Source organism: Pristiophorus japonicus, chromosome 19 (assembly GCF_044704955.1).
Source record: "Pristiophorus japonicus isolate sPriJap1 chromosome 19, sPriJap1.hap1, whole genome shotgun sequence".
NCBI classification, from domain to species: domain Eukaryota; kingdom Metazoa; phylum Chordata; class Chondrichthyes; family Pristiophoridae; genus Pristiophorus; species Pristiophorus japonicus.
Window position 1 is genome coordinate 1,280,029 of NC_091995.1, and position 70,946 is coordinate 1,350,974.

The 70,946-nt window shown below is 50.1% G+C and overlaps 2 protein-coding genes across 3 annotated transcripts; both read right to left on the bottom strand.

Annotated features, from left to right (window-relative positions):
* Nucleotides 1-15,959: 15,959 nt before the first annotated feature.
* Nucleotides 15,960-31,806, bottom strand: LOC139230326 (SLAM family member 5-like). 2 transcript variants are annotated; one of them, XM_070862154.1, is made up of 6 exons: nucleotides 31,700-31,806; nucleotides 27,810-27,935; nucleotides 27,243-27,605; nucleotides 23,321-23,596; nucleotides 19,406-19,519; nucleotides 15,960-18,746 (listed from the first exon to the last, which is right to left on the bottom strand). In XM_070862154.1, exons 2-6 carry the CDS (start codon nucleotides 27,832-27,834, stop codon nucleotides 18,556-18,558), a joined length of 969 nt encoding a protein of 322 aa, XP_070718255.1. In that variant the 5' UTR covers nucleotides 27,835-27,935; nucleotides 31,700-31,806; the 3' UTR covers nucleotides 15,960-18,555. The 2 variants fall into 2 exon arrangements, with proteins under 2 accessions (XP_070718255.1, XP_070718256.1); XM_070862155.1 differs by lacking the exon at nucleotides 27,810-27,935.
* Nucleotides 31,807-59,141: 27,335 nt separating this feature from the next.
* On the bottom strand, nucleotides 59,142-60,661 carry LOC139230608 (SLAM family member 5-like). The gene is made up of 3 exons (XM_070862427.1): nucleotides 60,581-60,661; nucleotides 60,016-60,378; nucleotides 59,142-59,425 (listed from the first exon to the last, which is right to left on the bottom strand). Exons 1-3 carry the CDS (start codon nucleotides 60,603-60,605, stop codon nucleotides 59,142-59,144), a joined length of 672 nt encoding a protein of 223 aa, XP_070718528.1. The 5' UTR covers nucleotides 60,606-60,661.
* Nucleotides 60,662-70,946: the final 10,285 nt, after the last annotated feature.

Below are 70,946 nucleotides of genomic sequence, written 5' to 3' on the forward strand. Positions count from 1 at the left end.
GCACTCCCTCAGTACTGCCCCTCCGACAGTGCGGCGCTCCCTCAGTACTGCCCCTCCGACAGTGCGGCGCTCCCTCAGTACTGCCCCTCCGACAGTGCGTCGCTCCCTCAGTACCGCCCCTCCGACAGTGCAGCACTCCCTCAGTACTGCCTCTCCGACAGTGCGGCGCTCCCTCAGTACTGCCCCTCCGACAGTGCGGTGCTCCCTCAGTACTGCCCCTCCGACAGTGCAGTGCTCCCTCAGTACTGCCCCTCCGACAGTGCAGAGCTCCCTCAGTACTGCCCCTCCGACAGTGCGGCGCTCCCTCAGAACTGCCCTTCTGACAGTGCGGCGCTTCTTCAGTACTGCCCCTCCGACAGTGCGGCACTCCCTCAGTACTGCCCCTCCGACAGTGCGGCACTCCCTCAGTACTGCCCCGCCGACAGTGCGGCGCTCCCTCAGTACCGCCCCTCCGACAGTGCGGCACTCCCTCAGTACTGCCCCTCCGACAGTGCGGTACTCCCTCAGTACTGCCCCGCCGAAAGTGCGGCGCTCCCTCAGTACTGACCCTCCGACAGTGCGGTGCTCCCTTAGTACTGACCCTCCGACAGTGCGGCACTCCCTCAGTACTGACCCTCCGACAGTGCGGCACTCCCTCAGTACTGCCCCTCCGACAGTGCGGCGCTCCCTCAGTACTGCCCCTCCGACAGTGCGGCGCTCCCTCAGTACTGCCCCTCCGACAGTGCGTCGCTCCCTCAGTACTGCCCCTCCGACAGTGCAGCACTCCCTCAGTACTGCCCCTCCGACAGTGCGGCGCTCACTCAGTACTGCCCCTCCAACAGTGTGGTGCTCCCTCAGTACTGCCCCTCCGACAGTGCGGTGCTCCCTCAGTACTGCCCCTCCGACAGTGCAGTGCTCCCTCAGTACTGCCCCTCCGACAGTGCAGAGCTCCCTCAGTACTGCCCCTCCGACAGTGCGGCGCTCCCTCAGAACTGCCCTTCTGACAGTGCGGCGCTCGCTCAGAACTGCCCTTCTGACAGTGCGGCGCTCCCTCAGTACTGCCCCTCCGACAGTGCGGCACTCCCTCAGTACTGGCCCTCCGACAGTGCGGCGCTCCCTCAGTACCGCCCCTCCGACAGTGCGGCACTCCCTCAGTATTGGCCCTCCGACAGTGCGGCGCTCCCTCAGTACTGCCCCTCCGACAGTGCGGCACTCCCTCAGTACTGCCCCGCCGACAGTGCGGCGCTCCCTCAGTACCGCCCCTCCGACAGTGCGGCACTCCCTCAGTACTGCCCCTCCGACAGTGCGGTACTCCCTCAGTACTGCCCCGCCGAAAGTGCGGCGCTCCCTCAGTACTGACCCTCCGACAGTGCGGTGCTCCCTCAGTACTGACCCTCCGACAGTGCGGCACTCCCTCAGTACTGACCCTCCGACAGTGCGGCACTCCCTCAGTACTGCCCCTCCGACAGTGCGGCGCTCCCTCAGTACTGCCCCTCCGACAGTGCGGCACTCCCTCAGTACTGCCCCTCCGACAGTGCGTCGCTCCCTCAGTACTGCCCCTCCGACAGTGCAGCACTCCCTCAGTACTGCCCCTCCGACAGTGCGGCGCTCACTCAGTACTGCCCCTCCAACAGTGTGGTGCTCCCTCAGTACTGCCCCTCCGACAGTGCGGTGCTCCCTCAGTACTGCCCCTCCGACAGTGCAGTGCTCCCTCAGTACTGCCCCTCCGACAGTGCAGAGCTCCCTCAGTACTGCCCCTCCGACAGTGCGGCGCTCCCTCAGAACTGCCCTTCTGACAGTGCGGCGCTTCCTCAGTACTGCCCCTCCGACAGTGCGGCACTCCCTCAGTACTGCCCCTCCGACAGTGCGGCACTCACTCAGCACTGCCCCTCCGACAGTGCGGCACTCCCTCAGTACTGCCCCTCCGACAGTGCGGCACTCCCTCAGTACTGCCCCTCCGACAGTGTGGTGCTGACTCAGAGGTAAGAGTGGTACCAACTGAACTGAGTTGCAGGGGACTGTGGGCTGCTGATTAACTCTCACCCCACAACACGCACTGATTGCACATGCTTCAGTCTGGATTGTCCACACATTTTCACATGTATTATTTAGTTTCCCTCGCTCCATTCCTTCCTCCCTTCCGTCTGTGGCCTTACACCCCCACCTACTGGAATAATGTGGTACAGTAGCTGCAGGACTCCGCTGTGCTGCAGCTGCCCATCTCAGACTGCGCTGTACGTTTCCACTGCCTGGCTGCGACCCTAACTGCCCCAATCCTGGAGACAGCTAATCTTCCAGTGGATGACCAGCGTAGAAGAGAGAGCTCACCGTCTCAGCTGTGGCTCAGTGGTTAGCATACTCGTCTGTGAGTCAGAAGGCTGTGGGTTCAAGTCCCACTCCAGGGACTTGAGCACAAAAATCCAGGCTGACTCTCCCAGTGCTGCACTGGGGGAGTGCTGCACTGTTGGAGAGGCAGTACTGAGGGAGGCGCCGCACTGTCTCTCAGATGAGACATTATACTGAGGCCCCGTCTGCTCTCAGGTGGACGTAAAAGATTCTATGGCACTATATCGAAGAAGAGCAGGGGAGTTATCCATGATGTCGTGGGGCCAATATTTATCCCTCAATCATAATCACTAAAAACAGATTATCTGGTCACAGTGCTGCTTGCTGGGTGCAAATTGGCTTGGCTGCTGTGTTTCCTACATTACAACAGTGACTACATTCGAAAAGCTCTCTTTCTGTCTCTTTCTAAAGCTGATTACCAGCTTCAAAAACAGCGGCTGCAGCCTCCTCTTCCGTGCCCCACCCTGCCTCGAAATAGCTGACATGTCAAAAGCGCCTCTCTGTGGCCGTCGGGGCGAGTCCGCACAGCGAGACACAGGTCCTATTACAAGCCACAGATATACACAATGTGTCTCAGCTAGTACTGGGGGGGGGGGTGGAACATTAGACATGCGAGCAGCTCTGACAGGGACTGTGAGTGTTGGGCTTCTGCCACAATAGGATGATTTTGATTACTGCTTTCGAGAGTTTATCAGCCCATCCACTGCCACCTGACTCCATGGGGCTCTCTCGCCAACCTTCGAAGGACTGGGAATCATCCTCAGTCATTACAGAGGGATAGAAGGCGGTTGAGGGAATGGACTGGGTTAATGCCTTGAGCCCACCAAATATCGAACTATTTTTTTTTAAACGGGTTGAACCTCCCTTCTCCGGAACCCTCGGGACCTGGACTGTTCCGGATGAGGGATTTTTCTGGACGAGGGGTGGTCACGTTAAATTGGATAGTACAGGTACTGAGCAAGGGAATATCGGGGCTGGCTGACTTGGGGCTGGGTGTGGGGTAGAGAGATCATGGGGGGGGGGGGGAGCGGGGGAGTGCGGGGGTCAGGCCAGCGATTGCGGGCGTCGGCAGCGAGGAAGGCCTTCAATTTGTTCATGTCGGAGTTCTGCGCATGCGCCACCCGGTGGCCGGGAATGGCTCTGTATAAGGGAGTTCTGGATAAAGGAGGTTCAACCTGTACAATGTTCATAGAATCATGGAATTATTGAAATGTACGGCACAGGAGGAGGCCATTCGGCCCATCGTGTCTGTGTTGTTGACAAAGAGCTACCCAGCCTAATCCCACTTTCCAGCTCTTGTAGCCCTGTAGGTTTCCAGATACTGTTTATATGATGTGAGTTTCTGCCTCTACCACCCTTTCAGGCGGTAAGTTCCAGACCCCCATCACCCTCTGGGTGAAAACATTTCTCCTCAAATCCCCCCCAATCCTTCCACCAATTACTTTAAATCTATGCGCCCTGGTTGTTGACCTCTCTACTAAGGGAAATAGAATAGATAAGGAAGGGCCTATCTAGGCCCCTCATAATTTTATACACCTCAATTAAATCTCCCCTTAGCCTCCTCTGTTCCAAAGAAAACAACCCAAGCCTATCCAATCTTTCCTCATAGCTAAAATTCTCCAGTCCAGGCAACATCCTGGTAAATCTCTTCTGTACCCTCTCCAGTGCAATCACATCTTTCCTGTAATGTGGTGACCAGTTCAACCTGTCATAGTCCGCTCAGTTAATCACCTTCTCAACACACCTCTGAATGTTTGGGGGGTTCACCTCCTGCACAGAATCCTTGCGGGGGGAGGGGGGGAAGGTGGAACACAAACCCTTTTTTGCCATTTTTCAAATATGACTAGAGAGTAAGAATATTTTTCTTACTATGATTTCGTGAGACACAGAAAGCAGGTTATGACACAAAACATCCAAACCACAATCTTAACAATATAACCAACTCGTCTTCACCCAAGACTTGTGCAAGACAGCTTGAACTGAATTACTGTTCTGTAGAAGGTGCGCAAGGCACTGTCATCCACAAACCCTCGGGAGCCTCTTATCAACAAGAGCAGACATCGACGACGAGATCCAACACCGCCTCCAGTGCGCCAGCACAGCCTTCGGCCGCCCGAGGAAAAGAGTGTTTGAAGACCAGGCCCTCAAATCTGCCACCAAGCTCATGGTCTACAGGGTCGTGGTAATACCCGCCCTCCTGTATGTCTCAGAGACATGGACCATGTACAGTAGACACCTCAAGTCGCTGGAGAAATACCACCAACGATGTCTCCGCAAGATCCTGCAAATCCCCTGGGAGGACAGATGCACCAACGTTAGCGTCCTCGACCAGGCCAACATCCCCAGCATCGAAGCACTGACCACACTCGATCAGCTCCACTGGGCAGGCCACATTGTCCGCATGCCAGACACAGGACTCCGAAAGGAAAAGGAGGTGGGGTAGCATTGCTGGTTAAGGAGGAGATTAATGCAATAGTTAGGAAAGACATTAGCTTGGATGATGTGGAATCTATATGGGTAGCGCTGCAGAACACCAAAGGGCAAAAAACGTTAGTGGGAGTTGTGTACAGACCTCCAAACAGTAGTGGTGATGTTGGAGAGGGCATCAAACAGGAAATTAGGGGTGCATGCAATAAAGGTGCAGCAGTTATAATGGGTGACTTTAATATGCACATAAATTGGGCTAGCCAAACTGGAAGCAATACGGTGGAGGAGGATTTCCTGGAGTGCATAAGAGATGGTTTTCTAGACCAATATGTCGAGGAACCAACTAGGGGGGAGGCCATCTTAGACTGGGTGTTGTGTAATGAGAGAGGATTAATTAGCAATCTCATTGTGCGAGGCCCCTTGGGGAAGAGTGACCATAATATGGTGGAATTCTGCATTAGGATGGAGAATGAAACAGTTAATTCAGAGACCATGGTCCAGAACTTAAAGAAGGGTAACTTTGAAGGTATGAGGCGTGAATTGGCTAGGATAGATTGGCGAATGATACTTAAGGAATTGACTGTGGATGGGCAATGGCAGACATTTAGAGACCACATGGATGAACTACAACAATTGTACATTCCTGTCTGGCGTAAAAATAAAAAAGGGAAGGTGGCTCAACCGTGGCTATCAAGGGAAATCAGGGATAGTATTAAAGCCAAGAAAGTGGCATACAAATTGGCCAGAAATAGCAGCGAACCCAGGGACTGGGAGAAATTTAGAACTCAGCAGAGGAGGACAAAGGGTTTGATTAGGGCAGGGAAAATGGAGTACGAGAAGAAGCTTGCAGGGAACATTAAGGCGGATTGCAAAAATTTCTATAGGTATGTAAAGAGAAAAAGGTTAGTAAAGACAAACGTAGGTCCCCTGCAGTCAGAATCAGGGGAAGTCATAACGGGGAACAAAGAAATGGCAGACCAATTGAACAAGTACTTTGGTTCGGTATTCACTAAGGAGGACACAAACAACCTTCCGGATATAAAAGGGGTCAGAGGGTCTAGTAAGGAGGAGGAACTGAGGGAAATCTTTATTAGTCGGGAAATTGTGTTGGGGAAATTGATGGGATTGAAGGCCGATAAATCCCCAGGGCCTGATGGACTGCATCCCAGAGTACTTAAGGAGGTGGCCTTGGAAATAGCGGATGCATTGACAGTCATTTTCCAACATTCCATTGACTCTGGATCAGTTCCTATGGAGTGGAGGGTAGCCAATGTAACCCCACTTTTTAAAAAAGGAGGGAGAGAGAAAGCAGGGAATTATAGACCGGTCAGCCTGACCTCAGTAGTGGGTAAAATGATGGAATCAATTATTAAGGATGTCATAGCAGTGCATTTGGAAAATGGTGACATGATAGATCCAAGTCAGCATGGATTTGTGAAAAGGAAATCATGCTTGACAAATCTTCTGGAATTTTTTGAGGATGTTTCCAGTAAAGTGGACAAAGGAGAACCAGTTGATGTGGTATATTTGGACTTTCAGAAGGCTTTCGACACGGTCCCACACAAGAGATTAATGTGCAAAGTTAAAGCACATGGGATTGGGGGTAGTGTGCTGACGTAGATTGAGAACTGGTTGTCAGACAGGAAGCAAAGAGTAGGAGTAAATGGGTACTTTTCAGAATGGCAAGCAGTGACTAGTGGGGTACCGCAAGGTTCTGTGCTGGGGCCCCAGCTGTTTACATTGTACATTAATGATTTAGATGAGGGGATTAAATGTAGTATCTCCAAATTTGCGGATGACACTAAGTTGGGTGGCAGTGTGAGCTGAGGAGGATGCTATGAGGCTGCAGAGTGACTTGGATAGGTTAGGTGAGTGGGCAAATGCATGGCAGATGAAGTATAATGAGGATAAATGTGAGGTTATCCACTTTGGTGGTAAAAACAGAGAGACAGACTATTATCTGAATGGTGACAGATTAGGAAAAGGGGAGGTGCAACGAGACCTGGGTGTCATGGTACATCAGTCATTGAAGGTTGGCATGCAGATACAGCAGGCGGTTAAGAAAGCAAATGGCATGTTGGCCTTCATAGCGAGGGGATTTGAGTACAGGGGCAGGGAGGTGTTACTACAGTTGTACAGGGCCTTGGTGAGGCCACACCTGGAGTATTGTGTACAGTTTTGGTCTCCTAACTTGAGGAAGGACATTCTTGCTATTGAGGGAGTGCAGCGAAGATTCACCAGACTGATTCCCGGGATGGTGGGACTGACCTATCAAGAAAGACTGGATCGACTGGGCTTGTATCCACTGGAGTTCAGAAGAATGAGAGGGGACCTCATAGAAACGTTTAAAATTCTGACGGGTTTTGACAGGTTAGATGCAGGAAGAATGTTCTCAATGTTGGGGAAGTCCAGAACCAGGGGTCACAGTCTAAGGATAAGGGGTAAGCCATTTAGGACCGAGATGAGGAGAAACTTCTTCATTCAGAGAGTGGTGAACCTGTGGAATTCTCTACCACAGAAAGTAGTTGAGGCCAATTCACTAAGTATATTGAAAAGGGAGTTAGATGAAGTTCTTACTACTCGGGGGATCAAGGGGTATGGCGAGAAAGCAGGAATGGGGTTCTGAAGTTGCATGTTCAGCCATGAACTCATTGAATGGCGGTGCAGGCTTGAAGGGCTGAATGGCCTACTCCTGCACCTATTTTCTATGTTTCTATGTCTATGTTTCTATGTAAAGCAAGCGCTCTACTTGGATCTCCTACACGGCAAGCAAGCCCAAGGTGGGCAGAGGAAACGTTTCAAGGACACCCTCAAAGCCTCCTTAATAAAATGCAACATCCCCACTGACACCTGGGAGTCCCTGGCCAAAGACCGCCCTAAGTGGAGGAAGTGCATCCGGGAGGGCGCTGAGCACCTCGAGTCTCGTCGCCGAGAGCATGCAGAAACCAAGCGCAGGCAGCGGAAGGAGCGTGTGGCAAACCAGTCCCACCCTCCCCTTCCCTCAACCACTGTCTGTCCCACCTGTGTCAGAGACTGTAATTGCTGTATTGGACTGTTCAGTCACCTAAGAGCTCATTTTTGGAGTGGAAGCAAGTCTTCCTCGATTTCGAGGGACTGCCTGTGATGATGATGATGATGGGTCTGTTTTATATAGGGCCCCAGTGAGGCCGCACCTGGAATATTGCATGCAGTTTTAATCTCCTTACCTGATGAACGATAGACTTGCCATTGAGGGAGTACAACAAAGGTTCACCAGACTGATTCCTGTGATGGGGGATTGTCCTATGAGGAGAGATTGAGCAGACTAGGCCTATCTTCTCTAGAGGTTAGAAGAATGAGAGGTGATCTCATTGAAACATACAAAATTCTTACAGGGTTTGACAGGGTAGATGCAGGGAGGATGTTTCCTCTGGCTGGGGTCACAGTCTCAGAAAAAAGGGTCGGCCATTTAGGATTGAGAGGAAGATAAACCTCTTCACTCAGAGGGTGGTGAATCTTTAAAATTCTCTACCCCAGAGGGCTGTGGTTGCTCAGTCAAGTCAGAGAATAATAGATTTTTGGATATTAAGGGAATCAAGGGATATGGGGACAGTGCAGGAAAGTGGAGTTGAGGTAGAACATCAGCCGTGATCTCACTGAATGGCGGAGAAGGTTCGAGGGGCCGAATGGCCTACTCCTGCTCATAATCCTTATGTTTTTATGTTTTCTGTTATCAGTATCGTTCCAAACTAGCCTGAAATGGAAGTGATTTTATTGAAATTTATAAGATAATGAGGGAACTCGACAAAGTGAATGCAGAGATGATGTTTCCTTCCACTCATAGGCGAAACTAAAAGAAGGGGACATAGACTTAGAATAATGGGCTGCCCATTTAAAACTGAGATGAGTAGACATTTTTACTCTCAGAGGGTTGTAAATCTGTGCAATTCTCTGCCCCAGAGAACTGTAGAGGCTGGGTCATTGAATATATTTAAGGCGGAGATAGACAGATTTTTGAGCAACAAGGGAGAAAAGGGTTAATGGGGAGCGGGCGGGGAAGTGGAGGTGAATCCATGATCGGATCAGCCATGATCTTATTGAATGGCGGAGTAGGCTCGAGGGGCCAAACGGCCTACCCCTGTTCCTATTTCTTATATTCTTATGTTAATGGGCGCTCATAAAAAATTGTAGCAGCCAAGCCTTACCACTAAACAAGCTCACATATCAACAGGATACACACGGATATTGTCCTATGTATTTACACCTTTAAAAGATACAGCACACTGGATCTCCCCTCCTGGGTAACTATGGACCGAGTCTTGCTGAGGCTAGTGTAAATAGTCAAGATGACCTGTGTGCAACCTCCCCAGGAGTCCTTGGCACGTGTGTTTCAGTGTCTTTATCCCCGACGCACTGCATGCAATGGGTTATGTTTTATTAGCTCGTTAACTGCATTCAAAACTTATACTGGATGTATGACAATATCCTATAACACCTCCACATAAGGGACAATAGGGATGTAGGACAATATCCAATAACAAAAAAAACCAACACAGCACACCCTCACTGATGCAAAATTAGTACCTTTAAATACTTTGAAAAGCTAGATTTATGAGAAAATAACTACACTGCTCGATAAAGAAATATATCTGTTTATATAAAAGTGTGTTTAGGGATCAGGCCTTTCACCATGGATAGAATCACACATGCTGGAGTTTGCCGAGATGGAATATTTGGAATAAGTGAGTGGGCAAAAATTTGGCAGATGGAGTATAAAAGAAGAGAAGTCCTGCTACAGCTTTTCAGGGTATTGGTGAGGCCACACCTGGAGTACTGCATGCAGTTTTGGTCCCGTATTTAAAGAAGGATATACTTGCATTGGGGGCTGTTCAGAGAAAGTTCATTAGGTTGATTCCGGAGATGAGGGGGTTGACTTATAAGAACATAAGAAATAGGAGCAGGAGTAGGCCATACGGCCCCTCGAGCCTGCTCCGCCATTTAATAAGATCATGGCTGATCCGATCATGGACTCAGCTCCACTTCCCTGCCCGCTCCCCATAACCCCTTATTCCCTTATCGTTTAAGAAACTGTCTATTTTGTCTTAAATTTATTCAATGTCCCAGCTTCCACAGCTCTCTGAGGCAGCAAATTCCACAGATTTACAACCCTCTGAGAGAAAAAATTTCCCATCTCAGTTTTAAATGGGCGGCCCCTTATTCTAAGATTATACCCCCTAGTTCTAGTCTCCCCCATCAGTGGAAACATCCTCTCTGCATCCACCTTGTCAAGCCCCCTCATAATCTTATACATTTCGATAAGATCATCTCTCATTCTTCTGAATTCCAATGAGTAGAGGCCCAACCTACTCAACCTTTCCTCATAAGTCAACCCCCTCATCTCCAGAATCAACTGAGTGAACCTTCTCTGAACTGCCTCCAAAGCAAGTATATCCTTTCGTAAATATGGAAACCAAAACTGCACGCAGTATTCCAGGTCTGGCCTGTATAACTATCGCAAGACGTCCCTGCTTTTATACTCCATCCCCTTTGCAATAAAGGCCAAGATTCCATTGGCCTTCCTGATCAATTGCTGTACCTACATACTAACCTTTTGTGTTTCATGCACAAGTACCCCCAGGTCTCGCTGTACTGCAGCATTTTGCAATCTTTCTCCATTTAAATAATAACTTACTCTTTGATTTTTTTCTGCCAAAGTGCATGACCTCACACTTTCCAACATTATACTCCATCTGCCAAATTTTTGCCCACTCACTTAGCCTGTCTATGTCCTTTTGCAGATTTTTTGTGTCCTCCTCACACACAGCTTTTCCTCCCATCTTTGTATCATCAGCAAACTTGGCTACGTTACACTCGGTCCCTTCATCCAAGTCATTAATATAGATTGCAAATAGTTGGGGTCCCAGCACTGATCCCTGCGGCACCCCACTAGTTACTGATTGCCAACCCAAGAACGAACCATTTATCCTGATTCTGTTTTCTAGCCAATCCTCTATCCATGCTAATATATTACCCCCAACCCCGTGAACTTTTATCTTGTGCAGTAACCTTTTATGTGGCACCTTGTCAAATGCCTTTTGGAAATCCAACTACAGCACAACCACTAGTTCCCCTTTATCACCCTGTTCGTTACATCCTCAAAGAATTCCAGCAAATTTGTCAAACATGACTTCCCCTTCATAAATCCATGCTGACTCTGTCTGACTGAATTTTGCTTTTCCAAATGTCCTGCTACTGCTTCTTTAATAATGGATAGGTTGAGTAGGTTGGCCCTTATACACAGTGAAGTTCAGAAGAATGAGAGGTGATCTTATTGAAACATATAAGATAGACAGATTTTTGAGCGATAAGGGAGTAAAGGGTTATGGGGAGCGAGCAGGGAAGTGGAGCTGAGTCCATGATCGGATCAGCCATGATCGTATTAAATGGCGGAGCAGGCTCGAGGGGCTGTATGGTCGACTCCTGCTCCTATTTCTTATGTTCTTATTTGAGTGAGGCCTGTTTGAGAAGCTGGTCCTTCTGACCTGGAGTGTCGAGACTGATGTGAAAAGTAACTGATGGTGAGGGAGAGCTGGATTTCCATCAGATTACCCGAGCCCAGTTTGTAGATTCCCTCCTTTCCCATTGACTGTTTAAGGGCGAGACTATCGCCTTCATTCTCGCCGGTTTTCTCGGCGGTACAGCTGTTCCTTGATGAAAAACCGTCCGGCGAAAGGTTCCTCTTTATTGTTTAAAGAGTTCCGCCCACATTTTGAAAAGACCGCCGGGGCTCAAACCGCCCACGTGCACCGGCGAGGAAACCGCCAGGATCTAAGTTTGGCCTCAGCGGAGGACACGTACACACCGCCAAAGAAACTGCCCAGAGAAAGCTGCTGGGAGCAGGGCGGTAGAAGAGTACCCTGGAAAGAAAGGTAAGCTAAAAGCTTTAAAAAAATTATTTTTACAATTCTAAAACGGCGATTACGTTTAAAAGTTTTATAACTTTTTATTATTTGTTTAAGTGAAAAAATATTTTTTGATTTCCCCTGCCCCCTCCCCCTCCTCCTCCTCCCTAGGCCCAACCACAGCCTCGGACTAAATTTTAAGCACTTGCCGTCCATTCCGGTAGGAACCGCCCGTTTCACCTAGTTTCGCCGAGAATCTTTGTGCAAGATCCGTTTTCTCGCCGGGCGATATTTTTTCACCTTTATTATGGACATTTTCACCAGCGTTAGTTGCAGAATGTTAGCAGTGTTTCTGGGTGGCATTCGGGCAGTGAGGGGCTTCAGGGAAAGTCTAGCCCTTTCTGTTCCTGTAATCCTGGCTCTAATCCTCTGCCCCACTGTTTAATTTTCATGCCCACATTAGTCAACAAGGAAACTGTTTAATGGGAAGCGAAAAGCACAAAGAGCAATACTTCAGTAACTGAGATTGCACTGAGAAAAACAAACTATAGACAGACAGTACCTCCCCCTGGCTGTGTCAGAGTGCTGGGACACATATCCCAGAGGCAATCCCGTTCCTTCTCTCAGAGGATCGTCAATCTATGGAATTCTCTGCCCCAGAGAGCTGTGGAGGCTGGGCCATTGAATAAATGGTGGTGGCTGATGTGCAACGGCCACCACACGTTAAAAAGATCCACGCACAGGCATCTTCCACCCTTCAACATGTAGTTCGGGATCTGGAATGTCAAGTCCTTCATTGAAACACCGATGAACCCATCCCTTTTTGGCGTGGAAGCAAGTCATCCTTGATACAAGGGAGCGCCCGATTGAATATATTTACGGTGGAGATAGACAGATTTTTGAGCGATAAGGGAGTCAAGGCTTATGGGGAATGGGCAGGGAAGTGGACCTGAGGCCAAGATCAGATCAGCCATGATCTTATTGAATGGGGGAGCAGGCTCGAGGGGCCGAATGGCCTGCTCCTGCTCCTATTTCCAATGTTATGTTCATGGTCAGGCGAAGGCACTAGATAGGGTGCAGGAAAGGATCAGCAAAGTATTGGGGAGGGGCAGTGTAAACAAATGGATCAGCATCTGTTCAATAGAACTCTCAGCTCCACCTTGTACAGCACAAATCTGCACCACAATCCAAAGGGGATTATTTCCTGTTACCGTGGGATTGTTTGAACCCATCAGATCCATCTTCAGCTCTTATCCAGACAGAGGGCCAGCTGTGGGATCCTATCCCCGGGACCCACTGTGGGATCCTATCTCCGGGACCCGCTGTGGGATCCTATCTCCGGGACCCGCTGTGGGATCATATCCCCGGGAGCCGCTGTGGGATCCTATCCCCAGGATCCGCTGTGGGATCCTATCCCTGGGAACCGCTGTGGGGTCCTATCCCCGGGACCTTCTGTGGGATCCTATCCCTGGGAACCGCTGTGGGATCCTATCCCCGGGACCTTCTGTGGGATCCTATCCCCGGGAACCGCTGTGGGATCCTATCCCCGGGAACCGCTGTGGGATCCTATCCCCGGGAACCGCTGTGGGATCCTATCCCTGGGACCTTCTGTGGGATCCTATCCCCGGGAACCGCTGTGGGATCCTATCCCCGGGACCCGCTGTGGGATCATATCCCCGGGACCTTCTGTGGGATCATATCCCCGGGACCTTCTGTGGGATCCTATCCACGGGAACCGCTGTGGGATCCTATCCCCGGGACCTTCTGTGGGATCATATCCCCAGGAACCGCTGTGGGATCCTATCCCCGGGACCTTCTGTGGGATCATATCCCCGGGAACCGCTGTGGGATCCTATCCCCGGGACCTTCTGTGGGATCCTATCCCCGGGATCCGCTGTGGGATCCTAGCCCCGGGATCCGCTGTGGGATCCTAGCCCCAGGACCTTCTGTGGGATCCTAGCCCCGGGAACCGCTGTGGGATCCTATCCCCAGGACTCTCTTCGATGTGTCTATCAATATGCAGAGGCCAGCATCACTCCAGAGAGTAGCAGGACTCCGGCATCAATAGCAGCAGGAGCAAGTGTACAAATCCCAGCCGATCTTTATCACCAATCCGCGAGACACTGAGCATATCCGAACTTGGAGGCTGACAGGCGAGGGCTGTGGAGCTTGTCGGAGTAGAATCAGAAATCTACATAGCAGCACTCCCTCAGTACTGACCCTCCAACAATGCGGCACTCCCTCAGTCCTGCCCCTCCGACAGTGCGGCGCTCCCTCAGTACCGCCCCTCCGACAGTGCGGCGCTCCCTCAGTACCGCCCCTCCGACAGTGCGGCGCTCCCTCAGTATTGCACCTCCGACAGTGCGGCGCTCCCTCAGTACCGCCCCTCCGACAGTGCGGCGCTCCCTCAGTATTGCACCTCCGATAGTGCGGCGCTCCCTCAGTACTGCCCCTCCGACAGTGTAACACTCCCTCAGTACTGCCCCTCCGACAGTGTGGCACTTCCTCAGTACTGCCCCTCCGACAGTGTAACACTCCCTCAGTACTGCCCCTCCGACAGTGTGGCACTTCCTCAGTACTGCCCCTCCGACAGTGCGGCACTCCCTCAGTAGTGCCCCTCCGACAGTGCAACACTCCCTCAGTACTACCCCTCGACAGTGCAGCACTCACTCAGTAATGCCCCTCCGACAGTGCGGCGCTCCCTCAGTACTGCCCCTCCGACAGTGCAACACTCCCTCAGTACTACCCCTCGACAGTGCAGCACTCACTCAGTACTGCCCCTCCGACAGTGCGGTGCTCCCTCAGTACTGCCCCTCCGACAGTGCAGCACTCCCTCAGTACTGCCCCTCTGATGGTGCGGCACTCCCTCAGTACTGCCCCTCCGACAGTGTAACACTCCCTCAGTACTGCCCCTCTGATGGTGCGGCACTCCCTCAGTACTGCCCCTCTGATGGTGCGGCACTCCCTCAGTACTGCACTGGAGGGTCGGCCTGGGTAATGGGTTGGAATCTCTGGAGTGGGACTTACTGGCGGAGTGCTGCACAGGTGGCCGTGACATATTTTAGGCGAGACGTTAAACCGGACTCTGCCTGCCCCCTCCCGTGGATGTAAACCTTCGCACAGCGCTGCTCGAAGAGCAGGGGAGTTCTCCCCGGGGTCCTGCCCAATATTTATCCCTCAACCAACATCATTCAAAAAAAAAAGCAATTATCTGGTCATTATCACTGTTTGTGGAAGCTTGCTAAGAGCAAGTTGGCTGCTGCATTACTTACATCATCATCATCACAGGCAGTCCCTCGGAATCGAGGAAGACTTGCTTCCACTCTTAACATGAGTCCTTAGGTGACTGAACAGTCCAATACGAGAACCACAGTCCCTGTCACAGGTGGGACAGACAGTGGTTGGGGGAAGGGGAGGGTGGGACTGGTTTGCCGCACGCTCCTTCCGCTGCCTGCGCTTGCTTTCTGCATGCTCTCGGCGACGAGACTCGAGGTGCTCAGCGCCCTCCCGGATGCACTTCCTCCACATACGGCGGTCTTTGGCCAGGGACTCCCAGGTGTTGGGGATGTTGCACTTTATCAGGGAGGCTTTGAGGGTGTCCTTGTAAGGTTTCCTCTGCCCGCCTTTGGCTCGTTTGCCGTGGACGAGTTCCGAGTAGAGCGCTTGCTTTGGGAGTCTCGTGTCTGGCATGCGAAATATGTGGCCTGCCCAGCGGAGCTGATCGAATGTGGTCAGTGCTTCAATGCTGGGGATGTTGGCCTGGTTGAGGACGCTAATGTTGGTGCGTCTGTCCTCCCGGGGATTTGCGAATCTTGCGGAGACAGCATTGGTGGTATTTCTCCAGTGACTTGAGGCGTCTACTGTACATGGTCCATGCCTCAGATCCATACAGGAGGGTACGTATTACTACAGCCCTGTAGACCATGAGCTTGGTGGTAGATTTGAGGGCCTGGTCTTCAAACACTCTTTTCCTCAGGCGGCCGAAGGCTGCACTGGAGGCGGGGTTGGATCGCGTTGTCAATGCCTGCTCTTGTTGATAGGAGGCTCCCGAGATAAGGGAACTGGTCCACATTGTCCAGGGCTGCGCCGTGGATCTTAATGACTGGGGTGGGGGGGGGGGAAAGAAGTGCAGTGAGGACAGGCTGGTGGAGGACCTCTGCCTTCCTAATGTTTAGCGCAAGGCCTATGCTTTCATACGCCTCGGTAAATACGTCGACTATCTCCTGGAGTTCAGCCTGTGTGTGTGCACAGACAATTTGGGATTTCCAGAGATTGTTGTGAAAGGCGCTATAGAAAATGCAGGTTCTTTTTATTTTTAGTTGCTATTCGTTGGTTTATTGAGTACATTGGAGTAGATCGTAACATCGACCATTTCAGTTAGAATTGATTTCAGTATATACACAATGCAGATTTACACTATATACACAGTAGTTCTCAAGAGATTGTGTGTGTCCAACACTGGATCACACAGACCCCCCTGCACTCCTACTCGCCTCCATTGCTTTCTCACTCAAAGACATGATTAGGAACAATTTAGCAAAAGAACAAAACAGAAAAAGGAATGAGAGATAAACAAATACACAGGAAAAAGTAGAAAGCCCAGACATGTACAGTCAGACATCACAATACCCCCGTTCCCCCAGAGATGCTTCCCAAGTAGTTTGACATCCCACAGATCCCCGCATTCTCACACAGTGTGTTCAGGCTGGAGATAGATTGCAGGAATCTGGGAGTATGAATGGGAAGTGCAGACCCCAGGGTGGAATGAAGGTAGGTGGCGAGCTAACTGATGCAGGAGTTGTGTAACACTGCACAGGTTCCAGTTCACACAGCAACAGGCCGACCTACAGGACCAATAATCATCACAGGCAGTTCCTCAGAATAGAGGAAGACTCTAATATTGACTTCAGGTGACTGAACAGTCCAATACGGGAATTACAGTCTCTGTCACAGGTGGGATGGACAGTGGTTGAGGGAAGGGGAGGGTGGGACTGGTTTGCCGCACGCTCCTTCCGCTGTCTGCACTGGATTTCTGCATGCTCTCGGCGATGAGACTCGAGGTGCTCAGCACCCTCCCAGCTGCACTTCCTCCACTTAGAAACATAGAAAATAATGCAGGAGTAGGCCATTCGTCCCTTCGAGCCTGCACCACCATTCAATAAGATCATGGCTGATCATTCACCTCAGTACCCCTTTCCTGCTTTCTCTCCATACCCCTTCATCCCTTTAGCTGTCAGGACCATATCTAACTCCCTCTTGAATATAGCTAACAGCTCTTTGCAGCAGGGAATTCCACAGGTTAACAATTCTCTGAGTGAAGAAGTTTCTCCTCATCTCGGTCCTAAATGGCTTACCCCTTATCCTTAGACTGTGACCCCTGGTTCTGGACTTCCCCAACATCAGGAACAATCTACCTGCATCTAACTTATCAAATCCCGTCAGAATTTTATATTTTTCTATGAGATCCCCTCTCATCCTTCTAAACTCCAGTGAATACAGGCCCAGTTGATCCAGTCTCTCCTCATATGTCAGTCCTGCCATCTTGTGAATCAGTCTGGTGAACCTTTGCTGCACTCCCTCAATAGCAAGCGTGTCCTTCCTCAGATTAGGAGACCAAAACTGAACACAATATTCCAGGTGAGGCCTCACCAAGGCCCTGTACAACTGCAGTAAGACCTCCCTGCTCTTATACTCAGATCCCCTCGCTGTGAAGGCCAACATATCATTTGCCTTCTTCACCACCTGCTGTATCTGCATGCCAACTTTCAATGACTGATTTACCATGACACCCAGGTCTCGTTGCACCTCCCCTTTTCCTAATCTGCCGCCATTCAGATAATATTCTGCCTTCATGTTTTTGCCACCAAAGTGGATAACCTCACATTTATCCACATTATACTGCATCTGCCATGCATTTGCCCACTCAACTAATCTGTCCAAGTCACCCTCCTCTTAGCATCCTCCTCACAGCTCACACTGCCACCCAGTTTAGTGTCACGTGCAAACTTGGAGATATTACACTCTATTCCTTCATCAAAATCATTGATTTATATTGTAAAGAGCTGAGGTCCCAGCACTGAGCCCTGCGGCACCCCACTAGTCACTGCTGCCAGTCTGAGAAGGACCAGTTTATCCCGACTGTGCTCCCTGTCTGCCAACCAGTTCTCTATCCACGTCAGTATATTACCCCCAGTACCATGTGCTTTAATTTTGCACAACAATCTCTTGTGTGGGACCTTGTCAAAAGCCTTTTGAAAGCCCAAATACATCACATCCACTGGTTCTCCCTTGTCCACTCTACTAGTTACATCCTCAAAAAAATTCTAGAAGATTTGTCAAGCATGATTTCCCTTTCATAAATCCATGCTGACTTGGACCGATTCTGTCATTGCTTTCCAAATGCACTGCTATTTTATCTTTAATAATTGATTCCAACATTTTCCCCACTACCGATGTCAGGCTAACCAGTCTATAATTACCTGTTTTCTCTTTCCCTCCCTTTTTAAAAGTGGTGTTACATTAGCTACCCTCCAATCCATAGGAACTGATCCAGAGTCCATAGACTGTTGGAAAATGATCACCAATGCATCAACTATTTCTAGGGCCACTTCCTTAAGTACTCTGGGATGCAGACTCAGGCCCTGAGGATTTATCACCTTCAATCATCAATTTCCTGACTAAGGATTTCCAGCAGTTCCTCCTTCTCGCTAGACTCTCGGGTGGTCTTTGGCCAGGGACTCCCAGGTGTTAGTGGGGATGTTGCATTTTATCAGGGAGGCTTTGAGAGTGTCCTTGTAACGTTTCCACTGCCCGCCTTTGGCTCGTTTGCTGTGAAGGAGTTCAGAGTAGAGCGCTTGTTTTGGGAGACTTGAGTCAGGCATGCGAACAATGTGGCCCACCCAATGGAACTGGTGGAGTGTGGTCAGTGCTCCAATGCTGGGGATGTTGGCCTGGATGAGGACGCTAACATTTGTGCGTCTGTCTTCCTAGGGGATTTGCAGGATCTTGCAGCGACATCGTTGGAGGTATTTCTCCAGCAATCCACACACGAAACATCGGGCTCTCCTCCTCGCAGGGAGTATCTTGCCTCCTCAATTTCCTGGGTTACCCCACCTACGATAAGGAGAATTTCACAATAAATGTTGGCACCTGCAAATGAACCAGAAAAGCTCGAAACCTTCCCTTGGATTATTGGGGGAGGGGGTGGGCGAGCTTGGTCAGTCCTGGGGTGGGGGAGCACTGGAGGAGAGGGGAGAGCTCGGTCAGTCCTGAGGGGGAAGGGGAGAGCTCGGTCAGTCCTGAGGGGGAAGGGGAGAGCTCGGTTAGTCCTGAGAGGGGAAGGTGGGAAAGGTGGGAGCTCGGTCAGTCCTGAGGGAGGGGGGGGGGGGGACACTGGAGGAGAGGGGAGAGCTCGGTCAGTCCTGAGGGGGAAGGGGAACACTGGAGGAGAGGGGAGAGCTCGGTCAGTCCTGGGGGAGAGGGGGAAGGGGAGAGCTCGGTCAGTCCTGGGAGGGGAACACAGGGGGCAGCACTCACAGCTACAAGTGCAGCGTGAGAGACAGTCGTGGAGTGGGACATGACCTGCACTCTCCGATCTCCCGATTGGGACCAACAGACCACAGGGACAGAATCCGTAGCTCAGTTACAGACAGTTCTCTCTGCCCATCGCCATTTCCCCACCAACATTCCACTTCACCTCAGTTCTGGATTGGGGGGGCGGTGGGGGGGGGGGGAGAAGGAAGAGGAATGAAGAGAAGGAAGATGATACTCACGGCTCAGGTTAGAATTTCTGATTCGTTCCCTCCACAACACAATTACAGAAACGAGCATTACGAGGGAGATTGTAGGAACGAGGACGAGGACAGCAATCCAATGATTCCTGGGCCCTTGAAGAAATAAAGGGAGAGAACGTTGAGCCTCCAAGTTTCATTCAACACTCAATTATTTACAAACCCTCAGACCATTCTCCCGGAAACAGGATCTGTACACACAATTTCAATCACCCCTCCCCACCACCCTCAATCTCAGGGGGCTGTTACAGGATGTGGTACCTTCTTCCCCTGTGAGCAATTCCACTGTGGAGGGCACCACACTGAAGCTCCTTGCTCTCCTCCTCCAGAGCGACACACTGCAGCGACCACAAACCAATATTATTTGAATGGGGAGAAATTACAACATGCTGCGGTGCAGAGGGACCTGGGGGTCCTTGTGCATGAAACTCTGAGTTTACCTGAAAAAAAACATAAACATTAAACCGTGCCACCCGCCCTGGATGACACAGCAGACATTTACAAGGCCCTTTTCTTTTTTTTTGGTTTTTTTTTTTGGGCGCTAAAATCACATTTTTTCCAGTGCTCCCTATAATAGGGGAGGGGGACACTAAAAGCACCGGCAATTAAAACAAATTAAACTTTAAAATGTAAAATCAAATTAAAATTTGGTTGCCGGGCGTGATGATGCACTCCAGTCCCTCCGGTGCCCACCTCTCGCGGAAGGCCGCGAGCGTACCGGTGGACACCGCGTGCTCCATCTCCAAGGACACCCTGGACTGGATGTAAGAGCAGAAGAGAGGCAGGCAGTCAGGTTAAACGACCCCCTCGATCGCCCGCTGCCTGGACCGGCTGATGGCACCCTTGGCCGTGCCCAGGAGCAGTCCTACGAGGAGGCCCTCGGACCTACCCGCTCCCCTCCGCACAGGGTGCCCAAAGATCAGGAGAGTGGGACTGAAGTGCAGCCAGAATTTCAGGAGCAGCCCCTTCAAATAATGGAACAGGGGCTGCAACCTCGTGCACTCAATAAAAACATGGAACACGGACTCCTCCCGACCGCAGAAATTGCAGGCGGCCTGGGAGTCCGTGAACCGGCTTAAAAATTTGTTGCACGGCACTGCTCCGTGCACCACCCTCCAGGCCAAGTCACCGATGAATAGTGGGAGGACCCCTGCGTAGAGTGCCCTCCATCGGGGACCCCAGACTCCTCCGGACGGCAAGATGGTACGCCATGGCGTGTCCGGACGGCCGGCGAGGATGGCAAAGTTGAGTGTGCAGGAGCAGCCCGTACAGGAAACCCCTCCGCGCGGAACAGAAAGGCACGGAGGGGATTTCCCCGAGGCGGCTCAAGTTGTGAGGCGCCGGCCCCCGAGGGAGGTTCCGGGATTTGGCGCCAATGAGGAATTCCGTTCCTTGTGCATGAATCCCAAAAAGTTAGTTTGCAGGTGCAGCAGGTAATCAGGAAGGCGAATGGAATGTTGGCCTTCATTGCGAGGGGGATGGAGTACAAAAGCAGGGAGGTCCTGCTGCAACTGTATAGGGTATTGGTGAGGCCGCACCTGGAGTACTGCGTACAGTTTTGGTCACCTTACTTAAGGAAGGATATACTGGTTTTGGAGGGGGTACAGAGACGATTCACTCGGCTGATTCCAGAGATGAGGGGGTTACCTTATGATGATAGATTGAGTAGACTGGGTCTTTACTCCTTTGAGTTCAGAAGGATGAGGGGTGATCTTATAGAAACATTTAAAATAATGAAAGGGATGGACAAGATAGAGGCGGAGAGGTTGTTTCCACTGGTCGGGGAGACTAGAACTAGGGGGCACAGCATCAAAATATGGGGGAGCCAATTTAAAACCCAGTTGAGAAGGAATTTCTTCTCCCAGAGGGTTGTGAATCTGTGGAATTCTCTGCCCAAGGAAGCAGTTGAGGCTAGCTCATTGAATGTATTCAAATCACAGATAGATAGATTTTTAACCAATAAGGGAATTAAGGGTTACGGGGAGCGGGCGGGTAAGTGGAGCTGAGTCCACGGCCAGATCAGCCATGATCTTGTTAAATGGGGGTTGAGGGGCTAGATGGCCTACTCCTGATCCCAATTCTTATGTTCTTATGTTCTAACAGGTTGATTTTACTGTCGTCCCTTGCCCAGAGACCCTCATTCCATCCCCCTAACCCCCCAACCCACCCGAGTCACTCATTTTCTGGTCTTGTTCCTCGATCCTGTGCTCCCTATACGGACCCTCCCCAGACTGGAGCACGGTCAGAGAATCGGCCTTTGTGTTCCAACCCTGCCCTCCAGCCAAGCCCCTCTGTCCCCTCATTCTCAAACTGTTGAGGGAGCCTGGATTGTAAAACTTCTGGTTCAGTTCAGGATGATGCTCGGTGAGATAAGAACACAAGGAGTCGCAGGAGGTCATTTGGCCCCTCGAGCCTGCTCCGCCATTAGTGAGATCATGGCTGATCTACCTCTCTGCACTATCCCCATATCCCTTAGTTCCCAAAAATCTATCAATCTCTGTCTTGAATATACTCAAAGACTGAACAACCACAGCCCTCTGGGGTAGAGAATTCCAAACATTCACCACCCTCTGACTGAAGAAGTTTCTCCTCATCTCAGCCCTAAATGGCTGACTCCTTATTTTGAGACTGTGACCCAGTGTTGTAGGTTCCCCAGCCAGAGGAAACATCATCTCAGCATTAACCCTGTCGAACCCCTTAAGAATTTTGTGTTTTAATTAGACCACTTGTCATTCTTCTAAACTTGGGAACATAGACCTAGTCTGCTCAATCTCACCTCAGGGCAATCCCTCCATCCCAGGAACTAGTCTGGTGAACCTTCGCTGGACTCCCTCCAAGGCAAGCTTGTCTTTCCTTGGGTCAGGAGACCAGAACTGAGCAGTACTTCAGGTGTGGCCACACCAATGCCCTGTATAATTGTAGTAAGACTTATTTACTCTAATCCCTTTGTAACAAAAGCTAACAAACCATTTGTTTTCCTAATTGCTTGCTGTACCTGCATGTTAACTTTCAGTGATTGGTGTACAAGGACACCCAGGCCCCTCTGAAAACAAACATTTCCCAGTCTCTCACCATGCAAAAAATATTCTGGTCTATTGTTTTGCCTACCAAAGTGGATAACTTCACACTTCCCCACATTGTGTTCCATTTGCCCTGTTGTTGCCCACTCAGTCAACCTGTCTATATCTCTCTGCAGCCTCTTTGCATCCTCCTCACAGCTTACTTTCCCACCTAACTTTGTGTCATCAGCAAACTTGGATAGGTTACACTCAGTCCCCTCAGCCAAGTCACTAATATAGATTGTAAATAGCAGAGGCCCAAGAACTGAACCTTGCAGTACCCAACTAGTTACAGCCTGCCAACCTGAAAAGTTCTGTTTATTCCAACTCTGTTTTCTGCCCATTAACCAATCCTCAGTCCATGCCAATATATTACCCTCGATCCCAGAGTCCTAATTTTGTGTAAAATCTCGTGTGGCAGCTTTTCAAATGCTTCTTGAAAAACCAGATACGCTACATCCACTGGTTCCCCCTAATCCATCCTACTCGTTTCATCTTCAAAAAATTCTAACACATTTGTCAAACTATTTCCCTTTCATAAAACCATGCTGACCCTGCCTAATCATATGAAGATTTTCTAAGTGCGCTGTTACCATGTCCTTAATAATAGCTTCCAATATTTTGCCTAAGATTTCGGTCAGGCTAACTGGTCTATTGTTCCCCGGTTTTTTTCATCCTCCTTTCTTAAATAGCACGGTTATGATTGAAGCTGCGATTTAATGGCTATAAGAGGATAAACACGTAATGACACTCCACCCTCTGCCCCCACCATCACCACCCCATCCCTCAGGAGACTGAGGAACCCTGACAATATTACTCGGGCCTTTCACTCACTCACCCCTGGCTCGGTCCTTATCACACAGCGCTGCTGTGACTGGGTCACTGGTTTCCTCACTGACTGGGTTCCCCGCGATGCACGTGTAGGTGTGACTCGCCAGCTCAGGAGTGTTCTCGAGCTGAAGCACAGCTCCCTGGAACGTGTCATTGCCAACACCACCAGCCCGTTGCCTTTCCCACCGACAGGTGACCTTTGTTCCTCTGGCAGTCGAACAGTTCAGTTTGAGGTTTGATGAGCATTTCCCAGTGATCACCACCTCAGGCTGGGACACAGGCTCTGAAACACAGGAAAATCCCTTTAAGTAATTTCATGTAAATAATAAAATGTTCCTGTAAATAAGGCACTGAAAGCAAGTGGACAGGTACAAAATGTATTAGCTGTGGCATAGAATTCAAGAGCGGGGGTCACACTTGAACTGTATAAATCACTAGTTAGGCCACAGCTAGAGTACTGCATGCAGCTCTGGTCACCACATTATAGGAAAGATGTGTTTGCACTAGAGAGGGTACAGAGGAGATTTACGAGGATGTTTCTAGGACTGGCGAATTTTAGCTTCAAGATTGGATAGGCTGGGGTTGTTTTCTTTGCGGGTACAGCACAGATTCACCAGAATGATTCCAAAACCTGAAGGGTCAAGTTAGGTTGCAAAAACTTTGCTTGTATTCCTTAGCGTTGACACGGCTGATTTAAAATGATGACGATATTCAATATAGGGTAGATGGAGAGAAAATGTTTCCTGTGGAGGGAGAATCCAGAACAAGGATAACTTTAGAATTAGAACAAGGCCATTTAGCAGTGAAATCATAAGAATTAGGAACAGGAGTAGGGCATCTAGCCCCTCGAGCCTGCTCCGCCACTCAACAAGATCATGGCTGATCTGGCCGTGGACTCAGCTCCACTTACCCGCCCTCTCCCCGTAACCCTTAATTCCCTTATTGGTTAAAAATCTATCTATCTATCTGTGATTTGAATACATTCAATGAGCTAGCCTCAACTGATTCCTTGGGCAGAGAATTCCACAGATTCACAACTTTCTGGGAGAAGAAATTCCTTCGCCACTCTGTTTTAAATTGCCCCCCCCCGTATTTTGAGGCTGTGCCCCCTAGTTCTAGTCTCTCCGACCAGTGGAAACAACCTCTCTGCCTCTATCTTGTCTATCCCTTTCATTATTTTAAATGTTTCTATAAGATCACCCCTCATCTTTCTGAACTCCAACGAGTAAAGACCCAGTCTACTCAATCTATCATCATAAGATAACCCCCTCATCTTCGGAATCAGCCTAGTGAATCATCTCTGTACCCCCTCCAAGGCTAGTATATCCTTCCTTAAGTAAGGTGACCAAAACTGTACGCAGTACTCCAGGTGCGGCCTCACCAATACCCTGTACAGTTGCAGCAGGACCTCCCTGCTTTTGCACTCCATCCCTCTCGCAATGAAGGCCAACATTCCATTCGCCTTCCTGATTACCTGCTGCACCTGCAAACTAACTTTTTGGGATTCATGCACAAGGACTGTCACCCAAGTCGGGTGGCACGGTTTAATGTTTATGTTTATTTTCAGGTAAACTCAAAAGAGTTTCATGCACAAGGACCCCCAGGTCCCTCTGCACCGCAGCATGTTGTAATTTCTCCCCATTCAAATAATATTCCCTTTTACTGTTGTTTTTCCCAAGGTGGATGACCTCACACTTTCCGACATTGTATTCCATCTGCCAAACCTGAGCCCATTCGCTTAACCTATCCAAATCTCTGCAGCCTCTGTGTCCTCTACACAAGCCGCTTTCCCACTAATCTTTGTGTCATCTGCAAATTTTGTTACACTACACTCTGTCCCTTCTTCCAGGTTATCCATGTAGATTGTAAACAGTTGTGGTCCCAGCACCAATCCCTGTGGCACACCACTAACCACCGATTTCCAACCCGAAAAGGACCCATTTATCCCGACTCTCTGCTTTGTTAGCCAGCCAATTCTCTATCCATGCTAATACATTTCCTCTGACTCCACATACCTCTATCTTCTGCAGTAACCTTTTGTGTGGCACCTTATCGAATGTCTTTTGGAAATCTAAATACACCACATCTATCGGTACACCTCTATCCACCATGCTCGTTATATCCTCAAAGAATTCCAGTAAATTAGATAAACATGATTTCCCCTTCATGAATCCATGTTGCGTCTGCTTGATTACACTATTCCTATCTAGATGTCCTGCTATTTCTTCCTTAAATGATAGCTTCAAGCATTTTCCCCACTACAGATGTTAAGCTAACCGGCCTATAGTCACCTGTCTTTTGTCTGCCCCTTTTTTTAAAAAAAAACAGAGGCGTTACATTAGCTGCTTTCCAATCCGCTGGTACCGCCCCAGAGTCCAGAGAATTTTGGTAGATTATAACGAATGCATCTGCTATAACTTCCGCCATCTCTTTTAATACCCTGGGATGCATTTCATCAGGACCAGGGGACTTGTCTACCTTGAGATCCATTAGCCTGTCCAGCACTAACCCCCTAGTGATAGTGATTGTCTCAAGGTCCTCCCTTCCAACATTCCCGTGACCAGCAATTTTTGGCATGGTTTTTGTGTCTTCCACTGTGAAGACCGAAGCAAAATAATTGTTTAAGGTCTCAGCCATTTCCACATTTCCCATTATTAAATTCCCGTTCTCATCTTCTAAGGGACCAACATTTACTTTAGTCACTTTTCCGTTTTATTTATCTGTAAAAGCTTTTACGATCTGTTTTTATGTTTTGCGCAAGTTTATTTTCGTAATCTATCTTTACTTTCTTTATTGCTTTTAGTCATTCTTTGCTGTCATTTAAAATTTTCCCAATCTTCTAGTTTCCCACTAACTTTGGCCACCTTATACATATTTGTTTTTAATTTGATACTCTCCTTTATTTCCTTGGTTATCCAAGGCTGGTTATCCCTTCTCTTACCGCCCTTCTTTTTCACTGGAATATATTTTTGTTGAGCACTATGAAAGAGCTCCTTAAAAGTCCTCCACTGTTCCTCAATTGTGCCACCATCTAGTCTGTGTTCCTAGTCTACTTTAGCCAACTCTGCCCTCATCCCACTGTAGTCCCCTTTGTTTAAGCATAGTACGCTCGTTTGAGACACTACTTCCTCACCCTCAATCTGTATTACAAATTCAACCATACTGTGATCACTCCTTCCAACAGGATCTTTTACTAGGAGATAGTTTATTATTCCTGTCTCATTACACAGGACCAGATCCAAGATAGCTTGCTCCCTTGTAGGTTCTGTAACATACTATTCGAAGAAACAATCCGTATGCATTCTATGAATTCCTCCTCAAGGCTACCCTGTGCGATTTGATCAATCGATATGTAGGTTAAAATCCCCCATGATTACTGCCATTTCTTTTTCACATGCCTCCATTATTCCCTTGATTATTGTCCACCCCACCGTGAAGTTATTATTTGGGGGCCTATAAACTACACCGTGACTTTTTCCCCTTGCTATCTCTAACCTCCACCCACAATGATTCAACATTTTGTTCATTAGAGCCAATATCATCTCACAACTGCCCCGATATCATCCTTTAGGAATCATTTTTCCACATACTGGGTGGTGGAATTCTGAAATTCTCTTTCCCAAAAGGCAGTGGGACAATTAAGACTTTAAAGTGGGAGATGGATAGACTTGTGGGCCCAGGGTATCCAGGGATATAGAACCAAGGCGGGTAAATGGAGCGGAGATGCTGATCGGCCATGATCTCATTGAATGGCGGATCAGTCTGGAGGGGCTGAATGGCCTCCTCTAATGTTCTCTAAAGCTGTGTGGTGTTTTGAATGGTCCGCCCCTTAAAGAGACCACGTGATGCCAAAAATACATTACAGGGAGCATTGGCCTCCTCACATTGCTGTATCTGGGCGTTAGGAATTGGCCTCTCTCAGTACTCACCAAACACACGCAGTGTAAATGAATCCCAGTCATGGTTCCTCAATTGGGTCCCAAGGTAGTCCGTCTGTACCATATATTCCCCTTCGTCATCAAGTTGGACGCCCTGCAGGACAAAAAAAGCATCTCGGTGGAACTGAACCCGGCGTTCGTAGGAAGGGTGAGTCACATACGGTCTCTCCGGCCGGGCAGAGTTCCAAGCCATGATTTTAAGACTGACCGGGGACCTGCGTCGAAATGTCACTTCATACTTCTCATCGCTACAGTAATTGATTGGAAACTGGATGTCTTGACCCACGGGGAGATTAGTGACAGAGTTCAGGGAGGCTGGTGTCACTGCTCTGCACAGTGTGATACAGTGAAGGGCTGGAATGGAAAGGAACAGATTAGAGAGGGACTGAGCAAGGTGTATATGTTATATATAAAGCCAAACAATGCCTGAGGATTGGTCTGGAGCCGTGAGTTAGGCCACCTAGGGGTCCACATGGAGTCCATTTTACCCAACCAGACAGTGAGCAGTATGACCTTACAGGAACTTTGATATTTACTATCGATGGATCGTCACAGTACCTGCAAACAGCATTAGGATTTCCATTGCTTCCCAATCAGAGTATTTCCTCTTTTCTTCCAAGGTTTCCAGAGTCTCCTCTCTCTGATCACACCGTGCTGCAGTGGATTCTGAGAATGGCAGTGAGTCTGTAGAAAGGTAACAGACTTCAATCTGTGCAATCTCAGCAGATTTCCAAATTTATTCTGCAATCAGGCCTAAAAGCACCTTTTTATGAAAAAGGCAAACCATTTCCATGCACACTTGAGCAAGATTGTTTAATGCTGATCAAGGTGAGGGACATCAGATCAAAAAGCACATTATTGTCTCGTTTTAACTGATTGGCTTCTTTTAAGAAACACCAGCTCATCTCACCATGTCCCAGCCCAAATTGATACATAATCAGTCACCCAATAATTTGTTCACAAGAAAGAATGAAGTACATTTGAAGAGTAGCCACTGTTGTAATGTGGGGAAACTGAGCAGCCAAGTTGCACACAGGAAGATCCCATAAGAAGCAATGCGATAATGACCAGATAATCTGTGGTTGGTCAAGGACAGCAAGAGATCTCTCCTGCTCTTATTCCAATAGTGGCCGTGGGATCTTCTACATCCACCTGAGGGCAGATTATCCCTCCGTTTAACATCTCATCCAACATCAGCACCTTGCTCAGTACTGCACTGAAGTGTCAGCCTGGATTATGGGTTTGTCTCTTTCAAACATAGAAACATAGAAAATAGGTGCAGGAGTAGGCCATTCAGCCCTTCGATCCTGCACCACCATTCAATATGATCATGGCTGATCATTCACCTCAGTACCCCTTTCCTGCTTTCTCTCCATACCCCTTGATCCCTTTAGCCGTAAGGGCCATATCTAACTCCCTCTTGAATATATCCAATGAACTGGCATCAACAACTTTCTGTAGTAGGAATTCCACAGGTTAACAACTCTGAGTGAAGAAGTTTCTCCTCATCTCGGTCCTAAATGGCCTACCCCTTATCCTTAGACTATGACCCCTGGTTCTGGACTTCCCCAACATCGGAAACATTCTTCCTGCATCTAGCCTGTTCAGTCCCGTCGGAATGTTATAGGTTTCTACGAGATCCCCTCCCATCCTTCTAAACTCCAGTGAAAAAAGGCCTAGTCGATCCAGTCTCTCCTCATATGTCAGATCAGCCATCCCTGGAATCAGTCTGGTGAACCTTTGCTGCACTCCTTCAATAGCAAGAACATCCTTCCTCAGATTAGGAGACCAAAACTGAACACAATATTTTCAGTGAGGCCTCACTAAAGGCCCTGTACAACTGCAGTAAGACCTCCCTGTTCCTATACTCAAATCCCCTTGCTATGAAGGCCAACATATCATTTGCTTTCTTCACCACCTGCTGTACCTGCATGCCAACTTTCAATGACTGATGAACCATGACACATAGGTCTCGTTGCACCCCCCCTTTTACTAATCTGTCACCATTCAGATAATATTCTGCCTTCGTGTTTTTGCCACCAAAGTGAATAACCTCACATTTATCCACACTATACTGCATCTGCCATTCATTTGCCCACTCACCTAACCTGGCCAAGTCACCCTGCAGCCTCTTAGCATCCTCCTTGCAGCTCACACCATCACCCAGCTTAGTGTCATCTGCAAACTTGGAGATATTACACTCAATTCCTTCATCTAAATGATTGTATATTGTAAATGGTAAATATTGTAAACCCTTCACCTTTAGTCTCAGGTAAGAAAAAGAGGCAAATGGACCCACCCCAAAAATGTAATGGTGCTGGCAACAGAGGCCATAGGTTACAATCCACACACAGCACAAATCAAGTCCACAATGAGCACTGAATCACAAGGCAGAGCAGGGACAAGACAGGGAATTATAGACCAGTTAGCCTGACATCAGTAGTGGGGAAAATGTTGGAATCAATTATTAAAGATGTAATAGCAGCACATTTGGAAAGCAGTGACAGGATCGGTCCAAGTCAGTATGGATTTATGAAAGGGAAATCATGCTTGACAAATCTTCAAGAATTTCTTGAGGATGGAACTAGTAGAGTGGACAAATGAGAACCAGTGGATGTGGTATATTTGGACTTTCAAAAGGCTTTTGACAAGGTCCCACACAAGAGATTGGTGTACAAAATTAAAGCACATATTATTGGGTGCAATATATTGACGTGGATAGAGAACTGGTTGGCAGACAGGAACCAAAGAGAAGGAATAAATGGTTCAGAAAGGCAGGCAGTGACTAGTGGGGGTACTGCAACGTTCAATGCTGGGACCCAGCTATTTACCACATACATTAATGATTTAGACAAAGGAATTGAATGTAATATCTCCAAGTTTGCAGATAACACTAAGCTGAGTGGCAGTGTGAGCTGTGAGGAGGATGCTAAGAGGCTGCAGGGTGACTTGGACAGGTTAGGTGAGTGGGCAAATGCATGGCAGATGCAGTATAATGTAGATAAATGTGAGGTTATCCACTTTGGTGGCAAAAACAGGAAGGCAGAATATTATCTGAATGGTGACAGTATAGGAAAAGGAGAGGTGCAATGAGACCTGGGTGTCATGGTACATCAGTCATTGAAAGTTGGCATGCAGGTACAGCAGGCAGTGAAGGCAGCAAATGGCATGTTGGCCTTCATAGCGAGAGGATGAGTATCAGAGCAAGGAGGTCTTACTGCAGTTGTACAGGGCCTTGGTGAGGCCACACCTGGAATATTGTGTACAGTTTTGTTCTCCTAATCTGAGGAAGGACATTCTTGCTATTGAGGGAGTGCAATGAAGGTTCACCAGACTGATTCCCAGGACAGCAGGACTGACATATGAAGAAAGACTGGATCAACTAGGCTTATATTCACTGGACTTTAGAAGAATGAGAGGGGATCTCATAGAAACATATAAAATTCTGATAGGATTGGACAGGTTAAATGCAGGTAAGAATGTTCCGTATGATGGGGAAGTCCAGAACCAGGGGTCAGTCTTAAGGATAAGGGGTAAGCCATTTAGGACCGAAATGAGGAGAAATGTCTTCACTCAGAGAATTGTAAACCTGTGGAATTCTCCACCACAATAAGTTGTTGAGACCAATTCATTAGATATATTCAAAAGGGAGTTAGATGTGGCCCTTAAAGGGATCAAGGGGTATGGAGAGAAAGCAGGAATGGGGTACTGAAGTTGCATGATCAGCCATGATCACATTGAATGGTGGTACAGTCTCAAAGGGCCGAATGGCCTACTCCTGCACCTATTTTCTATGTTTCTAAGACCAGCAGAAAGAATGGTGTTCAGACAAAGAACAGAAAACTCAGGAGATTCGAGGCAGACAAGGAGAAAGCATCAACAAGAAGCAGGCAGGAGAGACAGCACAACCCTGCTGATAAACTGGCACAGAAACACACATGGACAGCGAGTTCACCAAGTGAGGGCACCCGTCATTTAGCCCATAGTTCTGTTGGGAATTAATCCATTAAGATCCAATTCGATGTCACGTTTTAAAGAGGATGATATCTAGTTTATTTTTATAAATGAGCTTCGGTGAACAGTGGATGAAAGAAGTGTGAGCTGGTCCCATCAGCGAGCAGTAAAGTGCTCACCGCTTTACCTTGCAGAGAGCGAGTGAACAGGACAGACTGAAATGTGCTGTTCCAAATACTCAGCATTTAATACCCGGGGCTCAGGGAAGATCAGAAACTGGAACACACCGCACGGTACTGCGAGAATGTGGAGGATGCGTTTGGAAATGCTGGGAGCATGTGCCAGATTACAAGAGTCTGTGACAATGAACATTAAGGGAGCAACATTGCAGATGGGTGAAGGACCCGGTTACTGGACAATGGTATCTACAAGCTGCACACCGAGTAATTTACTGAGTGATTCCCGGGGACAGTCTGTGCAGACAATGTCCTTACCTTGTAATAATGGATCAATGGGAGCCGCTCCTTGCAGACACTGTCAGCACCGACCCGCTCACTGACCGAGTGCAGGACCCACCACCGACCCGCTCACTGACCGAGTGCAGGACCCACCCAGTGAATTTATACCCGGGGTCATCAACTTAAAAAATGCTCCTCACTCAAATTCAAAATTCAAAAACAAACTTGTTTTCGCGTCCCAGGGAGCTGATTGGGTGAGGGGCCGCGTGACTCACCCAGTGTCACAGTTTCACCCAGGCTCGGCCCCGATTGGCTGAGCCCCGCTGTTACCCGCTGCCGGGGAGAGAGATTGAGTGAGTGAGTGAGTGGGAGGGAGAGATTGAGTGAGTGGGGGGGGGGAGAGATTGAGTGAGTGGGGGGGGGGAGAGATTGAGTGAGTGGGGGGGAGAGATTGAGTGAGTGGGGGGGGAGAGATTGAGTGAGTGGGAGGGAGAGATTGAGTGAGTGGGGGGGGGGAGAGATTGAGTGAGTGGGGGGGGGGGAGAGATTGAGTGAGTGGGGGGGAGAGATTGAGTGAGTGGGGGGGAGAGAGATTGAGTGAGTGGGGGGGGAGAGATTGAGTGAGTGGGGGTGGGAGAGATTGAGTGAGTGGGGGGGGGGAGAGATTGAGTGAGTGGGGGGGAGAGATTGAGTGAGTGGGGGGGGAGAGATTGAGTGAGTGGGAGGGAGAGATTGAGTGAGTGGGGGGGGGGAGAGATTGAGTGAGTGGGAGGGAGAGATTGAGTGAGTGGGGGGGGGAGAGATTGAGTGAGTGGGGGGGGAGAGAGATTGAGTGAGTGGGGGGGAGAGATTGAGTGAGTGGGGGGGGAGAGATTGAGTGAGTGGGAGGGAGAGATTGAGTGAGTGGGGGGGGGAGAGATTGAGTGAGTGGGAGGGGAGAGATTGAGTGAGTGGGAGGGAGAGATTGAGTGAGTGGGGGGGGAGAGATTGAGTGAGTGAGTGGGAGGGAGAGATTGAGTGAGTGGGGCGGGAGAGAGATTGAGTGAGTGGGGGGGGAGAGATTGAGTGAGTGGGGGGGGAGAGAGATTGAGTGAGTGGGAGGGGAGAGATTGAGTGAGTGGGGGGGGAGAGATTGAGTGAGTGGGAGGGAGAGATTGAGTGAGTGGGGGGGGAGAGATTGAGTGAGTGAGTGGGAGGGAGAGATTGAGTGAGTGGGGCGGGAGAGAGATTGAGTGAGTGGGGGGGGGAGAGAGATTGAGTGAGTGGGAGGGGAGAGATTGAGTGAGTGGGGGGGGAGAGAGATTGAGTGAGTGAGAGGGGAGAGATTGAGTGAGTGGGGGGGGAGAGATTGAGTGAGTGGGAGGGGAGAGATTGAGTGAGTGGGGGGGGAGAGATTGAGTGAGTGGGGGGGGAGAGATTGAGTGAGTGGGAGGGAGAGATTGAGTGAGTGGGAGGGAGAGATTGAGTGAGTGGGGGGGAGAGATTGAGTGAGTGAGTGGGAGGGAGAGATTGAGTGAGTGAGTGGGAGGGAGAGATTGAGTGAGTGGGGGGGGAGAGATTGAGTGAGTGTGGGGGGAGAGAGATTGAGTGAGTGGGGGGGGAGAGAGATTGAGTGAGTGGGAGGGAGAGATTGAGTGAGTGCGGGGGGGGAGAGAGATTGAGTGAGTGGGGGGGAGAGATTGAGTGAGTGCGGGGGGGGAGAGAGATTGAGTGAGTGGGGGGAGAGATTGAGTGAGTGCGGGGGGGGGGGAGAGATTGAGTGAGTGGGGGGAGAGATTGAGTGAGTGGGGGGAGAGATTGAGTGAGTGCGGGGGGGAGAGAGATTGAGTGAGTGTGGAGGGGAGAGAGATTGAGTGAGTGGGGGGGAGAGATTGAGTGAGTGCAGGGTGGGAGAGAGATTGAGTGAGTGGGGGGGAGAGATTGAGTGAGTGCGGGGGGGAGAGAGATTGAGTGCGGGGGGGGGAGAGATTGAGTGAGTGCGGGGGGGGGGAGAGATTGAGTGAGTGGCGGGGAGAGAGATTGAGTGCGGGGGGAGAGAGATTGAGTGAGTGTGGGGGGGGAGAGAGATTGAGTGAGTGGGGGGGAGAGAGATTGAGTGAGTGAGTGGGAGGGAGAGATTGAGTGAGTGGGGGGGGGGGGAGAGATTGAGTGAGTGGGAGGGGAGAGATTGAGTGAGTGGGGGGGGGAGAGATTGAGTGAGTGGGGGGGGAGAGATTGAGTGAGTGGGAGGGAGAGATTGAGTGAGTGGGGGGGGAGAGATTGAGTGAGTGAGTGGGAGGGAGAGATTGAGTGGGGCGGGAGAGAGATTGAGTGAGTGGGGGGGGAGAGAGATTGAGTGAGTGGGAGGGGAGAGATTGAGTGAGTGGGAGGGGAGAGATTGAGTGAGTGGGGGGGGAGAGAGATTGAGTGAGTGGGAGGGGAGAGATTGAGTGAGTGGGGGGGGAGAGATTGAGTGAGTGGGAGGGGAGAGATTGAGTGAGTGGGGGGGGAGAGATTGAGTGAGTGGGGGGGGAGAGATTGAGTGAGTGGGAGGGAGAGATTGAGTGAGTGGGAGGGAGAGATTGAGTGAGTGGGGGGGAGAGATTGAGTGAGTGAGTGGGAGGGAGAGATTGAGTGAGTGAGTGGGAGGGAGAGATTGAGTGAGTGGGGGGGGAGAGATTGAGTGAGTGTGGGGGGAGAGAGATTGAGTGAGTGGGGGGGGAAGAGAGATTGAGTGAGTGGGAGGGAGAGATTGAGTGAGTGCGGGGGGGGAGAGAGATTGAGTGAGTGGGGGGGAGAGATTGAGTGAGTGCGGGGGGGGAGAGAGATTGAGTGAGTGGGGGGGAGAGATTGAGTGAGTGCGGGGGGGGGAGAGAGATTGAGTGAGTGGGGGGAGAGATTGAGTGAGTGCGGGGGGGGGGGGAGAGATTGAGTGAGTGGGGGGAGAGATTGAGTGAGTGGGGGGAGAGATTGAGTGAGTGCGGGGGGGGAGAGAGATTGAGTGAGTGGGGGGGAGAGATTGAGTGAGTGCGGGGGGGGGAGAGAGATTGAGTGAGTGGGGGGAGAGATTGAGTGAGTGCGGGGGGGGGGGGAGAGATTGAGTGAGTGGGGGAGAGATTGAGTGAGTGCGGGGGGGGGAGAGAGATTGAGTGAGTGGGGGGAGAGATTGAGTGAGTGCGGGGGGGGGGGGGAGAGATTGAGTGAGTGGGGGGAGAGATTGAGTGAGTGGGGGGAGAGATTGAGTGAGTGCGGGGGGGGAGAGATTGAGTGAGTGTGGAGGGGAGAGAGATTGAGTGAGTGGGGGGGAGAGATTGAGTGAGTGCAGGGTGGGAGAGAGATTGAGTGAGTGGGGGGGAGAGATTGAGTGAGTGCGGGGGGGAGAGAGATTGAGTGCGGGGGGGGGGGAGAGATTGAGTGAGTGCGGGGGGGGGGGAGAGATTGAGTGAGTGGCGGGGAGAGAGATTGAGTGCGGGGGGAGAGAGATTGAGTGAGTGTGGGGGGGGGGAGAGATTGAGTGAGTGGGGGGGAGAGAGATTGAGTGAGTGGGGGGGGAGAGAGATTGAGTGAGTGGCGGGGAGCGAGATTGAGTGAGTGCGGGGGGGAGAGATTGAGTGAGTGGGGGGGAGAGAGATTGAATGAGTGGGGGGGGAGAGAGATTGAGTGAGTGTGGGGGGGGGAGAGAGATTGAGTGAGTGCGGGGGAGAGATTGAGTGAGTGGGGGGGGAGAGATTGAGTGAGTGGCGGGGAGAGAGATTGAGTGAGTGCGGGGGGGAGAGATTGAGTGAGTGGGGGGGAGAGAGATTGAGTGAGTGGGGGGGAGAGAGATTGAGTGAGTGTGTGGGGGGGGAAGAGATTGAGTGAGTGGCGGGGAGAGAGATTGAGTGAGTGCGGGGGGGAGAGATTGAGTGAGTGGGGGGGTGAGAGATTGAGTGAGTGGGGGGGTGAGAGATTGAGTGAGTGGGGGGGGAGAGAGATTGAGTGAGTGTGAGGGGGGGAGAGAGATTGAGTGAGTGCGGGGGGGGGAGAGATTGAGTGAGTGGGGGGGGAGAGAGATTGAGTGAGTGGGAGGGGGGAGAGAGATTGAGTGAGTGGGGGGGAGAGAGATTGAGTGAGTGGGGGGGAGAGAGATTGAGTGAGTGGGGGGGAGAGAGATTGAGTGAGTGGGGGGAGAGAGATTGAGTGAGGTGAGTGGGGGGGAGAGAGATTGAGTGAGTGCGGGGGGGAGAGATTGAGTGAGTGCGGGGGGGAGAGAGATTGAGTGAGTGGGGGGGAGAGAGATTGAGTGAGTGCGGGGGGGGAGAGAGATTGAGTGAGTGCGGGGGGGGAGAGATTGAGTGAGTGGGGGGGGGGAGAGAGATTGAGTGAGTGGGGGGGAGAGATTGAGTGAGTGGGGGGGAGAGATTGAGTGAGTGCGGGGGGAGAGAGATTGAGTGAGTGGGGGGGAGAGAGATTGAGTGAGTGTGGGGGGGGGAGAGAGATTGAGTGAGTGTGGGGGGGGGAGAGAGATTGAGTGAGTGGGGGGGAGAGATTGAGTGAGTGCGGGGGGGAGAGAGATTGAGTGAGTGGGGGGGGGAGAGAGATTGAGTGGGGGGGAGAGATTGAGTGAGTGTGGGGGGAAGAGAGATTGAGTGAGTGTGGGGGGGAGAGAGATTGAGTGGGGGGGAGAGATTGAGTGAGTGTGGGGGGGAGAGAGATTCAGTGGGGGGGGAGAGATTGAGTGAGTGTGGGGGGGGAGAGAGATTCAGTGGGGGGAAGAGAGATTGAGTGAGTGCGGGGAGGAGAGATTGAGTGAGTGGGGGGGGAAGAGAGATTGAGTGAGTGTGGGGGGGGGAGATAGATTGAGTGAGTGCGGGGGGAAGAGAGATTGAGTGAGTGTGGGGGGGGGAGAGAGATTTAGTGAGTGCGGGGGGGGAGAGATTGAGTGAGTGTGGAGGGGAGAGAGATTGAGTGAGTGGGGGGGAGAGATTGAGTGAGTGCGGGGTGGGAGAGAGATTGAGTGAGTGGGGGGGAGAGATTGAGTGAGTGCGGGGGGGAGAGAGATTGAGTGAGTGGGGGAGAGAGATTGAGTGAGTGCGGGGGGGGGGAGAGATTGAGTGAGTGGGGGGGGGGAGAGATTGAGTGAGTGGGGGGGAGAGAGATTGAGTGAGTGGGGGGGTGAGAGATTGAGTGAGTGCGGGGGGGAGAGATTGAGTGAGTGGGGGGGGGGGAGAGAGATTGAGTGAGTGGGGGGGGGAAGAGAGATTGAGTGAGTGTGGGGGGGGGAGATAGATTGAGTGAGTGCGGGGGGAAGAGAGATTGAGTGAGTGTGGGGGGGGAGAGAGATTGAGTGAGTGCGGGGGGGAGAGATTGAGTGAGTGGGGGGGGGAGAGATTGAGTGAGTGCGGGGGGGAGAGAGATTGAGTGAGTGCGGGGGGGAGAGAGATTGAGTGAGTGCGGGGGGAGAGAGATTGAGTGAGTGGGGGGGAGAGAGATTGAGTGAGTGGGGGGGGGGCGGAGAGAGATTGAGTGGGGGGGAGAGAGGTTGAGTGAGTGTGGGGGGGGAGAGATTGAGTGAGTGGGTGGGGGAGAGAGATTGAGTCAGTGGGGGGGGGAGAGAGATTGAGTCAGTGGGGGGGGGGTGGCGGGGAGAGAGATTGAGTGAGTGCGGGGGGGGAGAGTGAGTGGGGGGGGGAGAGATTGAGTGAGTGGGGGGGGAGAGATTGAGTGAGTGGGGGGGGAAGAGATTGAGTGGGGGGAGGGGAGAGATTGAGTGAGTGATGGGGGGGGGCGAGATTGAGTGAGTGGGGGGGGGAGAGATTGAGTGAGTGGGGGGGGAAGAGATTGAGTGAGTGGGTGGGGAAGAGATTGAGTGAGTGGGAGGGGGGAGAGATTGAGTGAGTGGGGGAGGAGGGATTGAGTGAATGGGGGTTGGGGGAGAGATTGAGTGAGTGGGAGGGGGAGAGATTGAGTGAGTGGGAGGGGGAGAGATTGAGTGAGGGAGGGGGAGAGAGATTGAGTGAGTGGGGGGAGGGGAGAGAGATTGAGTGAGTGGGGGGGGGAGAGATTGAGTGAGTGGGGGGAGGGGAGAGAGATTGAGTGAGTGGGGGGAGCGGAGAGAGATTGAGTGAGTGGGGAGAGATTGAGTGAGTGGGGGGGAGAGATTGAGTGAGTGGGGGGGGAGAGATTGAGTGAGTGGGGAGGGAGAGATTGAGTGAGTGGGGGGGGAGAGATTGAGTGAGTGGGGAGGGGGAGGAGAGATTGAGTGAGTGGGGGGGGGAGAGATTGAGTGAGTGGGGGGGGAGAGATTGAGTGAGTGAGTGGGGGGGGAGAGATTGAGTGAGTGGGGGGGGAGAGATTGAGTGAGTGAGTGGGGGGGGAGAGATTGAGTGAGTGGGGGGGGAGGGTAGAGATTGAGTGAGTGAGTGAGGGGGGAGAGATTGAGTGAGAGGGGGGGAGAGATTGAGTGAGTGGGAGGGGAGAGATTGAGTGAGTGGGGGGGGAGAGATTGAGTGAGTGGGGGGGAGAGATTGAGTGAGTGGGGGGGGAGAGATTGAGTGAGTGTGGGGGGGGAGAGATTGAGTGAGTGTGGGGGGGGAGAGATTGAGTGAGTGTGGGGGGGGAGAGATTGAGTGAGTGTGGGGGGGGAGAGATTGAGTGAGTGTGGGGGGGAGAGATTGAGTGAGTGCGGGGGGGGGGAGATTGAGTGAGTGGGGGGGAGGTGGGAGAGATTGAGGTGGGGTGCCTAGGACTGGACACAGTTACTCCAGACCAATGGGGCCTGACCAAGGCTCTGTATAACGGAAGCATCACTTCCTCACTCCATGGTCCAACAACATGAGAGAGGCCAACAACCCATTAGCCTTTGATCATAGAAACATAGAAATTTACAGCACAGAAGGAAGCCATTTCAGCCCTTCGTGTCCGCGCCGGCCGACCAAGCACTTCCCAGCCTAATCCTACTTTCCAGCTCTTGGTTACAGCATTTCAAGTTTACATCCAAGTACTTTTTAAACATGGTGAGGGTTTCTGCCTCTACCACCCTTTGGAGGTGTAAAACCTCATGTGGCACCTTTGAATGCTCCTTAAAAATCCAGATACCCTACAAAAGGGGCTTGATGGGGTTAATGCTGAGAGGATGTTTCCTCTGGCTGGGGAGTCTAGAACCAGGGGTCACAGTCTCAAAATAAGGACTAAACCATTTAGGACTGATGAGGAGAAACGTCTTCACTCAGAGGGTTGTGAATCTTTGGAATTCTCTACCCCAGAGAGCTGTGGTTGCTTGGTCTTTGAGTATGTTCAAGACAGAGGTCGATAGATTTTTGGGAACTAAGGAATCTGGGGACAATGCAGGAGAGTGGAGTTGACATCGATCAGCCATGATCTCACGAATGGCAGGGCAGGCTCGAAGGGCCAAATGGCCAACTCCTGCTATTTGTTTATCTGCTTCTTATCTCACTGAACACATGTTACAATCCAGGCTCCCTCAACAGTTTGAGACTGGGGACACATTCAGCGACCTGTGGTCACCAGGCTTGGCTGGAGGGCTAGCTTGGAACACTAAGGCCGATTCTCTGACCCGTGATCCAGTCTGGGGAGGGTCCGTATAGGGAACACAGGATCGAGGAACAAGACCAGGAAATGAGTGACTCGAGTGGGGTGGGGGGTTAGGGGGATGGAATGAGGGTCCCTGGGCGAGGGACGACAGTAAAATCAACCTGTTGGTTCCTGGTCACTGCACAGTGTCACTCTCTGGAGGAGGAGAGCTAGGAGCTTCAGTGTGGTGCCCCCCACAGTGGAATTGCTCACAGGGGAAGAGGGTACCACATCCTGTAACAACCCCCCGAGACTGAGGGTGGTGGGGAGGGGTGATTGAAATTGTGTGTACAGATCCTGTTTCCGGGAGAATGGTCCGAGGGTTTGTAAATAATTGAGTGTTGAATGAAATTTGGAGATTCAACGCTCTGATTTATTTCTTCAAGGGCACAAGAATCATTGGATTGCTGTCCTCGTCCTCGATCCTACAATCTCCCTCGTAAAGCTCGTTTCTGTAATTGTGTTGTGGAGGAAACGAATCAGAAATTATAATCTGAGCCGTGAGTATCATCTTCCTTCTCTTCATTCCTCTTCCTTCTTCCCACACAATCCAGGACTGAGGTGAAGTGAAATGGGTGGGTGTGGAATGTTGGTGGGGAAATGGCGATGGGCGGAGAGATCTGTCTGTAACTGAGCTACGGATTCTGTCCCTGTGCTCTGTTGGTCCCAATCGGGAGATCGGAGAGTGCAGGTCATGTCCCACTCCACGACTGTCTCTCACGCTGCACTTGTAGCTGTGAGTGCTGCCCCCTGTGTTCCCCCTCAAGGACTGACCGAGCTCTCCCCTTCCCCCTCTCCCCCAGTGTTCCCCTCCCAGGACTGACTGAGCTCTCCCCTTCCCCCTCTTCCCCCAGTATTCCCCCTCCCAGGACTGACCGAGCTCTCCCCTTCCCCCTCTCCCCCAGTGTTCCCCTCCCAGGACTGACCGAGCTCTCCCCTTCCCCCTCTCCCCCAGTGTTCATCTCCCAGGACTAACCAAGCTCTCCCCTTCCCCCTCTCCCCCTGTGTTCCTCTCCCAGGACTGACCGAGCTCTCCCCTTCCCCCTCTTCCCCCAGTTTTCCCCTCTCAGGACTAACCGAGCTCTCCTCTTCCCCCAGTGTTCCCCTCCCAGGACTGACCGAGCTCTCCCCTTTCTCCTCTCTCCCAGTGTTCCCCTCTCAGGACTGACCGAGCTCTCCCCTTCCCCGTCTCACCCAGTGTTCCCCTCCCAGGACTGACCGAGCTCTCCCCTTCCCCGTCTCACCCAGTGTTCCCCTCCCAGGACTGACCGAGCTCTCCCCTTTCTCCTCTCTCCCAGTGTTCCCCTCTCAGGACTGACCGAGCTCTCCCCTTCCCCGTCTCACCCAGTGTTCCCCCTACCAGGACTGACCGAGATCTCCCCTTCCCCCTCTCCCCCAGTGTTCCCCTCCCAGGACTGACCGAGCTCTCCCCTTCCCCCTCTCTCCCAGTGTTCCCCTCCCAGGACTGACCGAGTTCTCCCCTTCCCCCTCTCCCCCAGTGTTCCCCCTCCCAGGACTGACCGAGCTCTCCCCTTCTCCGTCTCACCCAGTGTTCCCCTCCCAGGACTAACCAAGCTCTCCCCTTCCCCCTCTCCCCCAGTGTTCCTCACCTCCCCAGGACAGTCACAGTGCAGGGGCTCACTGCCCCTGGTCAGTTTATGGGGGGCGGTGGGCTGTAGAACAGGAGGGAAGCTGTGTTTCCTCTGCCCCACAGTACCCGAAGCTCTGAGCACTGTCATTCACCAGTGAGTCTGTGTCTCTCCCACACCAATCACTCCCAGTTATTGCCCATTCACTGGCCCATTCTGTACTGTGGGCCTGTTCCACAGGCACTGACTCAAACATGGGGCCTTCCAGCCAGAGAACACTTTCACCATTCGCGAGGCTTGGATTGGAGCCCTGCCCTGTGAAGTGAAGGGTCAGTGTGGGGCCTGACTGTGATCCCCAGTCCCCCTCCCTACGGGCCCACAACATTAAACAGACAGTCCAGAAAGATTTGAGTCTGAATTGACCTGTGTTTCTCCACCAGTGTTTGATCGCCCAGTAGAGGGGCCCCTTCACGGGGACAGGAACAATGGGGGCCACATTGGCCTGTATTTCTGGGTGTTGGTACAGGACCCTCCCCAGACAGGTATCTCATGGTCCCCACTCGCACCCCAGAAATCTGACAGTACCCCCAAACTTAAATTCCTCACTCTCCCTCTGAGATTCTCCACTCCCCCTGCCCGGCTTCCAGGCATTTTCTGCACGGGGTAACCTGCCCACTGATCCACATCGCACAAACCCAGCTCCCAGTTAACATGCCCATCAATGACCCCCAGCATATTCCGTGTTGCTGTCACTGCGATCGTAAACCTGGATCTGTCACTTCTACTGGTCCCAGCACAGTCCCTGCTGGGTAATCGTCCGCGAGAATTCTCCCATTGACATCCAGTGGGCTCCTGCTCGGTTATAACCCACGTCCTGGCCTGGGCTGTACAGTCTGCACTCTGACCTGGTCCAGTGTGGCTCCCATTGGTGTCAGCTCCTGAACATGAGCTGTAAACTGGGTAACCCTGGTCAAAGAGCTGATGTTTCAGAGCAACATGGACTGTCTGTGCAGGACACTACAGTACACAGCTCATTGATGTAGTAGTGGGGGAGTGTGTCTCCTGTACAGCTGATTGATGTAGTAGTGGGGGAGTGTGTCTCCTGTACAGCTCATTGATGTAACAGTGGGGGAGTGTGTCTCCTGTACAGCTCATTGATGTAACAGTGGGGGAGTGTGTCTCCTGTTCAGTTCATTGATGTAACAGTGGGGGAGTGTGTCTCCTGTTCAGCTCATTGATGTAACAGTGGGGGAGTGTGTCTCCTGTTCAGCTCATTGATGTAACAGTGAGAGAGTGTGTCTCCTGTACAGCTCATTGATGTAACAGTGGGGGAGTGTGTCTCCTGTTCAGCTCATTGATGTAACAGTGGGGGAGTGTGTCTCCTGTTCAGCTCATTGATGTAACAGTGAGAGAGTGTGTCTCCTGTACAGCTCATTGATGTAACAGTGGGGGAGTGTGTCTCCTGTACAGCTCATTGATGTAACAGTGGGGGAGTGTGTCTCCTGTACAGCTCATTGATGTAACAGTGGGGGAGTGTGTCTCCTGTACAGCTCATTGATGTAACAGTGGGGGAGTGTGTCTCCTGTTCAGCTCATTGATGTAACAGTGGGGGAGTGTGTCTCCTGTTCAGCTCATTGATGTAACAGTGAGAGAGTGTGTCTCCTGTACAGCTCATTGATGTAACAGTGGGGGAGTGTGTCTCCTGTTCAGCTCATTGATGTAACAGTGGGGGAGTGTGTCTCCTGTTCAGCTCATTGATGTAACAGTGGGGGAGTGTGTCTCCTGTACAGCTCATTGATGCAGTAGTGGGGGAGTGTGTCTCCTGTACAGCTCATTGATGCAGTAGTGGGGGAGTGTGTCTCCTGTACAGCTCATTGATGCAGTAGTGGGGGAGTGTGTCTCCTGTACAGCTCATTGATGTAACAGTGGGGTGTGTCTTGTCCATGGCTCCTTGATGTACTAATGCGGTGTCTGACTTGTACAGAACAACGCTCCCTGGTGTGTGTGTGTGTGTGTGTGTCTCCCGGGTTCCTGCAATCTGCCTCCAGCCTGAACACACTGTGTGGGAATGTGGGGATCTGTGAGATGTCAAACTACTTGGGAAGTATCTCTGGGGAACAGGGGGCCTTGTGTTGTAAGTGATGTCTGACTGTACGTGTCTGGCTTTCTACTATTTCTGTGTATTTGTTTATCTCTCATCCCTTTTTTTCTGGTTTGTTAATTTCTTAATTTATTCATAACCGTGTCTTTGAGTGAGAAAGAAATGGAGACGAGTGGGAGTAACAGAAGGTTGTATGCCCTGCCTGGGGGTCTGTGTGATCCAGTGTTGGACACACAATGGCATGAAAATTACTGTATATAATGTAAATCTGCATTGTGTGTATACTGGAATCAATTCTAACTGAAATGGTTGATGTATGTAAGGGGTTCTGGGGAGTCTTGTGCCTTGGGTGACTCTCTCTGGGCTTCTGCCCTCACAGCTTATGCCTGGCCTGTGAGGTACCCTGAGTGCTGCAAGAGCACTCCGGGAGAGACTGTGTCCACAGCTTATGAAGGGGGTTTTGAGACTCGTGCGTCCCCACAGCTAATGCCTAGCCTGTGAGGCACCTGTGAGTGTCAAACACTCCTAACCCCTTTCTTCCCTAGCCTGTGACACACAGTTGAGCATTTTTGAGGCGCTCCTAGCTTCCCTTACACTGTTCTGACACAAGACTCACGATCAGGAGATGTAATACAACAGAACTGAGACGAGGCGATTCTAAGAGGAACTTTAAGCTTCCAATTAATTTGACAAGCTGTATCTCAACAAACAGCAATACACCATCAAAATAATCCCCCTAAATCCCACTAAACGGACACAACGAAAATTTTTACACAAGTATTCGCAATAACATGCCATTTGCCTTCTTCACCACCTGTTGACCTGCATGCCAACTTTCAGAGACTGATGTATCATGACACCCAGGTCTTGTTGCACCTCCCCTTTTCCTAATCTGTCACCATTCAGATAATATTCTGCCTTCCTGTTTTTACCACCAAAGTGGATAACCTCACATTTATCCACATTATACTGCATCTGCCATATATTTGCCCACTCACCTAACCTGTCCAAGTCACCCTGCAGCCTCTTAGCATCCTCCTCACAGCTCACACTGCCACCCAGCTTAGTGTCATGTGCAAACTTGGGGATATTACATTCAATTCCTTTGTCTAAATCATTAATGTATATTGTAAATAGCTGGGGTCCCAGCACTGAACCTTGCGGTATCCCACTACTCACTGCCTGCCATTCTGAAAAGGACCCGTTTATTCCGACTCTCTGCTTCCTGTCCGTGAACCAGTTCTCTATCCACGTCAGTACATTACCCCCAAAACCATGTGCTTTAATTTTGCACACTAATCTCTTGTGTGGGCCTTGTCAAAAGCCTTTTGAAAGTCCAAATACACCACATCCACTGGTTCTCCCTTGACCACTCGACTAGTTACATCCTCAAAAAATTCTAGAAACTTTGTCAAGCATGATTTCGCTTTCATAAATCCATGCTGACTTGGACCGATCGTGTCACTGCTTTCCAAATGTGCTGCTATTACATCTTTAATAATTGCTTCCAATATTTTACCCACCACTGATGACAGGCTAACCGATCTATAATTCCCTGTTTACCCTCTCCCTCCTTTTTTAAAAAGTGGGATTACATTAGTGACCCTCCAGTCCATAGGAACTGATCCAGAGTCGATAGAATGTTGGAAAATGACCACCAATGCATCCACTATTTCTTGGGGTCACTTCGTTAGGTACTATAGGATGCAGATTACCAGGCCCTGGGGATTTATATATAAAATTCTGACGAGATTGGACAGGGTAGATGCAGGAAGAATGTTCACGATGTTGGGGAAGTCCAGAACCAGGGGTCACAGTCTAAGGATAAGGGATAATCCATTTAGGACCGAGATGAGGAGAAACTTCTTCACTCAGAGTTGTTAACCTGTGGAATTCTCTACCACAGAAAGTTGTTGAGGCCAGTTCGTTAGATATAATCAAAAGGGAGTTAGATGTGGCCCTTACGGCTAAAGGAATCAAGGGGTATGGAGAGAAAGCAGGAATGGGGTACTGAAGTTGCATGATCAGCCATGATCATATTGAATGGTGGTGCAGGCTCGAAGGGCCGAATGGCCTACACCTGCACCTATTTTCTATTTCTATGATTTATTGGCCTTGAATCCCATCAATTTCCCTAACACAATTTCCTGACTAATAAGGATTTCCTTCATAAGAACATAAGAACATTAGGAACAGGAGTAGGTCATCTAGCCCCTCGAGCCTGCTCCGCCATTCAACAAGATCATGGCTGATCTGGCCGTGGACTCGGCTCCACTTACCCGCCTGCTCCCGATAACCCTTGATTCCCTATTGGTTAAAAATCTATCTATCTGTGATTTGAATACATTCAATGAGCTAGCCTCAACTGCTTCCTTGGGCAATTCCTCCCTCTCACTAGACCCTCGGTCCCCCAGTATTTTCGGAAGATTATTTGTGTCTTCCTTAGTGAAGACAGAACCAAAGTATTTGTTCAATTGGTCTGCCATTTCTTTGTTCCCCCATTGTAAATTCACCTGATTCTGACTGCAAGGGACCTACATTAGTCTTCACTAATCTTTTTCTCTTCACCTATCTATAGAAGCTTTTGCAGTCAGTTTTTATGTTCCCTGCAAGCTTACTCTCGTACTCTATTTTCCCCCTCCTAATTAAACCCTTTGTCCTCCTCTGCTGAATTCTAAATTTCTCCCAGTCCTCAGGTTTGCTGCTTTTTCTGGCCAATTTATATGCCACTTCCTTGGATTTAACACTATCCCTAATTTTCCTTGTTAGCCACGGTTGAGCCACCTTCCCCGTTTTATTTTTACGCCAGACAGGGATGCACAATTGTTGAAGTTCATCGGTGTGACCTTTAAATGTCTGCCATTGCCTATCCACCGTCAACCCTTTATCATTCGCCAGTCTATCCTAGCCAATTCACATCTCATACCATCGAAGTTACTTTTTTTTTTTAAAGTTCAGGATCCTAGTCTCTGAATTAACTGTGTCACTTTCCATCTTAATGAAGAATTCTTCCACATTATGGTCACTCTTCCCCAAGGGGCCTCACACAACAAGATTGCTAATTAATCCTCTTATTACACAACATGTTGTCTAGGATGGCCAGCTCTCTAGTTGGTTCCTTGACACATTGGTTGAGAAAACCATCCCTTATACACTCCAGGAAATCCTCCGCCAGCGTATTGTTACCAGTTTGGTTAGCCCAATCTATATGTAGATTAAAGTCACCCATGATAACTGCTGTACCTTTATTGTACGCATCTCTAATTTCCTGTTTGATACCATCCCCAACCTCACTACTACTGTTTGGTGGTCTGTACACAACTCCCACTAGCATCTTCTGCCCTTTGCTGTTCCGCAGCTCTACCCATACAGATTCCACATCATCCAAGCTAATGTCCTTCCTTACTATTGTGTTAATCTCCTCTTTAACCAGTAACGCTACCCCACCTCCTTTTCCTTTCTGTCTATCCTTCCTGAATATTGAATACCCCTGGATGTTGAGTTCCCAGCCTTGGTCACCCTGGAGCCATGTCTCCGTAATCCCAATTATATAATTAACAGTTAACAGCTATCTGCGCAGTTAATTCATCCACCTTATTACAAATGCTCCTCGCATTGAGACACAGAGCCTTCAGGCTTGTTATTTTAACACTCTTTGTCCTTTTAGAATTATGTTGTAATGGGAACTGAGTACTGTGAGCTAAAACTGATGTGCCCCTAGTCTCTTTAATACAACTCCAGAGTGCCTAAGCAGCATGGCAGACGACCTTTTATACTCCCTTGCATGAGGTGTGCAGGTGACCCTTGGGCCTCCAACAGTGGCGCCCTCTGGTGGTACATCTTACACAGTTACAATGTTTACATACACAACAGCCCCTCTCTTTTATGAAAACAGATGCAAAGTTTTCATTAAGAATCATACCCACGTCTTCTGCCTCCACACACAGATTTCCTTCATGGTCTTTAATAGGCCCCACTCTTTTTCTCTAGTTATCCTCTTGCTCTTAATGTATTTAGAAAACATCTTGAGGGTTTCCTTGATTTTTATTTGTGAACATTCTTTCGTGCTCTCTCTTTGCTTTCCTGATATCTTTTTCAATTGCACCCTGCACTTCTTATATTCCACTTGAGTCTCTGCAGTATTGAGTTATCTGTCATAAGCTTCCCTTTATCTTGCCCTGTATGTCCCTATTTGAAATTGAAAATTAACCCAGTAATAAATTCATAGAAATATAGAAAGTAGGTGCAGGAGCAGGCCATTCAGCCCTTCTAGCCTGCACCGCCATTCAATGAGTTCATGGCTGAACATGAAACTTCAGTACCCCCTTCCTGCTTTCTCGCCGATCCCCCTAGTAGTAAGGACTTCATCTAACTCCCTTTTGAATATATTTAGTGAATTGGCCTCAACTACTTTCTGTGGTAGAGAATTCCACAGGTTCACCACTCTCTGAGTGAAGAAGTTTCTCCTCATCTCGGTCTTAAATGGCTTACCCCTTATCCTTCGACTGTGACCCCTGGTTCTGGACTTCCCCAACATTGGGAACATTCTTCCTGCATCTAACCTGTCTAACACCGTCAGAATTTTAAACGTTTCAGTTGATCCAGTCTTTCTTGATAGGTCAGTCCCACCATCCCGGGAATCAGTCTGGTGAACCTTCGCTGCACTCCCTCAATAGCAAGAATGTCCTTCCTCAGATTAGGAGACCAAAACTGAACACAATACTCCAGTTGTGGCCTCACCAAGACCCTGTACAACTGTAGCAACACCTCCCTGCCCCTGTACTCAAATCCCCTCGCTATGAAGGCCAACATGCCATTTGCTTTCTTAACCGCCTGCTGTATCTGCATGCCAACCTTCAATGACTGATGTACCATGACACCCAGGTCTCGTTGCACCTCCCCTTTTCCTAATCTGTCACCATTCAGATAATAGTCTGTCTCTCTGTTTTTAACCACCAAAGTGGATAACCTCACATTTATCCACATTATACTTCATCTGCCATGCATTTGCCCACTCACCTAACCTATCCAAGTCACTCTGCAGCCTCATAGCATCCTCCTCGCAGCTCACACTGCCACCCAACTTAGTGTCATCCGCAAATTTGGAGATACTACATTTAATCCCCTCGTCTAAATCATTAATGTACAATGTAAACAGCTGGGATCCCAGCACAGAACCTTGCGGCACCCCACTAGTCACTGCCTGCCATTCTGAAAAGTACCCATTTACTCCTACTCTTTGCTTCCTGTCTGACAACCAGTTCTCAATCTATGTCAGCACACTACCCCCAATCCCATGTGCTTTAACTTTGCACATTAATCTCGTGTGGGACCTTGTCGAAAGCCTTCTGAAAGTCCAAATATACCACATCAACTGGTTCTCCTTTGTCCACTTTACTGGAAACATCCTCAAAAAATTCCAGAAGATTTGTCAAGCATGATTTCCCTTTCACAAATCCATGCTGACTTGGACCTATCATGTCACCTCTTTCCAAATGCGCTGCTATGACATCCTTAATAATTGATTCCATCATTTTACCCACTACTGAGGTCAGGCTGACCGGTCTATAATTCCCTGTTTTCTTTCTTCCCTCCTTTTTTAAAAAGTGGGGTTACATTGGCTACCCTCCACTCCATAGGAACTGATCCAGAGTCAATGGAATGTTGGAAAATGACTGTCAATGCATCCGCTATTTCCAAGGCCACCTCCTTAAGTACTCTGGGATGCAGTCCATCAGGCCCTGGGGATTTATCGGCCTTCAATCCCATCAATTTCCCCAACACAATTTCTCGCCTAATAAAGATTTCCCTCAGTTCCTCCTCCTTACTCGACCCTCTGACCCCTTTTATATCCGGAAGGTTGTTTGTGTCCTCCTTAGTGAATACTGAACCAAAGTACTTGTTCAATTGGTCCGCCATTTCTTTGTTCCCCGTTATGACTTCCCCTGATTCTGACTGCAGGGTACCTATGTTTGTCTTTACTAACCTTTTTCTCTTTACATACCTATAGAAACTTTTGCAATCCGCCTTAATGTTCCCTGCAAGCTTCTTCTCGTACTCCATTTTCCCTGCCCTAATCAAACCCTTTGTCCTCCTCTGCTGAGTTCTAAATTTCTCCCAGTCCCCGGGTTCTCTGCTATTTCTGGCCAATTTGTATGCCACTTCCTTGGCTTTAATACTATCCCTGATTTCCCTCGATAGCCACGGTTGAGCCACCTTCCCTTTTTTATTTTTACGCCAGACAGGAATGTACAATTGTTGTAATTCATCCATGCGGTCTCTAAATGTCTGCCATTGCCCATCCACAGTCAACCCCTTCAGTATCATTAGACAATCTATCTTAGCCAATTCATGCCTCATACCTTCAAAGTTACCCTTCTTTAAGTTCTGGACCATGGTCTCTGAATTAACTGTTTCATTCTCCATCCTAATGCAGAATTCCACCATATTATGGTCACTCTTCCCCAAGGGGCCTCACACAATGAGATTGCTAATTAATCCTCTCTCATTACACAACACCCAGTCTAAGATGGCCTCCCCCCTAGTTGGTTCCTCGACATATTGGTCTAGAAAACCATCCCTTATGCACTCCAGGAAATCCTCCTCCACTGTATTGCTTCCAGTTTGGTTAGCCCAATCTATGTGCATATTAAAGTCACCCATTATAACTGCTGCACCTTTATTGCATGCACTCCTAATTTCCTGTTTGATGCCCTCCCCAACATCACTACTACTGTTTGGAGGTCTGTACACAACTCCCACCAATTCAATGAGTGGGAGCTTGGTTGGTTCTCTTAGCAATCCCTGGAACAGTTACTGAGGTAGGAACTGTTCATTTACAGTCTCAGCAATCCATTATGTCACTTGTCTGCATTTCTTAATGTTCAACAAAAAGTTCTCTTGACCTGCACGGTAAAATGGGTTATAAGAATTTAGTCAATTTGTAGTTTCGTCCATCCAAGTCCTGTAGTCTTACAGACAGAGCAGGACGCCCTTGGTTCTGCACCAGTGACAGGGTGGCGTTCCCTCGGTACCGCCCCTCCGACAGGGTGGCACTCCCTCGGTACCGCCCCTCCGACAGGGTGGCACTCCCTCGGTACCGCCCCTCCGACAGGGTGGCACTCCCTCGGTACCGCCCCTCCGACAGGGTGGCACTCCCTCGGTACCGCCCCTCCGACAGGGCGGCACTCCCTCGGTACTGTCCCAGTGACAGGGCGGCACTCCCTCTGTACCGTCCCCCCCCTGACAATACTCCGCACCCTCGGTACCACCCCTCTGTGTGGCACTCCCTCAGTACTGCTGGCCAGGGTAATGGCTGGATGCTCTGGAGTGGTACTTACCGAGGGAGCGCTGCACTGTCAGAGGTGCGATATTAGAGATGAGATTTTAAACCGAGACTCAATCGGCTCTCTCGGGTGAATGAAATGGTCGCACACCACTGCTGGATGATGAGCAGGGGAGTTCTCCCCAGTGTCCTGCCCAATATTGATCCCTCAACCAACACGACTCAAAAAACCCCCCAATTATCTGGTCATTATCAGATTGCTGTTTGTGGGAGCTTGCTGTGCACAAATTGGCTGCTGAATTTCTTACATTACAACAGTGACTACGCTTCATTGGCTGTGAAGGCTTTGGAATGTCCAGAAATTGTAAAAAATGCTATAGAAATGCAGATTCTTTTTATTTTCAGTTGGTAGTTGTTGGTTTATTGAGTGCATTGGAGCAGATCGCGACATCGACCATTTCAGTTAGAATTGATTCCAGTATATACACAATGCAGATTTACACTATATACAGTAATTCTCAGGACATTGTGTGTCCAACACTGGGTCACACAGACCCCCACACAGGGCACACAACCTTCTGTTACTCCCACTCATCTCCATTTCTTTCTCACTCAAAAGACAAGAAGAACTTAGCAAAAGAACAAAACAGAAAAAGGGATGAGAGATAAACAAATACACAGGAAAATGTAGAAAACGCAGAAACGTACAGTCAGAAGTTGCTCTCTACACAAGGAGCGTATATACTAGACCAGGAGCGGGAAGGTCGGGGCGTATCAGCGGCGAGAGATCGTGGCGGAAGTGCGGTGAATGTTTTGTGGCGGGTCAGCGAGAGATCAGCGGCGAGAGATTGCAGCGGAGGTGCGGCAAATGAGGGTCCGGGGCCCATAAGAGGCGGGGGCCCATAAGAGGCGAGGGCCCAGGGGCAGCACGGGCCCAGCCCACACTGGGCTATGTGAGCGCACTGGGTCCATGCAGCAGAGCAGGTCTCCAGCCGTCCTGGTTAACCCTTGCCACTGGATAAAGGCCGAGCTCTGTCAAGCCCGTGTGGTGGCTGATGTGTGACGGTCACCACACGTTAAAACAATCCAGGCTCAGGCATCTTCCACCCTTCAATTGGAGTTCAGGACTGGAATATCGGGCCCTCCATTGAAACATCTGTGAACCCATCCCTTTTGGTCATCCTCTTTCGAGGGACCGTCTATGATGAAGATGAAGATAATCACAAGGCCCCCTGTTTCCCAGAGATACTTCCCAAGTAGTTTGAGGTCTCTCAGATTCCCACATTCCCACACAGTGTGTTCAGGCTGGAGGCAGATTGCAGGAATCTGGGAGTATGAATGGGAAGTGCAGACCCCAGGGTGGAATGAAGGCAGGAGGTGAGCTAGCTGATGCAGTCAGTGTGTAATACTGCACAGGTTCCAGTTCACACAGCGACAGGCCGACCTCCAGGACTCACACACCGAGCATCGGGCTCTCCTCCTCATAGGGAGCCCCTCGTCTCCTCAATTTCCTGGGTTGTCCCACCTACAACAAGGAGAATTTCACAATAAATGTTGGCACCTGCTGATGAACCAGCAAAGATCAAATCCTTCCCTTGGATTACTGGGGATACGGGACACACAGGGGGATAGGGTTCTCTGGGCTGTACAGTGAGGGAGTGTTCACAATTCACTAAAAATACTGAACAAAGACAGTCTCCGGACACATTCACGCTATCACTACACAGTGACTAGAGGGATTCTGGCCCCTGGTGTGAAACTGGCACTGACTTATACATGGAGCAGCTGTGTACAGGGGAAATACATTAAGGAACTGTGTACTGTACAGGACAAACATGCCTCATTGGTACATCAAGGGGTAATGTACAGGACACACACCATTAATATACCAGGGAGCTGTGTACAGGACATGACACACCCCACTACTACATCAATCAGCTGTACAGGAGACACACTCCCCCACTACTACATCAATGAGCTGTGTACTGTAGTGTCCTGCACAGACAGTCCATGTTGCTCTGAAACATCAGCTCTTTGACCAGGGTTACCCAGTTTACAGCTCATGTTCAGGAGCTGACACCAATGGGAGCCACACTGGACCAGGTCAGAGTGCAGACTGTACAGCCCAGGCCAGGACGTGGGTTATAACCGAGCAGGAGCCCACTGGATGTCAATGGGAGAATTCTCGCGGACGATTACCCAGCAGGGACTGTGCTGGGACCAGTAGAAGTGACAGATCCAGGTTTACGATCGCAGTGACAGCAACACGGAATATGCTGGGGGTCATTGATGGGCATGTTAACTGGGAGCTGGGTTTGTGCGATGTGGGTCAGTGGGCAGGTTACCCCGTGCAGAAAATGCCTAGAAGCCGGGCAGGGGGAGTGGAGAATCTCAGAGGGAGAGTGAGGAATTTAAGTTTGGGGGTACTGTCAGATTTCTGGGGTGCGAGTGGGGACCATGAGATACCTGTCTGGGGAGGGTCCTGTACCAACACCCAGAAATACAGGCCAATGTGGCCCCCATTGTTCCTGTCCCCGTGAAGGGGCCCCTCTACTGGGCGATCAAACACTGGTGGAGAAACACAGGTCAATTCAGACTCAAATCTTTCTGGACTGTCTGTTTAATGTTGTGGGCCAGTAGGGAGGGGGACTGGGGATCACAGTCAGGCCCCACACTGACCCTTCACTTCACAGGGCAGGGCTCCAATCCAAGCCTCGCGAATGGTGAAAGTGTTCTCTGGCTGGAAGGCCCCATGTTTGAGTCAGTGCCTGTGGAACAGGCCCACAGTACAGAATGGGCCAGTGAATGGGCAATAACTGGGAGTGATTGGTGTGGGAGAGACACAGACTCACTGGTGAATGACAGTGCTCAGAGCTTCGGGTACTGTGGGGCAGAGGAAACACAGCTTCCCTCCTGTTCTACAGCCCACCGCCCCCCATAAACTGACCAGGGGCAGTGAGCCCCTGCACCGTGACTGTCCTGGGGAGGTGGGGAACACTGGGAGAGAGGGGGAAGGGGAGAGCTCGGTTAGTCCTGGGAGGGGAACACTGGGGGAGAGGGGAAAGGGGAGAGCTCGGTCAGTCCTGGGAGGGGAACACTGGGGGAGAGGGGAAAGGGGAGAGCTCGGTCAGTCCTGGGAGGGGAACACTGGGGGAGAGGGGGAAGGGGAGAGCTCGGTCAGTCCTGGGAGTGGAACACTGGGGGAGAGGGGGAAGGGGAGAGCTCGGTCAGTCCTGGGAGGGGAACCCTGGGGTGAGGGGGAAGGGGAGAGCTCGGTTAGTCCTGGGAGGGGAACACTGGGGGAGAGGGGAAGGGGAGAGCTCGGTCAGTCCTGGGAGGGGGAACACAGGGAGAGAGGGGGAAGGGGAGAGCTCGGTCAGTCCTGGGAGGGGAACACTGGGGGAGAGGGGGAAGGGGAGAGCTCGGTCAGTCCTGGAAGGGGAACACAGGGGGCAGCACTCACAGCTACAAGTGCAGCGTGAGAGACAGTCGTGGAGTGGGACATGACCTGCACTCTCCGATCTCCCGATTGGGACCAACAGAGCACAGGGACAGAATCCGTAGCTCAGTTACAGACAGATCTCTCTGCCCATCGCCATTTCCCCACCAACATTCCACACCCACCCATTTCACTTCACCTCAGTTCTGGATTGGGGGGGCGGTGTGGGGGGGTGGGAGAAGGAAGAGGAATGAAGAGAAGGAAGATGATACTCACGGCTCAGGTTAGAATTTCTGATTCGTTCCCTCCACAACACAATTACAGAAACGAGCATTACGAGGGAGATTGTAGGAACGAGGACGAGGACAGCAATCCAATGATTCCTGGGCCCTTGAAGAAATAAATCAGAGCATTGAATCTCCAAATTTCATTCAACACTCAATTATTTTCAAATCTTTGGACCATTCTCCCAGAAACAGGATCTGTACACACAATTTCAATCACCCCTCCCCACCACCCTCAGTCTCGGGGGGTTGTTACAGGATGTGGTACCAACTTCCCCTGTGAGAAATTCCACTGTGGGGGGCACCACACTGAAGCTCCTTGCTCTCCTCCTCCAGAGAGTGACACTGTACAGCGACCAGGAACCAACTGGTTGATTTTACTGTCGTCCCTCGCCCAGAGACCCTCATTCCATCCCCCTAACCCCCCACCCCACTCGAGTCACTCATTTCCTGGTCTTGTTTCTCGATCCTGTGCTCCCTATACGGACCCTCCCCAGACTGGATCACGGGTCAGAGAATCGGCCTTTGTGTTCCAACCCTGTCCTCCAGCCAAGCCCTTCTGTCCTCTCAGTCTCAAACTGTTGAGGGAGCCTGGATTGTAAAACTTCTGGTTCAGTTCAGGATGATGCTCGGTGAGATAAGAACACAAGGAGTAGCAGGAGACCATTTGGCCCCTCGAGCCTGCTCCGCCATTAGTCAGATCATGGCTGATCTACGCCACCTCCACTCTCCTGCACTATCCCCATTTTCCTTTTGTTCTCAAAAATCTATCGACCTCTGTGGAGTATACTCAAAGAGTGAGCAACCACAGCTCGCCGAGTTAGAGAATTCCAAAGATTCACCACCCTCTGAGTAAAGTGTCTCAGTCCTAAGTGGCCAATCCCTTAATCGGAGAATGTGACCTCTGGTTCTAATGGCCCAGCCAGAGGAAATATCCTCAGGATTAACCCAGTCAAGCCCCTTAAGAATTTTATATGTTTCAATTCGATCATCTCTCATTCTTCTAAACTCTAGAGAATATAGGCCTTGTCTACATAATCTCCCCTCTTAGAGCAATCCCTCCATCCCAGGAACCAGTCTGGTGAACCTTTGCTGGACTCCTTCCAAGGCAGGTATGTCTTCCCTTGGGTAAGGAGACCAGAACTGAGCAGTACTCCAGGTGTGGCCTCACCAATTCCCTGTATAATTGTAGTAAGACTTATTTACTCTTACACTCTAATTCCTTTTGTAACAAAAGCTAACAAACCATTTGTTTTCCTAATTGCTTGCTGTACCTGTATGTTAACTTTCAGTGATTGGTGTAAAAGGACACCCAGGCCCCTCTGAATGCAAACATTTCCCAGTCTCTTACCATGCAAAAAATATTCTGGTCTATTGTTTTTCCTACCAAAGTGGATAACTTCACACTTCCCCACATTGTGTTCCATTTGCCCTGTTGTTGCCCAGTCAACCGGTCTATATCTCTCTGCAGCCTCTTTGTCCTCGTTGTTATAGTGGAAAATTCTCCCCTAGGGCAATGGCTCCTGTAGCATAAGGTTTAGAACTAAATATGTAACACGAATATCATAAAAATGGCTGCCTGTGAAGCCTGAAGGGATTTCTGTTAGCTAAAAGAGACTGCATTCCTAGTTATCGATAACGGTTATGTTCGCACGCAGAAACACACCAACTCCACAGATGTTCCCCAGATGAGACGTCCTGGCCGATAGAACAATACGACTCTGTAACAGGACTAAGATAAGGGGGGCCTGGACCTTAGCAACACATCACATCACTTAGCAACACATCACATCATTTAGCAACACATCTCTAGGCAACCACATCGTCGCCTAATGGTTAGAACTATTACCATATGTAATCTATACTCCATATGATTGGATAGTGTCAGGCTGAAATGGGCTGATGTAACTGTAGTAAACTGTTGCAAAAGATAAATATCCATGAAACTCTTTGTTCGGCGGAGAGAGGTATCTGGACCCACCAGTTGCTTCATCTCCCCGCTGGCGTAATAAACCGTTTTGATGTCTGGACCGACTGAGTGACAAGTGATTCTTGGAAGGGTACATTTGCGCCAACACTCGTCACAGCTTAATTACTTGTCAACTTTGTGTCATCAGCAAACTTGGATACGTTACACTCAGTCCCTTCATCCAAGTCATTTAGATTGTAAATAGCTGAAGCCCAAGAACTGAACCTTGTAGAACCCCACTAGTTACAGCCTGCCTACTCAAAGTCCTGTTTATTCCTGCTGTTTTCTGCCCATTAACCAATCCTCAGTCCATGCCAATATATTACCCTCGATCCCAGCATCCCAATTTTTTGTGTAAAACCTCCTGTGGTATCTTTTCAAATGCTTCTTGAAAATCCAAATACACTACATCCACTGGTTTCCCCTAATCCATCCTACTCATTACATCTTTAAAAACATTATAACACATTTGTCACACAATTCCCCTTTCATAAAATCATGTTGACTCTGCCTAACCAGATTAAGATTTTCTAAGTACCCTTTTACCATGTCCTTAACAATAGAACATAAGAATGTACAAACATCAGAAATAGGAGCAGGAGTCGGCCATACGGCCCCTCGAGCCTGCTCCGCCATTTAATACGATCATGGCTGATCCGATCAAGGGCTCAGATCCACTTCCCTGCCCGCTCCCCGTAACCCCTTATCGTTTAAGAAACTGTCTATTTCTTTCTTAAATTTATTCAATGTCCCAGCTTCCACAGCTCTCTGAGGCAGTGAATTCCACAGATCCACAACCCTCTGAAGAAATTTCACATCTCAGTTTTAAATGGTGGCCCCTTATTCTAAGATTATGCCCCTTAGTTCTAAACTCCTCCATCAGTGGAAACATCCTCTCTGCATCCACCTTGACAAGACCCCTCATAATCTCATACGTTTCGATAAGATCACCTCTCATTGTTCTGAATTCCAATGAGTAGAGGCCCAACCTCCTCAATCTTTCATCATAAGTCAGTCCCCTCATCTCCGGAATCAACCGAGTGAACCTTGTCTGAACTGTCTCCAAAGCAAGTATATCCTTTGTTAAATATGGAAACCAAAACTGCACGCAGTATTCTAGGTGTGGCTGTACAACTGTAGCAAGACTTCCCTGCTTTTATACTCCATCTCCTTTGCATTAAAAGCCAAGATTCCATTGGCCTTCCTGATCACTTGCTGTACCTGCATACTAACCTTTTGTGTTTCATGCACAAGTACCCCCAGGTCCTGCTATTTTTCTCCATTTAAATAATAGCTTGCTCTTTGATTTTTTTCTGCCAAAGTGCATGATCTCACACTTTCCAACATTATACTCCATCTGCCAAATATTTGATCACTCACTTAGCCTGCCTATGTCCTTTTGCAGATTTTTTGTGTCCTCCTCACACATTGCTTTTCCTCCCATCTTTGTATCATCAGCAAATTTAGCTACGTTACACTCAGTCCCTTCTTCCAAGTCATTAATATAGATTGTAAATAGTTGGGGTCCCAGCACTGATCCCTGCAGCACTCCATTGGTTACTGATTGCCAATCCGAGAATGAACCATTTATCCTGACTCTCTGTTTTCTGTTAGTTAGTCAATCCTCTATGCTAATATATTACCCCCAACCCCGTGAACTTTTATGTTGTGCAGTAACCTTTTATGTGGCACCTTGTCAAATGCCTTCTGGAAGTCCAAATACACCACGTCCACTGGTTCCCCTTTATCCATCCTGTTCGTTACATCCTCAAACAATTCCAGCAAATTTGTCAAACATGACTTCTCCTTCATAAATCCATGCTGAATCTGCCTGACTGAATTTTGCTTTTCCAAATGTCCTGCTACTGCTTATTTAATAATAGACACCAACATTTTCCCAACCACAGATGTTAGGCTAACTGGTCTATAGTTTCTTGCTTTTTGTCTGCCTCCTTTTTTAAATAGGGGCATTACGTTTGCAGTTTTCCAATCTGCTGGGACCTCCCCAGAATCCAGGGAATTTTGGTAAATGACAACCAATGCATCCACAATCCCTGCTGCTACTTCTCTTAAGACCCTAGGATGCAAGCCATCAGGTCCAGGGGATTTATCTGCCTTTAGTCCCATTATCTTACTGAGTACCACTTCCTTAGTGATTGTGATTTTGTTAAGTTCCTCCCCCCCTATAGCCCCTTGACTATCCACTGTTGAAATATTGTTAGTGTCCTCTACCATAAAGACTGATACAAAATATTTGTTCAGAGTTTCTGCCACCTCCATGTTCCCCATTACTAATTCCCGGTCTCGTCCCCGAAGGGACCAACATTTACTTTAGCCACTCTTTTCCTTTTTATATACCTGTTAGAAACTCTTGCTATCTGTTTTTTATATTTCGTGCTAGTTTATTTTCACAGTCTATCTTCCCTTTCTTAATCATTTTTTTAGTCATTCTTTGCTGGCTTCCCAATCCTCTGTCCTCCCACTAGTTTTGGTCACTTTGTATGCTCTGGTTTTTAAATTGGATACCGTCCTTTATTTCTTTAGTTAGCCACGGATGACTATCTTTTCTCTTTTACCCTTTCCTCCACACTGGAATATATTTTTTGCAAGTTGTGAAATATCTCCTTAAATGTACACCACTGTTCTTCAACCTTCCTACACTATTTTCCCAGTCCACTTTAGCCAACTCTGCCCTCATACCTTCATAGTCTCCTCTATTTAAGCTTAGTATGCTGGTTAGAGATCCAACTTTCTCACACTCCATCTGGATTTGAAACTCAATCATGCTATGATCACTCATTCCAAGGGGATCCTTTACTAGTAGATTGTTTATTAATCCTGTCTCATTACACAGACCAGATCTAAGATAGCCTGCCCTCTGGTTGGTTCCGTTACATACTGCTCAAGGAACCCGTCCCTTATGCAGTCCATGAACTCTTCCTCAAGGCTACCCTGAGCAATTTGATTTGTCTAGTCAATATGGAGATTAAAATCACCAATGATTATTGCTGTTCCCTTTTTACAAGATTCTAGCATTATGCCGATTACTGATGTCAGGCTAACTGGCCTATAGTTCCCCATTTTTTTCCTCTTCTTTCTTAAACAGCAGGGTTATGTTTGAAGCTGCGATTTAATGGCTGCAAAAGGAGAAGTGTGATGGTAACCCCCATCTCCCACCCCTCAGCCTCCGGGAGACTGAGGGACCCAGGCAATGTTGGGACATCTGAACCCTGACAATATTACTCGGGTCTTTCACTCACTCACTCACCCCTGGCTCGGTCCTTATCACACAGCCCTGCTGTGACTGGGTCACTGGTTTCCTCACTGACTGGGTTCCCCGCGATGCACGTGTTGGTGTGACTCTCCAGCTCAGGAGTGTTCTCGAGCTGTAGCACAGCTCCCTGGAACGTGTCATTGCCAACACCACCAGCCCGTTGCCTTTCCCACCGACAGGTGACCTTTGTTCCTCTGGCAGTCGAACAGTTCAGTTTGAGGTTTGATGAGCAGTTCCCAGTGATCACCACCTCAGGCTGGGACACAGGCTCTGAAACACAGGAAAATCCCTTTCAGTAACTTCAGCTACACGAGATAATCCAGACTGACTGAGGGAGCGCCGCACTGTCGGAGGGGCAGTACTGAGGGAGTGTCGCACTGTCGGAGGGACAGTACTGAGGGAGCGCCGCACTATCGGAGGGGCAGTACTGAGGGAGTGTCGCACTGTCGGAGGGGCAGTACTGAGGGAGCGCCGCACTGTCGGAGGGGCAGTACTGAGGGAGCGCCGCACTGTCGGAGGGGCAGTACTCGAGGGTGCGCCGCACTGTCGGAGGGGCAGTACTGAGGGAGTGCCGCACTGTCGGAGGGGCAGTACTGAGGGATTGCCGCACTGTCGGAGGGGCAGTACTGAGGGAGCGCCGCACTGTCGGAGGGGCAGTACTCGAGGGTGCGCCATCTTACACTGTTGGAGGGGCAGTACTGAGGGAGTGTCGCACTGTTGGAGGGGCAGTACTGAGGGAGCGCCATGTTGCACTGTTAGAGGTGCAGTACCGTGTGACGGCAAAAAAAAATGACGGGGATCAGTGGCCTCCTCACATTGCTGTATCTGGGGGTTAGGAGTTGGCCTCTCTCAGTACTCACCAAACACACGCAGTGTAAATGAATCCCGGTCATGGTTCCTCAATTGTATCCCAAGGTAGTCCGTCTGTACCATATATTCCCCTTCGTCATCAAGTTGGACATCCTGCAGGACAAAAAAGGCATCTCGGTGGAACTGAACCCGGCGTTCGTAGGAAGGGTGAGTCACATACGGTCTCTCCGGCCGGGCAGAGTTCCAAGCCATGATTTTAAGACTGACCGGGGACCTGCGTCGAAATGTCACTTCATACTTCTCATCGCTACGGTAATTGATTGGAAACTGGATGTCTTGACCCACGGGGAGAATAGTGACAGAGTTCAGGGAGGCTGGTGTTACTGCTCTGCACAGTGTGATACAGTGAAGGGCTGGAATGGAAAGGAACAGATTAGAGGGACTGAGCAAGGTGTATATGTTATATATAAAGCCAAACAGTGCCTGAGGATTGGTCTGGAGCCATGAGTTAGGCCACCTAGGGGTCCACATGGAGTCCATTTTACCCAACCAGACAGTGAGCAGTATGACCTTACAGGAACTTTGATATTTACTATCGATGGATCGTCACAGTACCTGCAAACAGCATTGGGATTTCCATTGCTTCCCAATCAGAGTATTTCCTCTTTTCTTCCAAGGTTTCCCGAGTCTCCTCTCTCTCTGGTCACACCGTGCTGCAGTGGATTCTGAGAATGGCAGTGATTCTGTAGAAAGGTAACAGACTTCAATCTGTGCAATCACAGCAGATTTCCAAATTTATTCTGCAATCAGACCTAAACCACCTTTTTAAAAAAAAAAAGCAAAACATTTCTAGACACATGTTAATGTGAGATTGTTTAATGCTGATCAATGGGAGGGACATCAGATCAAAAAACAAAGCATTTGTCTCATTTTAGCTGGTTATTGGTTCCTCTAACTCAGTCAAACCCCAGCCCGAATTTACGTAATCAGTTGACCAATAATTTGCTCACAGAAAGAATGAAGTTGTAATGTAGAAAATTCTAATGAACATATCCCAAGATTTGAGACAGAGTCAAAGCACTGGATTGTAACCCTGTCCTGCTGTATTTCTGTTCCCGTCAATAGGTTTGTAACATTTCTACTCTACCGTGTTATGGGGAGCGGGCAGGGAAGTGGAGTTGAGGCCAAGATATAGAATGGCAGAGTAGGGTTGAGGGGATAAAGGACCTACTCCTGCTCCTATTTCTTATGTAAAACACAGCAGCCAATTTGGAGACAGGAAATCTGAAATGTGCTGTTTCAATTATTCATTTAATACCCGGAGCACTTGTAATAATATCCCTATAATAATGGATCAATGGGAACCGTTCCTTATGGACACTTTCAGCACCGCCCCGCTCACTGACTGACTGCATGATTGCACTCACTTAATTTATACCCGGGTCCATAAGAACATAAGAAATAGGAGCAGGGGTAGGCCATACGGCCCCTCGAGCCTGCTCCGCCATTTAATACGATCATGGCTGATCCGATCATGGACTCAGCTCCACTTCCCTGCCCGCTCCCCATAACCCCTTATTCCCTTATCGGTTAAGAAACTGTCTATTTCTGTCTTAAATATACTCAATGTCCCAACTTTCACAGCTCTCTGAGGCAGTGAATTCCACAAATTTACAATCCTCAGAGAAGAAATTTCTCCTCATCTCAGTTTTAAATGGGTGGCCCCTTATTCTAAAATTATGCCCCCTAGTTCTAGTCTCCCCCATCAGTGGAAACATCCTCTCTGCATCCACCTTGTCAAGCCCCTCATAATCTTATACGTTTTGATAAGATCACACCTCATTCTGCTGAACTCCAATGAGTAGAGGCCCAACCTACTCAACCTTTCCTCATAAGTCAACCCCCTCATCTCCGGAATCAACCTGGTGAACCTTCTCTGAACTGCCTCCAAAGCAAGAATATCCCTTCGTAAATATGGAAACCAAAACTGCACGCAGTATTCCAGGTGTGGCCTCACCAATACCCTGTATAACTGTAGCAAGACTTCCCTGCTTTTATACTCCATCCCCTTTGCAATAAAGGCCAACATTCCATTGGCCTTCCTGATCACTTGCTGTACCTGCATACTAACCTTTTGTGTTTCATGCACAAGTACCCCCAGGTCCTGCTGTACTGCAGCACTTTGCAATTTTTTTCCATTTAAATAATAACTTGCTCTTTGATTTTATTCTGCCAAAGTGCATGACCTCACACTTTCCAACCTTATACTCCATCTGCCAAACTTTTGCCCACTCACTAAGCCTTTTGCAGATTTTTTGTGTCCTCCTCACACATTGCTTTTCCTCCCATCTTTGTACCGTCAGCAAACTTGGCTACGTTACACTCAGTCCCTTCTTCCAAGTCGTTAATATAGATTGTAAATAGTTGGTGACCCGGCACTCATCCCTGCGGCACTCCACTGATTACTGATTGCTAATCCAAGAATGAACCATTTATCCCGACTCTCTGTTTTCTGTGAGTGTGCCCATCCTCTATCCATGCTAATATATTACCCCCAACCCTGTGAACTTTATCTTGTGCAGTAACCTTTTATGTGGCATCTTGTCAAATGCCTTCTGGAAGTCCAAATACACCACATCCTCTGGTTCCCCTTTATCCACCCTGTTCGTTACATCCTCAAAGAATTCCAGCAAATTTGTCAAACATGACTTCCCGTTCATAAATCCATGCTGACTCTGTCTGACCGAATTTTGCTTTTCCAAATGCCCTGCTACTGCTTCTTTAATAATGGATTCCAACATTTTCCCAACCACAGATGTTAGGCTAACTGGTCTATAGTTTCCTGCTTTTTGTCTGCCTTCCTTTTTAATTCGAGGCATTATTAGCATAACATTGCTGGTTTGGATAATCTGCTTGGAATCCAGGGAACTTTGGTAAATTACAACCAATGCATCCACAATCCCTTGCTGCTACTTCTCAAAACCCGAGGATGCAAGCCATCAGGTCCCGAGGATTTATCTGCCTTTAGTCCCGTTATCTTACTGAGTATCAACTCCTTAGTGATTGTGATTGTGTTAAGTTCCTCCCCCTCATAGGGGGGGAGGAGTGAGTGGGGGGGGGGGAGGAGTGAGTGGGGGGGGGGGGAGGAGTGAGTGGGGGGGGGGAGGAGTGAGTGGGGGGGGAGGAGTGAGTGGGGGGGGGAGGAGTGAGTGGGGGGGGGGAGGAGTGAGTGGGGGGGGGAGGAGTGAGTGGGGGGGGGGAGGAGTGAGTGGGGGGGGAGAGGAGTGAGTGGGGGGAGGAGGAGTGAGTGGGGGGGGGGGGAAGAGTGAGTGGGGGGGGGGGAAGAGTGAGTGGGGGGGGGAAGAGTGATGCAGGAGTGGGGGGGGGGGAGAGTGGTGCAGGAGTGGGGGGGGGGAGAGTGGTGCAGGAGTGGGGGGGGGGAGAGTGGTGCAGGGGGTGGGGGGGGGAAAGAGTGGTAGTGGTGGGGGGTGGGGGAGGAAGAGAGTGGTGCTGCAGGAGGGAGGGGAAGAGGAGTGAGTGGAGAGGGGGGAGGGGAAGAGGAGTGAGTGGAGGGGGGGAGGGAAAGAGGAGTGAGTGGAGTGGGGGGAGGGGAAGAGGAGAGAGTGGGGGGGACAGAGGTGAGCGAGTATGGGGGGGAGAAAGAGGTGAGCGAGTGTGGGGGCTGGGGAGAGCAGGGCTGGAGAGAGAGATTGGGGGAGATGGGAGGGAGGAGTGAGTGGGGGGGGGGGGGAGGAGAGAGTGAGGTGGGGGGAGGAGAGACAGTCGGAGCCTCGGGTCCCGTTTCTCGGGCCCACGCGGAGGGAATGGTTCGGGGCTGGAAGAGGGGGCGGAGCTTGACTGTGGATGGATTTAAAGCTAAACACCGGGGCTCAGCCAATGGGGACCGGTGGCGGATACCAGGGACTCTCTGATAATAGATGGCCGTCCAATCGCTGCAAAGCAATACAGTGGGGCTTAGCCAATCGGGGCCGAGCATGGGTGAATCTGACCCGATGGGTGAGTGGGTGAATGACCCACGTGAATCAGCCCCCTTATTGTCCTGGATGCAGGAAACAACCTATGATTTGAAATTGACGATGAAGCCAGCTATAAATTCAGTGAGTCTGTCCTTTATTGCGAGGGGGATGGAGTATAAAAGCAGAGAAGTCCTGCTGCAACTGTATAGGGTTTTTTGGTCATACCACACCTAGAGTACTGCATACAGTTTTGGTCTCCTTATTTGAGGGATGTACTTGCATTGGAGGCAGTTGAGAGAAGGCTCACTAGGTTGATTCCTGAGATGAAGGGGTTGACTTAAAGGTTGGGCCTATACTCATTGGAGTTTAGAAGTGTTGTGTTTGGAGAAAGAGTCAGACTGAACACTGAAAGCTCAAAGTAAAGTGTGACCTTAGTCTTTTATTGCAGGAGTTTAGAGTGCCTTTCCAACCTGTGAAGCCTCCTTAAATACCTGTGCTCCCAAGGGATTATGGGATCCCTTGGGACTCCAGGGGATGAACCCTCTGGTGGCTGTACAGAGTAAATACAAATTTACATATATAACAAGAAGAATGAATGGTGACCTTATTGAAATGTCTAAGATTCTGAGGGGGGTCGATACAGAGAGGATGCTTCCCCTTGTGGGGGAATCTAGAACTAGGGGGCATAGTTTCAGAAGGGGTCGTCCAATTAGAACGAATGAGGAGGAATTTCTGTGAGGGTCGTAAATCTGTGGAATTCTCTGCCCCAGAGAGCTGTGGAGGCTGGGTCATTAAGGTGCAGCAGAGACAGAGTTTTGAACGATAAGGGAGTCAAGAGTTACGGGGAGCAGGCAGGGAAGTGGAGCTGAGCCCAAGATCAAATAAGCCATGATCTTATTAAATGGTGGAGCAGGCTCGAGGGGCCAAATGGCTGACTCCTGCTCCTATTATGCTCTTCTCAGCAAGTGGCCAAATTTATTGTGAATTATCATGTATTTAAGGTGGAGGAATCGAAGAAATTGAGGAGACGAGGGGCTCCCTGTGAGGAGGAGAGCCCGATGCTCGGTGTGTGGGTCCTGGAGGTCGGCCTGTCGCTGTGTGAACTGGAACCTGTGCAGTGTTACACACTGACTGCATCAGCTAGCTCACCTCCTGCCTTCATTCCACCCTGGGGTCTGCACTTCCCATTCATACTCCCGGATTCCTGCAATCTGCCTCCAGCCTGAACACACTGTGTGGGAATGTGGGGATCTGTGAGAGCTCAAACTACTTGGGAAGTATCTCTGGGGAACAGGGGGCCTTGTGTTGTAAGTGATGTCTGACTGTACGTGTCTGGGCTTTCTACTATTTCTGTGTATTTGTTTATCTCTGTTTATCCTTTTACTGTTTTGTTCTTTTCTAATTTTTTCGGAACTGTGTCTGAGTGAGAAAGAAATGGAGATGAGTGGGAGTAACAGAAGGTTGTGTGCCCTGTGTGAGGGTCTGTGTGACCCAGTGTTGGACACACAATGTCCTGAGAATTACTGTATATAGTGTAAATCTGCATTGTGTATATACTGGAATCAATTCTAACTGAAACGGTCAATGTCGCGATCTGCTCCAATGCACTCCATAAACCAACAACTACCAACTGAAAATAAAAAGAACCTGCATTTCTATAGCACCTCTCTCAATCTCTGGCCATCCCAAATTGTTCACAGCCAATGAAGTGTAGTCACTGTTGTAATGCAAGAAATGCAGCAGCCATTTTGTGCACAGCAAGCTCCCACAAACAGCAACTAGATAATGACCAGATAATTGCTTTTTAAAAAAATATCTAAATGATGTTGGTTGATGGATAAATCTTGGGCAGGACCCCGGGGAGAACTCCCCTGCTCTTCCAGCAGCGCTGTGCGAAGGTTGACATCTAGCTGAGGGCAGACGCAGTCTCGGTTTAACGCCTCGCCTGTAATATGACACCGCCAACAGTGCTGCACTCCCCCAGTCAGCCCCACTCCAGAGACTCCAACCCATTACCCAGGCCGACCCTCCAGTGCAATACTGAGGGAGAGCCGCACTGTCCAAGGGGCAGTGCCGGGAATAAAATATAAACGTTCAAAATTTTGAAAATTAAATACATTGGAGATGGCAGGACAGGTGATGTGTTTCTACTGCAACATGTGGGAGCTGTTGACCCCAGTGAGGTCCACGGCGACCATATCTGCAGTAAGTGTCTTCAGCCTGAGGAACTTCAGCTCCGTGTTTGATGAGCTGGAATCTGAGCTGTGGAAACTGCGACACATCAGAGTGTGGAAATGTATTTTTATCTAAGCTGTATCACATTGTATTTTTGTGCCCTTTTTGATATGAAACAAAATGGAGTGCTGGTCCTTCCAGAAATTTCAGCAACAGTCTGTTTACATAAACAGCTAAACCTGGCTTGAAACGGCTGATAACTAATCAATGGCCACCAGACAGCTAGGAGACAAGTCCTGCTGAGACAAGTACCACCCATGGTGCTCTCCTATTGTCCATACAACACCAGTTCCACTCCGCCCCACCCTTTTCCTAGATACTCAAACCACCAGCCATTATCTCTTGTACAGACCTCATCCATTTCATGCAAAAAGATAACTGACCAGGAAACTGGATAATCCTGACACAATGCAATACCGGTAATAGCTCATTACCACACTCTCATCGAGTAATGGCTGACTGGCCAACTATTAACCTTGACAAAAGGAAATATTTGGAAATCATGTCAGGACAAGGATGTAGTAATTAACTCTTTATCTGTATTCACTGACTGCAAGACGGAGCCAATACACAGGAAGAGGCCATAACCTGGGTTTTTACTGCATAAATATCTCGTGAAATTGTACCATTTGGAAGTGGTTCACTTAGTCGTTGACTGAGCGAGACTTTTCCCTTGCTAGCAAGTAAAATTAAAGGAACATCTGCTGGGCTGAAAGTGTCTGAGTCGTATATTGTGAGTGGAGATTTCGACAAGGGAGAGGGAGAGTTACCTGGACGCTGTGTTCCAGGAGGCAGTCTCGTCCTTAGATTAATTAATTCAAATTGCGTCCATGGTCAGGGACAGGAGGGTATGACTACAAGTGAGGCAGGTATGGGGATCCGGGACGTAGTGATGGAGGAGCCTCAGACCTTGCTCTTGTCCAACAGGTATGAGATTCTTGCTCCCTGTTTGGACGAGGAAAGGGACTGCAGGGAGGATGAACAAACTGATCACAGCAGCGTGGTACAGGGGGCCATTTAAGTGGGAGATGGGGGGGTGAGTAAAAATAAATGTTGTAGTGGTCAGGGTCAGAATCATTAGGGGGATAGATACTGTTCTCTGCAGCTGAGAGCGTGACTTCCGAAGGCTTTGTTGCCAGGGTTAAGGACATCTCCTCTGGGCTGGAGAGGAACTTGGAGTGGGAGGGGGAAGATCCAGTTGTCATGGTCCACGTGGGTACCAATGACATCGTTCGAACAAAGAAAGAGGTTCTGCTGAGGGAGTATGAGCAGCTAGGGGCTAATTTAAAGAGCAGAACCACAAAGGTAATAATCTCTGGATTACTGCCTGAGTCACGAGCAAATTTGTAAAGGGTAAATTAAATCAGAGATGAATACGTGGCCAAAGACGGGTGTGGGAGAAATGGGTTTTGATGCATGGGGTACTGACAGCAGTACTGGGATAAGAGGGAGCTGTTCCATCGGGACAGGCTTCACTTGAACCATGCTATGACTAGTGTCCTGGTGAATAGATAACTAGGGCTTTAAACTAAATAGGAGGGGGGGGCGAAGGGGGAGAGAATCAGGTGAGCAGAAATTTAAAAAAAATCAAAGATCAAGGAGAAGGCAATAGAGCAGGGTAGCCACAGCTGGTTAAGGCTGTGAGGGGCCTAAGGCTAATAGGAGGGAAAGGCATATATTTTGCATACAATTCATATCAAATATAATTGTATATTTATCCAAATTTAACAAAAATCAAAGCTATGTACATTAAAACAAGTGTACAAGTCAAACAGAGGATGTGTTTTTCCTGGCTTTAAACTGAAATCAAACTAAAAATTCTCTGAATACGTCTCTTCAAACAAAGACTAGTTCCTGGCCTTAGCTATGGCAAAGTAGTGAATATCATCAAAATTTAAAGATCTGACAATTTTACTCTCAAATTCTCACGAGACAAAGCGGCGAGATGCTCCTGACCCATGGTGGTAAGGCATTTTTTGAATCCTGAGAGAAGGAACGTTCTCCATTTCAATTAATGACCATTAATGACAAATACAGCCGTAATGCAGTTTCTACATTTGGAAAACATTCCATCACATTGAATCCAATGATTACATGGCAAATCATAATAGACCTACTCTCATCCACTTTTCTTTCTATATTTGAGATGGTTGAAAATTCAACAAATTGGAGAAATGCTTCAGTAAAATCTACTGTGAGATCATCTGGATATTTCTGACATGTCTGATACTAGGGGCCCAAGTTTCGAGCCACGCCGACCTGGACGCCCGTTTTTCGCGACACAAAGTGCGCCTTAAAAAAAGCATACCTATTCTCCGGCTCCCTGCAGGTCCGCTGGAGCTGGGCGCGGCGCAGCAGGAGCTGTGGGGGGCGGAGTCAGGTCCCTGCGCTGAACAGTGCTGGGACCTCTGCACATGCGCGCTACAGTGGCCACGCATGTGCAGTAGCTCCAGGTGCCCAAAACTGTGGGAGGGGCCTGAAGCACGCAGCTCCTAGCCCCGGCCGAATGGCCTCACTGGGGCTGTGTGGATAAGGCTGCCTCCCACGCCAAGCTCCAGCTCCCTCCCGACCAGACCCGACCTGACTTGACTCCCGCCCCCGGACCAGTCCCCCACCCCGCCCCCCGCCCCGGACCCCCACCGCCCCCCCGACCTCCGCTGCCCCGCTCCCGACCCCGACCACCGGACCCCGGACTCGACGCCACCTACCTGTAAATCCGGTGCTGGAGGCGGGCCCAGACCGTTCAGCCTCTCTCTCGCTCTTTCCTCTCCCCTCCTTCTCTTCCCCCGCTCTGTCCCCCTCTCACTGACCGACTGCGGGACCCCACTCACTGACTGACTGCGGGACCCCACTCACTGACTGACTGACTGCGGGACCCCACTCACTGACTGACTGCAGGACCCCACTCACTGACTGACTGCGGGACCCCACTCACTGACTGACTGCAGGACCCCACTCACTGACTGACTGCGGGACCCCACTCACTGACTGACTGCGGGACCCCACTCACTGACTGACTGCGGGACCCCACTCACTGACCGACTGCGGGACCCCACTCACTGACTGACTGCGGGACCCCACTCACTGACTGACTGCGGGACCCCACTCACTGACTGACTGCGGGACCCCACTCACTGACTGACTGCGGGACCCCACTCACTGACTGACTGCGGGACCCCACTCACTGACTGACTGCGGGACCCCACTCACTGACTGACTGCAGGACCCCACTCACTGACTGACTGCGGGACCCCACTCACTGACTGACTGCGGGACCCCACTCACTGACTGACTGCGGGACCCCACTCACTGACTGACTGCGGGACCCCACTCACTGACTGACTGCGGGACCCCACTCACTGACTGACTGCAGGACCCCACTCACTGACTGACTGCGGGACCCCACTCACTGACTGACTGCGGGACCCCACTCACTGACTGACTGCAGGACCCCACTCACTGACTGACTGCGGGACCCCACTCACTGACTGACTGACTGCGGGACCCCACTCACTGACTGACTGCGGGACCCCACTCACTGACTGACTGCGGGATCCCACTCACTGACTGACTGCGGGACCCCACTCACTGACTGACTGCGGGACCCCACTCACTGACTGACTGCGGGACCCCACTCACTGACTGACTGACTGCGGGATCCCACTCACTGACTGACTGCGGGACCCCACTCACTGACTGACTGCGGGACCCCACTCACTGACTGACTGCAGGACCCCACTCACTGACTGACTGCGGGACCCCACTCACTGACTGACTGCGGGACCCCACTCACTGACTGACTGCGGGACCCCACTCACTGACTGACTGCGGGACCCCACTCACTGACTGACTGCGGGACCCCACTCACTGACTGACTGCGGGATCCCACTCACTGACTGACTGCGGGACCCCACTCACTGACTGACTGCGGGACCCCACTCACTGACTGACTGCGGGACCCCACTCACTGACTGACTGCGGGACCCCACTCACTGACTGACTGCGGGACCCCACTCACTGACTGACTGCGGGACCCCACTCACTGACTGACTGACTGCGGGACCCCACTCACTGACTGACTGCGGGACCCCACTCACTGACTGACTGCGGGACCCCACTCACTGACTGACTGCAGGACCCCACTCACTGACTGACTGACTGCGGGACCCCACTCACTGACTGACTGCGGGACCCCACTCACTGACTGACTGCGGGACCCCACTCACTGACCGACTGCGGGACCCCACTCACTGACTGACTGCAGGATCCCACTCACTGACTGACTGCGGGACCCCACTCACTGACTGACTGCGGGACCCCACTCACTGACTGACTGCGGGACCCCACTCACTGACTGACTGCGGGACCCCACTCACTGACTGACTGCGGGACCCCACTCACTGACTGACTGACTGCGGGACCCCACTCACTGACTGACTGCGGGACCCCACTCACTGACTGACTGACTGCGGGACCCCACTCACTGACTGACTGCGGGACCCCACTCACTGACTGACTGCGGGACCCCACTCACTGACCGACTGCGGGACCCCACTCACTGACTGACTGCAGGATCCCACTCACTGACTGACTGCGGGACCCCACTCACTGACTGACTGACTGCGGGACCCCACTCACTGACTGACTGCGGGACCCCACTCACTGACTGACTGCGGGACCCCACTCACTGACCGACTGCGGGACCCCACTCACTGACTGACTGCGGGACCCCACTCACTGACTGACTGACTGCGGGACCCCACTCACTG

Excerpts from the sequence above, each read along its gene's own strand:
- LOC139230608 (XM_070862427.1), bottom strand. The coding sequence starts at position 60,605 with ATGGAAATCCCAATGCTGTTTGCAG. Across the intron at positions 60,379-60,580 it reads AATCCCAATGCTGTTTGCAG|CCCTTCACTGTATCACACTG; the intron begins GTACTGTGACGA and ends TTTCCATTCCAG. Across the intron at positions 59,426-60,015 it reads ATTTACACTGCGTGTGTTTG|AGCCTGTGTCCCAGCCTGAG; the intron begins GTGAGTACTGAG and ends CCTGTGTTTCAG.
- LOC139230326 (XM_070862154.1), bottom strand. The coding sequence starts at position 27,834 with ATGGAAATCCTAATGCTGTTTGCAG. Across the intron at positions 27,606-27,809 it reads AATCCTAATGCTGTTTGCAG|CCCTTCACTGTATCACACTG; the intron begins GTACTGTGACGA and ends TTTCCATTCCAG. Across the intron at positions 19,520-23,320 it reads TGATAAGGACCGAGCCAGGG|GGCCCAGGAATCATTGGATT; the intron begins GTGAGTGAGTGA and ends TATTTCTTCAAG.